We start from the raw sequence: 59,339 nt of genomic DNA, 5'->3' as shown, positions 1-59,339 counted from the left end.
ATTTTCCATATTTGAACTTCAAAAAAATATGCAATGAAATAAAATTATTGACAATAAAATACAATACAATATAACACACTATAAAACATTATCATACGAATACATAAAAAATAAAATATTTTACATATTTATTCCACCATCAAATTGATCATTATCTGAGAAATCAATCAGAAAATCTCCAGCATCAAAATGAGTTGAACCACTCAAAGGTTCACTGTGTTCAGTAAAGTTGGTCTCCTTTTCTTTCCCCTTTATTGATTCTTTATAAAGTTTACAAAGGTGCTCAGGGGCTCGACAAATACGGGACCAATGTCCTGGAGTACCACATCTGAAACAAGAACTTTCAAATCTTTTTGAGTGATTCTCATTAACACTCATATTCTCTTGATGCCTTTTCGGTGGGTGGTTTGGGACGTTCTTTTGAGATGAGTTATAGAAATAACTATCTCGATTATTTTCAAAACCACGGCCGCGTCCACGACCACGACCACTTCCACGTCCACGTCCACGTCCACGACCACGACCACGACCTCGATTTTGTCCTCGACCAAAATCTTGTCTGTAACTTTGATTTTGGTTTCCAGGTTTAAATTCATTTTTGCTTACAGCATTTACTTCTGGAAATGCTGTTGATCCAGTGGGTCGGGACTGATGATTTCTCATTAATAGCTCGTTGTTCTTTTCCGCCACAAGAAGACAGGCGATGAGTTCAGAATATCTCGCAAATCCACGCACTCTATATTGTTGCTGTAGTGTTATATTTGATGCGTGAAACGTGGAAAATGTTTTTTCAAGCATTTCCGATTCTGTAACCTCATGTCCACAAAATTTTAACTGCGAGATTATTCTATACATCGCTGAATTGTAATCACTGACTTTTTTAAAGTCTTGGAATCTTAACATATTCCATTCATCACGGGCGGTCGGAAGTATAACTTCCCTTATATGTTCAAATCTCTCTTTTAATCCTTTCCACAGAGCCATGGGATCTTTTTCGATGAGATATTCACATTTTAAACCTTCATCAAGGTGTCGTCGTAAAAATATTATAGCTTTTGCTTTTTCTTGTGATGAAGATATACCATTTTCTTTAATGGTCTCGCTTAGACCCAATGACTCAAGATGCATTTCTACATCAAGAGTCCATGGCATATAGTTTTTCCCAGTAATATCAAGAGCGATGAATTCGAGCTTTGCCAAGTTTGCCATGGTGGTACTAAAAATTACGATGCATTTTATTAGTTAATGAATATTGCAATACAAAGTAATGGATAAACAACAAGTACAAGTATTCGTAAAAATAAAGAAAACACACGAGGAGGATATTCTCCGATAAATACAAGACTGGTGAGTATGATAACCAAAATAATTAAAAATAACCTCGTGAAAGCCATCTTCTTTTTTTCTTCGAAAATTTGATGAAGAATAATTTTTAGAGAAGAAGAGAAAGTTGGAGTGATTGAATGTATTTGTGAGATTGTATTTATAGAGCAAAAACTAGCCGTTTTGTTACCGTTTATTACCGTTGGTGTATAAGAAAATAAATGTATGTATTTGTATAATTTTATGGTAATAATATGGTGTATATAATATTAGTCATATTTAAATAATTATGTATATCATATCACATTATTATAATTAGGTGTCATAAGTTATTTTGTTTAAAAAACCTTATAGGCTTTTATACTTGTCGTATCCCTTACCGGGAGTGTGGGATGTCGTCTTAACATCCTCCCAGGATTTATAACAAGTTTTTGAAAAAATTATTTTTATTATTTCTAACAATAACATTATATTATATATTACATATATAAACAATAAATAAATAACAGTAAAATAAATATTATTACTTTTGTTACCTTTTTCTTCTGTTCGGAGCTTGGAAAAATATGGAGGACTTTTAGAGCTTCGTGCTGATAACGTGTTGTGAAAAAGTAAAAATTTACGGTAAAAAAGTAAAAATCTCAAACTCTCAAAATTATCACACTACACACTTTATAATATTTTTCTCTCAACTCAATTGTGATTTTCTTCACAAATGAGAGATCTATTTATAGAAAATTTTTACAAATAATCCAAAAATAAAATACATCATTACCTACATCATCACACACTAATTTTCAATATTCAACACCTAATTTTACCTAATTTTCAACATTCAACATTCACATTTTCAACACAAATATTTAACACATTTTTTTAAATAATATTTCAACAAATTTATTATTTTTCTTTGTTTACTAATTTTAACTATACTTTTTATTTAACTCTTATTAAAAAAAAAGAAAAGTTGGTGAAAAATCTCCAATCAAAACATTTCTTTGGGTTCACTCTCTACCAACAAAATTGTGGTATTATGACATACAAATTGTGGTACACTTCATGTGAAAATATGATACTAAAAAAATATCTAAAGACTGAACATAAAAAAAAACGACGGCTAGAGATTGAAGACCACTTCTCGTTACCTTACCTATAAAAAATATATATATATAATAAAATCTTCCTTTCCCTGTCCTCACTATTACACTCGTCACTATCAAACGTCGTATCCGGGAGAAATAAGACACTCTGTACTGTTGAGGATAAGAATTAAATTTGGTAGTTGGATGACAACGGTGTCTCCATCAGCTTCTTTTTCTATTTTATTGCGTCGATATGCTTATAAGACAACAAAAATTATTGATTTTCTCAATTTTGATTAAGATATGCTAACAATAAAAAATTAGTATACTTTGGCCAAATTTGATACTTTAAATCAGTCTATACATAATTGAACAATTTTTTTTTATTTTTGAAAACATGTTCTTTGGACATCATGATTTAATGATTGATCTTTTAACTTCTGTACAGTCATCTAACCAAACAAATCGAATAATAGTGAAAAAAATTAAAATTCAGATTCGACACGAATTAAAAGTTAATACTCAACCGAATAATAGTAAAAAAAATTAAAACTCGATTCGGGACGAAATAAAAGTCATACTTAAAATGAAGTTTTAAGTTATACTCAACCGAATAATAATATTTTAAGTTACACTCAAAACCAAATAATAATAAAAAAAAATTAAAACTAAGTTATACTCAAAATGAAGTTTCAAGTTATACTCAACCGAATAATAATAAAAAATATTATAATAATATATTTTAAGTTACACTCAAACTGAATAATAATAAAAAAAAATTAAAACTAAGTTATGCTCATTGCTCAAAATGAAAACGAAGTTTCAAGTTATACTCAACCGAATAATAATAAAAAAATCAAAACTCGGATTCGACACGAATTAAAAGTTATACTCAAAATGAAGTTTTGAGTTCCGACATATTCACAAAANAATTATAACTACACAATAATTTTAACTCGAATTTTAAAAAAAAAATTAGTATATATACATGTTCGATTTAATGTAAAACAAAATAAATTATACTCAGAATTGGACTAAAAAAAATTCATATATTCAAGTTATATTTGAGATCGATAAATTTGAAAACGAATCAAATATTAACTCTAAAAATCACTTATACACACCGCAATATAAGATACTATATACATTGTCAACAAGAATTTTGATACACTTCGCATAACACACAAGCAGAAGATAATTTAAAATAAAAATAAAAATTTACAGAAACTTCCACAACTTGCACAAACCACTGATTCATAAACAAATTCAGGACATCACACAACAACAAAAGATGACACAATCGACACAAAATATACCGGACATCCATCATAATACATGTACACGATGCGAATTTAGACCCTCGTCCCCGTCACACCCGCACCTTTGGGCACCGGCTCCGCCCCCGCCCCGGTGCCGTAGTCGTTGTTTCGGTATCCGGGGCCGTATCGGCTGCTCACGAACCCGGCGTGCAGCAGCATCACGTACAATAATTGGGTGACTCCAAGAATTATAATGAAGGCCTCCAGCACTTTGAGCCTCCATCCCCTATATCCACCTATGTTTATCTCCTTGCAAGCCAATCTGTGAATAAATGTAATACTAATAATTCAATATCCATCGATGGTATACTGTACACCTAATTGGAAGAAATTTGTCATAAATTTTTCCGAGAAAAAAATTCCATGTACATGAAGAAAAAGTTCTATGCATAACAAAATAATAATTAATATTTTATGTCCAAATACTTGATTTTTATAGAAAGACAAGCTAAGAGTTCTTTAGATAATCGAATTTTAAAAAAATATTAATTAACGAAGTCACATATACACTTTATTAATAAAATAGAGTTCAGGAAATTTCAAATTAAGTGTATATTATGTATTATGTAAATATCCATGTCTTCTCCGTTTAATTTACCCGAAAGCCAAAGCGGTGACAGCCCAAGCGACAATGGCGGATGCACCGGCGCCGGCAAGACTATCACTCCTCCAAGCTCTTAGATGGCCGCCGCCGGCAACTTTGGAAACTATCCCCAGAACAGCAGCTAGTATAGAAAATGTCAAGAAGTATGGTGTCGCACCATTTCCTCCCATACCTAAAGTATATCAAATCAAATATTGTTCATATATTATATTCCACAAGAAGATATAAATATATACGTATAAATATATAAAGGAAGATAAAAATTTTGAAGTAAAAAAAGCCTAATAATTACTTGGATGGTTCGTGGTGCCATTGATATGCCTGTTGATGCACCAACTCGCAAAACCCAACACAATAAAATACATAATCAGGTTCAGAAACAGCAACGGAGCTGCCAAAGTCCTCGCAACTGCTCTCGCCATTTTTTTCTCTCTTATTTTTCCCTTCGAAATCTATTAAAGCAAACCCACCTCAGAACCGTTTATCTGTATTAAATTCTAGTGCCGATTAAAGAAACGACGATGTAGATAACACTCACACACTGAAGACAGATGTGCTTTGTGACTGCAGTACGATTGGGTGTGGAAATGCGTGAAATTATTATATAGAGGGTTAGTGGAAGTAAACGTGGCGTGCTTGTGGGCTGTGGTTCTAACATGTGGAGAGACACTTGTCGATGGAGTTAATTGTTTACTGGTTTTGCTTGCGTATCTGTCTTCTTTGGCTTTAATTAGGGTTCGTCACACATTCTTTAAATATTTTAAACTATATCTTATCGCTATCTTTTGCCTCTCTGGTGCCTTCTGGGGATGTACCTTTTTGGAGTCGAATGTGAGAATATGCCGTCTGTTTTGTAACCTTTATTTGCTGAAATGAAATTGCTTGATAATTAAATATTAGTAAATATGCGTGATGATATTCGGATGAATCAGATGTGAAATACGTGGACAATCCATCGGATAGTGATGATAGTTTTGGGTTAGGAAATTTGAACAAAAGAATGGCTTCAATTAGGGATATAAATGAACCAAACCGTTTGCGAGCTATTCGAAGCTCGGCTCGATAAAAAGCTCGTTTGAGTTTGTTTGTTAATCATATCAAACCAAGCCCAAGCTTGATTTTGAGCTCGAAAATTTAATCAAACCAAGCTCAAACCTAAGGATATTCGGCTCGTGAGCTCGCAAACATGTTCGATAATAGGCTCGTGAGCTCGAGCTCGAGCTCAGCTCGTAAGTCGTTTAGGTGGCTCATAAGCTTGAGCTTGGCTCATTTGTTGAGTTGACAAATAAAAATATTAGTACTAATGTCAATGGAAGGAATTGAATACAAGACATGTTTGAAAAAAATGATGAATTTACACCATTTAGTCACAATTACATTTTTAATTTTATTTGCATATCATTATACTAAATGTTATTTAAAATACAATAAATAAAATAAATTAACAGAAATACATCAACTTATTCTTTTTTCCTAAAAATTTACATAACCAAGTCATATACAAGTTGAGTAACTTTACTATTAGTATATGAAGGTTAATTAAAAATTTTACATGCTAAATTGATATGTCATTTGACATTAATCAATAATTTATGTTAATTATGTCGAATTCATTTCATAATGATGTGTTGTCTTCGATATACTATATTTAATGAATATTCTAGATGTATATAATGAATATTCTAGATGTATGATTTTGGTGATATCAGTATATAATAATAAATATTCTAGATGTATGATTTTAGAATGTTCAATAATATACTGATTTATGTTTTTTTAGTTCTTATTTGTGTCTTTTTGGTTATTTATGAATGAATTTACACTTTTATGTTTGATTTTAAATTAGTTTATAGATATATTTAATTTTTAACAAACTCGATTCAAACTCAGACTCGAGCTTAATTCTATGCTTATCGAGCTCGAAAACGAGATCAGCTCAAGCCAAGCTTGTTAAACATGCTAAACAAGCTATTAATGAATCAAGCTGGAGCCTGGCTTGATTAACATGCTAAACGAGCTTTTAACGAGCCGAGCTCGAGCTTTTCTCGAGCTCAGTAATTTCAGTACAAACCGAGCTCGAGTCTGATAATAGAAGCTCGAATCGAGCTCGAGCCTCAAACAATCTTAAACAAACCAAGCTCAAGTCTGATACTGTTTGGTTTGGTTTGGATAGTTTACATCCCTAGCCTCAATAGTGACCTACAAACAAGTAGAGGAACTCGTGAATGGGCGTCGGAGGGGTGTCCGGTGTGTCCACTCCGATGCTTAAGTCAGCAAGTTGAAGATGAAGAATACAAGCAATATATGTGAAAATATATGTGAGTGCTTGCAGATGCAAAAAATTCCAAGATCCGTAAAATGAGATGTATACCTGCTATTTATAAGAAGAAATCCCATGATTACCTTGTTTTCAGTGCTCACCTGCTAAGTATGGTAAGATGGCTGCTCATACCCTGCTTCTGACACGCCAACCCATGTGGTCCTAACAGTAATGATTGCCAAGCATAAGGTAGTCCATACTGATACACTCGAGTAACGTAAGCTTCTTGAGGTAGCCTGGATAGAAAATTCCCGAGAGCTTGCATGAGAGCCCGTAAGCTTCTGAGGAAATCATCCTGCATATTGACTCTGATTTGGGCTATCAATATAATATTCCAGGTCATCCATGACCCGAGCTTTTATGGGGTGTCAGTGAGTTTTTGGCATTAATGATGGCAATGAGATAGGGTATAATCGATATCCGACTCGATCTTTTACAGTCAAGTATGAGTGTGTTAAAACGATTTTGGATAAAATATATGTGAGTTGTATATATGGACTTGGACAATATTCTTCTCTTGAGCTAGCATTTGGGGTTGAGTTAAGTACAATTTCCAATATAACATGATATCAGAGCCATGTTCCACCGTTATGTGTTGGACCACCCGTTCTACCTATAGTTGGGTCATTTGTAAATTTCACGTTCCAGATGTTCATTCTTGGACGTGAGAGGGGTGTGTTAGTTGTCATACATCGGTTGGATAAAATAACTGAGAGTTGTATACATGGATTTGGACAATTATCCCATTTTAAGNTATTTGTGTAAGTTCTAAAAGGTCAAGTCTTGGGTCTTAGTAGATCTGTCTCCATACCCAGTCCATTATCATTTCTATTTGGTTTCCGTCATCAATGTATTTTTTTTAGAGTTAGTTTGTTTAACATAAAAGTACATAAAATATTTAAATTATGTGTGTACATAAAATATTTAAATTATGTGTATCAGATTTTAGGTATTGTGTGTAAGTGTTGTAATAGCTATCCACAACATGTAGCATAATAAATCTGTTAACCACACAAATAAAATTTTAAGATTAAAACAAAAGTGCACTGTTTGTATTGCTAAAAACTCGGAGCCACAAGTAACTCTTCGACCAACATTTTACACGAGTGTTTTTTTCGCATGTTTACAATACCTTACGGCAAAACAGTAAAAGAGCGTAAGTTAATCACGCAAAATCTTCACTTTTCAGTTTTTCAACACGACTCAACAATCAACAATGAAAGTTATGCATTCTTCTCTACCGAGCTGTTCTCTAATTTTCTCTTTTTTATTTTCTCATTTATCCCTAGATTTTATTCCTTGTATACCGTCCTACACACATAGAAAACGAGAAATTTATGCAGATGATACTCAACAATATCATATTTAAAAAACTAACCTTCACTTTTGAAATGTCCATTCTACCCTCATTTTAAATATTTTCAAATCTTTTTTTTCCTTTTAACCTTAAATTAACGTTTTCTTGCTTTGGGCTGCTCATCAAGGATGTGTGCTGGAATTATCTGTTCCCGATCTTTGGAGTAACTCGAAATTGGTGAACCTCGGTTGATTTTCTTCGAAGGCAGGCAAAATTTCGTGAATTTATTTATACTTCTACTAAGGGGGTGCATTTCAATGGCTAATTTTTAAGTTAAATTATGATCTACCTGTCACTGGGTTTGGAGAAAGAAATAATTTTTAGCTAAATTGCATGAATTAAAAGTAGAGGGATTTGTATTACTGGTATGGGGGATCAGGTGAAAGATTATATTCTTCAATTTGCACCCCTGCAAAGTGCTGTGGATGAGGGTTTTTGGCATAGATTATCGTCGCTGAAGCTCAACAAGCTTAGGATTGACGAGTCTCCCATTCCCATAACTGGTATGCTCTCTCTGAATTAACAGTAGTTCTTGTATTTTTTACGGTATCCTAAATAATATATGAGAGGTGGGCATCGAAATTTCATGAAATTCCTAGCTTATTGTTGATGTTAGTTTGTCTTGCAAATTGTTATAAGTTTCTTTCACAAAAATTGTGGTTCAACTTTGTCTTTGAGCTTGTTGTATTCTTTTGATTTCAGCTAAAATTGTGGTTCACCTTTGTCTTTGAGCTTGTTGTATTCTTTTGATTTTGAGCTGAAAAGTCAGATAAAGTAAATCCATAAGTTTGAAGAGAGCAGAAATTGGCATAACTGAAGTAGATAAAATGCTGAATATCTTTCCAGAACCGGATTTTTTTATTCATTTGGGGATTTTTTTTTGTTCATTTGGAAATCATTGTCATGGAAAGAAGCATCATTTATCCTTGTGCCTTACCATGTCCCTGTTAGAGTAGATGCACGTCGAGCCAAGTGTTGGTCGAGTGTTCACAATGAAACTCTATGTATAAAAAGTCTTTATTTTAATAATATTTGAAATTATTGTTTTGGCACTTCTTTATCTGTATACTCATGCATGTTGCATAGATAAAGTCCTTGAATATACAAATAGTAGAAAGAATATGAGATGCTCATATGATGAGTATCATGAAACTCATATTTGCAATACTGTATATTCTAAACAGTTCCTAGTCGATTTAGCCGCCGCTAAGAAGGATATAGGCCGCTCGAGTTCGAGACTAGTATCTGCGATGTGAGTACCATGATTCATTGGTATGTGACATTGTGATGTCCGAGCATGCAAATAGGTGCTCCTGGTAGAGTGCACTGAACAATCCTCCATAAAGGACTTTCCAAGTGGTTCTCACTTATCGAGTGGAAACGTCCTAGTTTATGGTTGTACACCATTAGTCCTTATGACCCGGTACAACATTGAGACTCTATGTGCTAGCATTACACTTTGAGTTGTTTACCGACTCATATGGGGTCATCAGGTGGCAATGTTGGGTGTTTTGTCGAAACATATATGAGTCGATGCATTGTAGTCGGAGATTCACCGCTTACCTTCGGGTATGGATGTCCTATGTGATCTCATGTGTATGTAGTTTGAAATCTATGATCAGAGTATCGTGGTAATTAAGAAAGTGGTTTCTTAGATTACACCATCGATGCAACTACGACATGACACATAGTATCGATTCATTAACAACTCTCGATATACCAATGGTTGTCGAATCGGTCGGGATATATGAGTTGAAGGGACCGTACTGTACGCTAACCATAATTGAATGGTTCTAACAGGCACTATCATTTGATACCTAGGGAATCATGTAAGCGATGCTGCTAGGCGTTTAACATGATTGGTTGGGTACTATCAGACTTGAGTTCTGACATTCTTGTTATCAAGGAGTTGATAAGTAAGAATGGAGCAGTTGGGGTATGCTCGTATAAGGACATGTTTGGTCCCGAATCACATGGAGATGTGAACCCACGGCTAGTTGTATCAATGAACCATTGATGGCCACACAAGTACTAGCTTTCTAGATCCCGTTGAGAGGTAAAATAGGTCAATGTGTTGAACGGCTTATAAAAGAGTTTATAAGCGTAAGGAAAAATAGAAGTAAGACTTCTATGAGGGGAATGTAACTTTTAATTTATGAATGTGTTCCTAAATTAAAAGTTGACCAAATAAATAATGTATTTGAAAATTATGATTTTCATAAAATTATAGACTAAATTAAATTAATACAAGTGTTGAATTAATTAAACACTAGCGGGCCTAGTGGAGTCCAAATAATTAAATTAGTTCAAGTGTTGAATTAATTAAATAACATTGGGTCCTGTAGAGCCCAATTGGAATAATTATTCAACTAGTGGGCTTGAGTACATTCAAGTAAGGTTTACTTGGGCTCAAATATGTTTGAGACATTTAAATTAAAGTCCATGGGCCTTCTAATTGTTACAAGCCCAAGCAAAAAGACATGCTAGGAAGGTGAAGGGTTGGAGGCACTTTTTCATTAAAAATTTGCATGGCATGCTCATGCATCTTTATCAGTTTTTCAAGAACCAAGAAAAAGCTTCTCCCTTCTCTCTTGAACCTCACTTGGACAAAACTTCACTCATTCATTCCCTTCAATTTTTGTTCTTCAATTGTTGAGGAAATACTCTCTTCTCAAAAGAAAAATCCTCTTATTTTTCTAGTGCAAAATAAGAGGAGTTCTAGCTTGCAAGTGGTGGGCCTAATTTTGAAGCAAGGAGAGCTTGAAGATTGTCTTTCCATTCAAGAGCTAAGGTGTTTACACTTTAGTTGGAGCCATCATCAATCTCAAGAGATTGATAGATAAAAATTCTAAACACCCTATGTATGACATGTTGATGTTTTCGTATTTGCTACACATCATAGATGAGGGTGCTCGATTTTTCTTGTAAGAAAAATATTTTGAAACTTCCGTTGTGCGTTTCGGGCACCTTAAACGACCCCTTTCAGTCCCCAACCATTGGGTTGCTGTAAAAATCAATATAAATGCCACATCTATCATAATTTATGATTGTTGAATCTGTTTAACCAAAGAGATTAACATGGAGTCGTATGTTCGTCCGCTTACAAGTTCTAATTCCTCGATTATTGAATATTGTGGGTATAGTAACAACCCATACATGGAAGATTACACGAACGCCGTCATTCCCTCAAAATATTGTTGGGTTTGTTTTACCAAATTCAATTTTATTTTATTTTACATTTATTTCATGATTAATTTTAATAATATTAATTTTGCAGAGGTGATTGTGGTGCATGAGTGATCAAGACCATCGAGGTAGAATTAGCTCGTCTCAATCCATATGAAATAAATGACAAGATAGTCGACTCATGTAGACCCTATTTAACAGCATGTACTTGGAATAAATATTGGATTTTGTAGCGATACCATGGTGGTTGTTGGGATGTTTTGTAGCTTTTTTGATCATGTACAACTGCAAACAAAAACTAATGATTTGTAGTGTTTCTACTAGATATTAAGCAATTGTGTNTTTTTTTTTTTTTTTTTTTTTTTTTTTTTTTTTTTTTTTTTGTTGGATTCCATGGTTTAGTTATTTGTTTTACACTTTTATAGTGAGTCTTTATGGCGAAATAAGCCAATGATGATTTAGGGCGACCGAATGGCGATTGAGAGCGACCGAATGATGATTGAGTGATATAGCAAAAACAAAGTGAGCAAAATCGTGTTTTATATCTTATTTACTATAATATGGTACATTTTCATGGATAAAAAATTACGAAATTAAACATAGTGTGAAATAAGGCAAAAATGACTGAGGGCGACCGAATGGCGACTGTGAGCGACCGAATGACGACTGAGTTATATAGTAAAAAATAGTGAGCAAGTTAATGTTTTTATATGCTACTTAATATATTATGATATATTTTTATGGATAAGAGATTATAAAATGAAAAATAGTGTGAAATAAGTTAAAAAAACGATTGACTGATATGGTGAAAACAAAGTGAATAAATTCGTGTTTTATATCCTATTTATTATATTATGGTACGTTTTCATGGATAAGAAATTACGAAATTAAACATAGTGTGAAACAAGGCAAAAATGACTGAGGGCGACCGAATGACGACTGGGTTATATAGTAAAAAATAGTGAGCAAGTTCATGTTTTATATGCTGCTTAATATATTATGATATATTTTTATGGATAAGATATTATAAAATGAAAAATAGTGTGAAATAAGCTAAAAAGCAATTGAGGGTGACCGAATGACGATTGAGTGATATGGTAAAAACAAAGTGAGCAAATTCGTGTTTTATATATTATTTACTATATTATGGTACGTTTTCATGAATAAGAAATTACGAAATTAAACATAGTGTGAAATAAGGCAAAAATGATTGAGGGCGACCGAATTGCTACTGGGGGCGACCGAATTGCTACTGGGAGCGACCGAATGGCGACTAAGTTATATAGTAAAAATTAGTGAGCAAGTTCATGTTTTATATGCTACTTAATATATTATGATATATTTTTATGGATAAGATATTATAAAAAGAAAAATAGTGTGAAATAAGCTAAAAACAATATTTTCTAGTACATCAAGGGGTTTTATTAGATCACTCATATATCACCCGGTCGCTATCAGTCGCTCTTTGTATTATGATATTATTTTTATATTTTATACTATCACTCCATTATACTATACTAAAATAGAGTAAATAAACCCAAAACGTGAAGTTGCTCGTATTTTCTATTATAAGAATCATATATCACTCAGTCGCTTTTTGAATTATTTTACGCCACTTTTATATTTTATACTCACACGATTATAATGTACTATAATATAGTAAATAGTCCACAAAATATTAATTTGACCACCTTTTATACATGTAATAGTACAAAATATCTTCGATTCATTCATACTAAATCATTAATGTTCAATAACATATTTTTATAAAAAAAAAACATCCAACCTTCTACTTCCAAAAAACAATATTTTCTAGTACATCAAGTGGTTCTATTAGATCACTCATTTATCACTCAGTCGCTCTCAGTCGCTCTTTGTATCATGACATTATTTTTATATTTTACACTATCAATGAAAATAGCTGTCCATTCTTTAGATTCAGATAACCATGTATAAGTTCTTTGTTCATCATTCTCCACTCTCCATTAGAATTAATCAAAATCTGGATGATCGTCATTCCTATACAAAATAAACAATAAAGATGTTATAAAAATTAAATGATTTAACATATAATCGGATGACATAACATATCAAAGTGGGCGACTAAAAACAGAATTAAGCAACTGAAAACAGAATTAGGCGACTGAACCCATAATGTTTGGGAGACCGAACAATTAAGAATGAAATATATGAAAAATTATATTTACAATATATACATTATAATAAAAACCAGTAAATCGATAAAAAAAATTGAGATGACATTAGAACTTACACTTGATTTAAAATATTTGACAATGTTTAGAAAAATTGAAATTTTTTTAGGAAACAAATGACTATAATATTCTCTTGCTTAATGTAGAGGAATAAAAAAAATTGAAAAGAAGACAAATGAGTGAAGGATGAAGAAAAGAAGAATCGTTGTGAGAAGGATGAGAAGAATGGAGGGAACAAGAACCCATTTCCTTTTCTTTCTCCCCTTTCTGTTTTGTACGCTTCTTTTGTTTTTTAATTAATTGATAATTTTTTTAAGTGGATGTTATTTATCAAATTTTGAATTCTAAAAGACAAATATTTAAAATTAAAATTTTTTTATGGTTAGATTTAAAAGTGCCCCATAGAAAACAAAGAATAGTAATAAAATAGCTCGAGAACTTATCACTAATATCAATAATATTATCACAATATTATCGAATAAAGAAAAAATTAATTAAGAAAAATCTAATTAGTTTAAAAAGACAAAACTCTATATTTATATATATCAATATTATTTAAGGAATATTTAAGAAAACAAATTCCTTTCACATTTAAAAAAACTATCCCTCAATTCAAAAAACTCACCCTATTTAAAAAGTAAAAATAAAAAAATTAAAATAAATAAGACTTTATTAAAATCAAAATATTAGAAAGACGAAAAAATCTTTGACATGGAAAAATCCGAAACTCGTCTTTCTTCTTATAAGCAGATAACAGGCATACCATGTACGCTTAAAATAGTAGTATTTTAAATATTTGACAAAATATTATGGAATCTGAAAAGTGAAAATATAAAGTATTGGTTAGATTTGGCTGAACTAAATTACAATTAATTTATCTCAAACAATTATGTGATTTTTAGAATTTATAAAAGCGTAGGCATCTTGTGAGACGATCTCACGAAACTTTATCTGTGAGACGGGCCAATCCTACCGATATTCACAATAAAAAGTAATACGCTTAGAATAAAAAGTAATATTTTTTCATGGATGACCCAAATAAGAGATCTGTCTCACAAAATACGACCCGTGAGACCGTATCACACAAGTTTTTGTCTTTATTAAAATATTTGTTAAAGTAATTTTTCTAAAAAAAAAAGTAATATCATACAAATTTATTTTATTGATATCACATAAATTTTGTACAAAATACTTTTAATTGATTTGGTTCTCTTCCATCTCCATTTATCTTTTCCTTTCTCTAAAGATCTTTCTAATTCAAATGTTATTTTTAAACAAAAAGTTTGACCAAGTTTTTAATTAAACTTAAGTATCACGTTTCGATTACTCTCTTAAAAAATCACAATTGCACCCGTAACAACTTATATATATATAAGAGAATAAAAATCATATGACGAACATTCAAATTCTTATGATAAAAAATAAATGGAGAAATAGAGTAAAACGACATCAATATTTTCAAATGAGAGGAGAAACATTTGTTTTTTTCTTTTATTTTTTGTTTATTATATTTTAATATATGTAATATAATTTTTATTCTTGGCACATGAGTCATATTAGAGAATATCAATATTAAACAAACAATATTCAATGAATTTAGTGGTTTCGGTCAAAAAAAGACCAAACAAAAAAAATCAAGTTAGTAGATGAAAACCAAATTTTGACAAATAACATGACTAAAACTCATAATATGTCAACTTACAAAGTTNTTATATATATATATATTAAATTTAAGTTTTAATTTATTTTAATTTTTTTTTTTTTCAAATTGTTGGTATGATATTGATTTGGTGTCGACGTGGTTACGAATAATAATTAAACTTATCAAAGAGTAAAGAGATGGAGAATAAAATTCCAAAGAATCCAACAAATAAAATAGTTTGGACGAAAAGTGTAAATAGGTGTAAACCCGACGCCCCTTTAGTCAGATTCTAATTCTATATTTCTCCGGCTTACCTTTGCGATCGATCAATGGCGAATGAAGATGGAGCCAAACCGCTGAAGAAAATGGCGGAAGCCTTCGAAGAGCTATCAAGTATTATAAATGCAGCCGACCCAGATGGAGAAGAAGCCCGAATTGAATTGGGGCCCTTTTCTCGAGCATGTTCTCTCGTTTCCCCTCTTTTCCGCTGCCTTGGCATTGCATTTAAGTTCGCCGAACTCGATTACGTAGCAAAGGTACAGTTTTTCCCGTGTTTGATTGATTGATTGATTGAAATCTTTTTAATGATTTTTAGGATCATTGTATTGTTTATGTGAAATTGTTGATTTGCTGATTGAAAGTTGTGGTGGTTCCGTGAAAGTTGAGAACTGGTGGTGGTGTGGTGGTGAAAATCATAGGACGTAATGGAAATTCATATTTATGTGTGTATATTTCAGGTGCATATGAAATTTAGACTAGTTTAAAGTACTTTTATTTCAACTCTTAAATTAATTTCTTTACTTCTCATGGGTACGTGGATTATTAGCAGAAGTATGGTTGATTTGCGGTGGGATTCGGCATCCACACTGCTAAGATACCGAGGCTACTTGTTTTGTTCATGTCGTTCCTGATTTTTATGTGTCAAGTATTTGTGAATTTGCTTGTTTTGCTTCAATATGTATGTGATTTTGTGTTCTTAATGCCAAGATTTTAGCTCATAATGTGGGATTTCTAAAAAATTTCATGGGAATAGATGTTGATAGTTGCTCAAAAAAAGAGTGGATGCTGCCACACAATTTTGTTTTTGTAGAATCATCAGTAATCCCGTAGCCATGTCATTATGATTCCTTACAAGTTACAATCATTTATCTTGTGTAGTGGGACTATGTATAGTCTGTGGTACCCTAAAACTCGAAAATTATGCTAAGAAACTCTTGAAAATTTTCAAGTGAATGGCTTCATTTTATAGACAAGAAGCAAGCCTTTCCTCCAATCCATGTTGGACATCTTCCGATCACGGGTTGGGCAAGAAAGGAGGTGGTGTGTTGGTTAAGCAAGCNTAATTATGGGGTATTATTATCTCCCCACCTTAAAGGAATCTGGTCTCCAGATTCGAATAGCTCTGGGTATTGTTGTCTAACATCCTCTTCTTTCTCCCAAGTGGCTTCCTCAATATTTTGGTTCCTCCAGAGTACTTTGACGAGTTGAACTTGTCTATTTCGAAGTTCTTTGATTCTCTGATCAAGTATCCGAACAGGTTGTTCTTCGTATCTCAAATCTCCTTCTAGGGTTACATGTGCAGGGTCTTTATGGGTGTTGAGTCAGCGAAGCATTTTCTTAATTGAGATACATGAAACACGTTATGTATTCCAGATAATGTCTTAGGTAGCTAGAGTTGGTAGGCTACAAGTTCTATTCTTTTCAGAATTTCAAAGGGACCTACAAATCGAGGTTGTAACTCTACCTTTTTCCCTGCCCTTCGGATTCATTTCCTGGGAGATATTTGAGGAATACTTGATCTCTTGCTGGAAATACTAAGTCTTTTCTTCTTTTGTCAGCATAGCTCTTTTGTCGACTTCGAGCTGATTGTATCCTTTGCTTGATGACTTGTACTTTATCAATTGCCTCTTGTATAATATTTGGCTTTATGGAACAAGTTTTCCTATCTTTGGTGCACCGCCATTCTTCAAGATCCCAGTTCAAAGGGGAACAAAATTTTCGTCCATATAAAGCTTCATAAGGAGCCATTTGAATTGTTGTTATACGCAAATTCTATAAGGGGTAGATGATTTCCCCAGTTGTCTCCGAAATCTAAAACACAGGTGCGGAGCATATCTTCCAAAGTCTGAATAGTTCTTTCAGATTGTCCGTCTATCTCAGGGTGAGATGTTGTGCTGAAATTCAACTTTGTCACAAGGCATTCCTGAAGCTTCTTCCACAATCTTCCTTCTTCAATGATACGAGTACACAAATCTGTTTACGATAGCAAAATATACCTTGAGGGTTGGTGGTGAAATCAGAATCTTGCCCTCCCTTGGTCTCTCTGAGCTTCATTACATCGATCTTGGTCTCTTTGAGCTTCATTACATCGGGATCAATGTCCTGATTTTGCTTGATCTTGGTGTTGAATTCTGGTTCAACTCTTAGTCCTGCTAGATGACCACGTAAAAATGTGTAACAAGTTTTTTGACTTGCCTTGCTCAGATCGGTTAGTTTCCCTTCCTCCAAGATGGGCTATACTGGCTCTACTCAAAGCATCTGCCACTACGTTGGTCTTCCCGGGATGGTATAGTGTAGAGCAACCATAATCTTCTGGGGATTCCATCCACCGACGTTGCCTCATATTTAACTAATTTTGAGTAAATAAGTACTTCAAACTCTTGTGGTCAGTATAATGTCAAAGATCTATGAAAGTAGCTGGCACATATGTCAATCTGAACGGCATCACTAGAAATTCATAGTGACCATACCGAGTGTTAAAAGCGGTCTTGGGTATGTCCTCTTCTCGGATCCGCAGCTGGTAGTATCGTTGCCTTAGGTCCAACTTCGAATAAACTTTGGATCCTTGAAGAGCATCGAACAGTTCGTCAATACCCAGCAGTGGATACTTGTTCTTTATAATGACATTATTTAGATCTCGATAGTCAATGCATAGTCTTAGTGTGCCATTTTTCTTTTTTACGAATAACACCGGGGCTCCTTAAGGTGATGAGCTAGGTTGTATGTATTTTCAGTCAATAAGCTCTGTAATTGGAATTTTAATTCGTATAATTCTGCAGGTGCCATTCGGTATGGGGTCTTGGACTTGGGCATTGCTCCGGGTGTGAGCTTGATAGAGAACTCAATCTCTCTTTGCGGAGGCAAGGAATTCATTTCTTCCAGAAAAACCTCGGGAAAGTTTTGAACAACAGAGATTTCAGATACCTTAAGTTGATCAGTGACTTATTGATCAGATAAGCTAGAAATCCATTCCCTCTTTTTTAATGATAGCCTGAGCTTTTTTGGCAACTATTGGTGTTACGGGGAAAGATTTCACCTTGTGGTTTCCAAATTTCGCGTCTCCCAAATTTGTGAGTTTTACTTTTTTGGAATAACAATCTAATTGCACTTGGTGTCTAAACAATCAGTCCATCCCTAATATGACATCCTAACCTTGTATAGGGAGCTCAATTAAATCAGCCATATATGTTTCCCCATCTTTCTAGAGGACAGTCTTTATAGAGAACTTCACTAAGTAACTTATTTCTCATTGGTGAACTAACTTCCAGGATATATAGTAGTTTTATATATGGTGTCTCTAGATGGTGAACAAAAGTGCTAGGAACAAGGAGTGTGTCGCTCCAGTGAGTGCAACAACTCTGGCTGGAATCTTCCGTTTTTGAGTAGTTGGAGCTGGTATATGCTGAGATTCTTGTGGACATTCTTGAATACGGTGTTGATCACTTCCACAAACCAAGCATTTCCCATTCTTTCTCCAGCATCTGTCTTCATTGTGATTAGCTAACCCACAGTATCCGTATCTTTTCTTGTTAGCTCCTTCTCGAAAATTTGTTTTGATGGACTTTCTTTCTTGCCATGCTGAATTTCGTTTCCATATCTTATATTCTTTTGGTTATTTTTGGGGAAATTGGGGTTACGGGATCTTTTTTCTGCTTCTTCTCTTTTAAGGAGTGTTTTGATTTCTGATACCACTCGTAGAGCCTGGTTGACTGCGATATTGTAATCGGTTACCAATGAGGATATCGTTGACCAGCAGATTTCTAGTTTTAACCCTTCTACGAACTTTCTTGTTTTCCTTGGTTCATCTTCCATAAATCGAGGGGCATAGTGGATGAAGCTGTAAAACTCAGCCTCGTACCGAGCTACTGTCATAGATCCTTGAACCAGATCCATAAACTCCCTTTCTCGAGTGTTTCGCACAACTTGGGTGATATATTTTCTTTCGAATTCTTTTGTGAAGTTCTCCCATGTCCTGGTGGTATTATTTCGGCTCCACTGATGATCTATGACTCTCCACCAGTTGTATGCAACATCCTCAAATTGGTAAGTAGATAGATTTATTTTATGTTTATCAAAGTAGTTATGAACTGAAAATATCTTCTTGATCTTCGTCAACCAAGACTCAGCTTGGGTTGCATCCAGGGTCCTATGGAACCTAGGAGGATTGAAATGTTAATACTATGATTTTCGGATATAATATGATACTTGTATGATCATCTGAATCTTTTTATACACGTTTCTAGTCTTCAATACTTTAAAAATATATCACTGGAAGTAACTATAAAGTTTTATAATTTCTGGACTTACAAGTTATTTATTATAATTTTACGAGTGATATATTCGTTATATATATAAATAAAATATAAAATACATAAATAAAAATTATTTTTATGATGTTAGTTTTGGAATAATATTTTTGTAAATTATTATGAATATATTTAAAGTACATACATTTACTAAGAAATAAGACGAGTCCAAAGATTTTATACATCTTACCATGGTATTTTTTGTCACCAAATAAAGTATAAGGTTATAGGCTAATACTCGTTATTTTGGTAATTTTAGGGATAGTCTATATTAAAATAAATTAGGAAATGCTATACTATACTGATGTTACTCACCTCGGTCAATAGGATTGGCTTGAACTTTGGATTCTCATACTCATCTATAGTAAGTCACTATGGTGAGTGATTTATTTTTACCATTCTTCCTATAATCTTGGCATTTGGCCTGGAAATTATGATATTATATTTTCTTAAATGATATTCGCCATGTTTTATGGATTTTTTGTGCATTTGCATAATTATTGTATCTCTTAATCTCGTTGATACATCACTTCGATGACCACTCCTTCTATCATAATAAATTCTCAATCATGCCGATATCCTTCTTACCGATCAAATCTATCATCTTGATCGCATCGTATTTCAAAAATTTATTCTACTTAATTTACTCAGTACTGTTATTACGTAATAATGGAATGCTTCAGTAAAAAGTTCTCATTGTAATATCATCACACTAAGTGTGATTCTTATCGAGCTTTCACCAAATAAGGTTTTGGTTAATCATCGAATGAATGAACGAATGATTGAATGTTAAAATGATTGATCAAGGCAGAGCCCTGGACAACAGACTTTGGTTTGGAAATTGAGTCCATGAACAATGCGACCTTGGTCCGGGTATATTAGTTCACTTAGCTCATTATTCTGTGCTAGCCATATATTTTCTTGCGCATTCATATAACCAGATGCTAACCATATTGTCTATTATATCATTCTGTTAAATATAACATCATATTTATGATTATTTAATTCTCGCTAAGTCCTTAAAGACTTAACCTCTCTATTTTCTTTATCTATTATAATTTCCAGAGGCAGGTATACAAGAATTGGATAAAGAAGGAAATGTCGGTGAATGATCTAGCAGTGGTTGTTTAAAACATTTATAATAAATCGTTGTTTTTTTTAATCTTATATTTTAGTTTGGTCTTGTAAAAACTCTATCATAATTTACTAGTACTTTGTTCGATTCGCTTCCGAAGTATAGAAGTTTTTTTTACTGCCTGCAGTACTTCAAAGGAGCATTTCCCCACGAGATGTTATTAGGTATGTTGGCATATCTCGAGGAGTAAGTCCTGAGATGGGTGCCACAGAGGTGATATCAGAGCCGACCTCTCCTAGTACGTTGTGGTTTGGGGACGAACTAAGTGGAAACTGGTGGGCATGTGAGGCCCGGGGCCGAAGAGGACAGGAGGTGATCGCCGGTGCCATGAGGTTATACGGAAAATGAGCGGCTTCTAGGCGAAGGGAACATGAATGAACCGATCTCATACCGTAATGAGAAGGATTCCAAACTGTTTAGGTATGAGACTGTGCAGTTGAAGAGGGCTTAAAAGATTTGATATGTACTATTCATATCAAGAAGGTGCTTCTTTTTTCGGGAGCTCATCACATTAGAACTCCAAAATTAAGTGTGCTTGACTTGGGATAATTCTGGGATGGGTGACCTCTTGGGAAGTTTCTTACGGTGCGTGTGAGTGAGGACATAAGCACGCTGGAAAGACTCGTCTTGGTACAGTGAGGACAGTCGTCGAATTTGGGGCGTTACATAGTCAATATTCTGAACGGCCACCCGACGCCTAGGCGGCGTGTAGACGGTTTTTTTATAGCCTATATCTCTAATTCTTCTTCTAATTCACTGTCATATTTCTCCAACACTTCATCTATATCGATTCAAATTTAAAATCTATGATATTAGTTTGAAGTACATATTATGGTACATGTCTTTTTAAAAAATATATATATTGACAAACATGATACTAATGCGTTTGAAATATTATGATAAAAAAATTATATTCGAGGTGATGGGATTTTAATTTCTATTTTTTCCCCCAGAGACGTCGCCTTTGTAAAAATTGAGGCGGTGAACGATCACCCAAGGCCTAGACGGCGTCTTTTAGGACAATGAGTACTAGACGGTCCTAGGCGACACCTTTAAGAACATTGTGTATGGTGCATTCACTTTTTTAATTTTCAAGAAAAGCCATGCTTGATAAGCACCTTTAAAATATACGTTTTACATTGTTATTTGTGTATTTGAGGCTCTCATAGTAACATGATATCAGGTGGAGGATCTTTCAGAGGCGTCAAAATCAATATCAACTTTACCGGTGATGATGGCTGGTGATATTGAAGCTAATTGTGTAAGGATAGCCGGGAGCCATACGAGGAATCTTCTAAGAGTGAAGCGTGGGATTGACATGGTCAAAGTTTTGTTCGAGCAGATTATTGTCACAGAGTACGTGCATTTCTAGACCCTTTCACCTTATAATTATAATTGCGTCATCATGATGCTCTTATTTGTCTCGCTCAGACTAGATAGCTTGTGCCTGTGCCTTAGGTGTCACAATGAATATGCTGGTGCTAAAAAAATTGGCTATTCAAAACTACCTAGTTTAGTGAAATGCTTGATTTCACCACTCGCGAACTTGTTATTTAAATCCTTTTTTTTCTTCTAATATTTGCTTCTATCTTATTGCCTTCCCCAAAGCCTGCATCAACTCAAGGTTAAGCCCTCTCCGATATTCAATATTCTTTTGTCTCACCACCATTAGCAATTCTCACTCCTTGCTTTTATCAAATGGGTGAAAATGCTGACTATTTAACATTATCTCAAAAAATGAATTTGCTCAATAGTTTTTAAGCTGAGTAATTGCCTTCACCATTTACAGTTCTAGAGTTATATAAAATTAGAAGAGCGAGAGCATAAAGGCATTATTACTGGTTATATAGAGTGAGGTTTGTATCAACTTGTAGGATTTTTAACCACTGAAAAGAAAATTGAAGAAATTTTTGTTGATGTACGACCTTTCCAAGATTCAACTTGATTGAGAAAAGTGTAATAAAATTAATGATTATTATAAAGAATTAGGATATGGTAATAAGCGGCACTGAAGCGGCACTAACTGTTGGCTTTAAATCCAAATTAGTGTAATTAAACTAATGGTTATTTTGCAAATTTTCATGATATGTTAACGACACAAACTGTTGACTTTATATCCAACTTAGGTTATCATAATAAGCGGTTGTATAAAGCATGGAAACTTGTTTTGTCAGGGGGAATTCCCTGAAGGATCCCGCCTCAAAGGCTTATGCACAAGTTTTTGCTCCATATCATGGATGGATGATCAGAAAAGCTGTAGCTGCGGGAATGTATGCGCTTCCCACAAAAGTTCAACTTTTGAAGAAGCTCAATGAAGATGGTAAGCCTCTCTCATGTTTGCTAAGTAACTCAATTACGAGCATAAGTTGGTTACTTGATAGTTGGTAGCTTGATATGGGCTCCCATTGCACTGCATAATACGACTAATGGTTATTTGACTTTCAAATTCAATACCATCTGCTAAATCAAAATTTTCAGTTTATTGCCATCTCTTAGTATGCAAATACACAAAAAAGCGATCCAACCCTTTGTACTCGTGATTCCTATAGTGGAAATCGGGATATTAACGAATTAAGTTGGCTGGTGAACGTTCTTAACTGACTCGAACAACATTGGATTCGTATGCAAAAGTATAAATTTTTGCTGAAATTGAAAACGTTTGAATTTTCTTTGAACCAGAGTCGAGAAACCAACCAAACTTGTAATCTTTGGATTTTCTTGGATGACTTTTTCTTCTTCTGCTTTGTGTACTCCTCTATATGTGTAACAGTAGCTGATTAATTTTAATGTAGTGATTAGATATATAGGGCTTACTGATGCTAAACAAAGTATTCCATTTATTTTTCATTAGTGATATTTTTTATAATTCAAGAATTATATTCTCTTATTCAGAAACATCTGCAAGTATTCAGATGCAGAGCTACGTTGCTTCAGTGGCGCCTGTTATATCGTACATCGATCAGCTCTTCATATCGAGAGAACTAGGCATCGACTGGTGAATGTCGCATCTATCTTCGTTGAACCATCGCGTCACGTATCATCCCATTATTCTCTGTTTTATTCGCTTGTATGTATTTTTACAGCTTGCACTTCTTTGTAACTGTATAGTAAGTTACCAGCATTTCTCAAGAAAAAATGTATTGATCTGTTAGTAACTTATTGCTTTAGTTCCAGAACTAAAATGAGTATTACCCATTTTTTTAATCGATTAATAGTATTTTCGCAGACACGTAGTGTATGGAAAATAATTGATATAATATAAATTTATATATATATTTTTATGATCTAGACCAAATTAGAAAAAAATATTACTAAAAAATATAAATTGGAAACAAAATAAAATAAAATTATAAATGATTATTTTGAATAATTTAAAATTAATTATTAATCTATACTCCTTTAAAATAGGATGAGACGTTTAAAATAAAAGTACTTCTATAATGAAAATACAAGTATTTTAGGTCAGGTAAATGGAAAAAACTTGTGTGAGACGGTCTCACGGGTCGTATTTTGTGAGACGGATCTCTTAATTGGGTCATCTATGAAAAAATATTACTTTTTATACTAAAAATATTACTTTTTATTGTGAATATCGGTATGGTTGATCTGTCTCAGAGATAAAGATTTATGAGACCGTCTCACAAGAGACCTACTCAAGGTAAATAGGCTTCACCTTTCATGCTAAATATTTTGACCCCTTTCATTTAATAGATATATTAGCGTTGCGTTAACATAATATTTATATATATAATATTTTTTATTATAATTTTTTAATCATATATTATATATATTTAATTTAATTTGAATGAAAGGAAAATAAAATTAGTATATAAAATATTTCTAAGTATTAAATAAATTGTGTTATTCGGTTGTTAAAAAAATTGGAGAGTGAGAAATGTTTATGGAGAGAACTCTCTCTAAAGAATATTCGTGGAATTTTTTTTTAAAAAAATTCATAAAGGGTTTAAATTTAATTATTACCATAGATTAGAGTTAAATATGTAAACTTACTTTGGTGTCACCAAGCCATATCAAATTCAATTGGTAAAGTGTCTCTAGTTGGTTGCGGCACACGTGATGCGTGTAGTCAATCTGCAGCAAAAAAAAAAAAAGTAGTATTTTTTTTAAATAAATAAAATTTATTGAGTTTTGAAATTGAAATGGATGGAAAGAATATTGAAAAAAGAAACATTGAAAATGATTAGGTGAATGATTAAATGAGAGTTTTAGAGTTATAAAAAAGATTCACCAACGTCTGAAAATTAGTTAGTCTATGACGTTTGGCTCATTTAATAATATAGATATAAATATAGATCCATAGATAAATAATATAATGCTAGTTTTGTGGTAGGTTATTTTCTCTCCCAGGTTTAATAAATGTAAAACATAAAAAGAGCTCGATGTGTATATAATTTTGACTTGAGTAAGATTAGGAATCCCAATGTGATGGGACGGGAGGATTTGCCATCCTCATCTTCGTCCAGCGACCCATGCGTGCTGACCCGTGGAGACCTGTCTTAAAATGATTTTGGATTTAGCAAAAAAAGTAATATTTCATTGGTGATCGAAATAAAATATATATCTCATAAAGTTGATCTGTGAGACCGTTTTACACGATTTTTTGTGTATAATATTTAGTATATGTGCAACATGTGTGTAGCCTAAACTAATACAAAATAAAATATTAATCAGTTATATTTTAGACCTACAATGTACTAATATAAAATAAAATATTAAATGATTAAATTTTTTTGGTGAAATTAATTACATTTTTAGATCTACCATATAATCTTTAATTCATGTGCGACTTACTTGCCATCAAAACTAATAAAAAATAAATTTTTATTTAATATATTTTGAGAAATTAATTATATTTCCAGACCTATCATATAATCTTTAATACACTTATAATATAAAATTAAAATATTAAATAATTACAATTTTGTTAGAAGTTAATTTCATTTAGACCAACCATATATCGTGCCTGCCACTGGAATTATTATAAAACAAAATATTAATTAAATAATTTTTTTGAGGAATTAATTATATAAAATAAATTATTAATTAACTATTGTTTAATTAAATTTTTACCATGTAATAATTGTCTGAATAATTAATCGCTGTGTTTTCTCTTACACATCCTCGGAAGCGTTTCAAATGTTTGCCTAAAACTTCCGCAGCCCAAAAACGCACTCTTCGCTACATACAACACACTATTTCACAATCTCTCAGGTCTTCATTCTTTGCTACTCTTGGGAGAAATTTGCACAAACCCTGAAGAAAATTTGAAATGGGTTCGAATTCTGTGGTTCAATTTCAAGATTTGAACCTCTGTCCAGATCCTCCAGCTGCTGAAATTGTGACCAAAATTGAACCAAAGCTTGAACCTGTGGATGAACCATTACCGCCAGCTCCTCCTCCTCCTCCTCCTCTTCCTCCTCCACCCCTTTCCACTCCACCTCCCCAGTCTCCTTCCGCCACCTCCGATGTGTTATCTGAATTTTCTCGCATTTCTGAGCTGTTCCGTTCTGCCTTCGCACAACGCCCAGGCGAAAACGGAGACGGTTCAATCCTACCCGAATCCGACCCAGATGCGCTGGCGTTGGTCCCAGTTTCCGAACCAGAACCCCACCTCTTGAACGATATGGTTCGTGCGACCCGTAAGAATGATCAGCGCTCTGCTGAACTCGTTCGAATCACTGATATGAAACCCGAAGATCAGCGGTACTATCGCAGCTTAATTCGAAAAACCCGGATGCTGTACGATTCGTTGCGGGTGTTTGCTGTGGTTGAAGATGAAAAGCATAAGAATGCTGATAATGGGCTCGTTCTGCATAGGCGGACGAGGGCGGACTTGAAAGCTGCGGCATTGATGCGAGAGCGAAGATTGTGGCTGAATCGCGATAAACGGATAGTGGGTGATATACCTGGAGTGATGATTGGGGATGTATTTTATTTTAGGATGGAATTGTGTGTTGTGGGATTGCACGGGAAGCCACAGGCTGGGATTGATTATGTGCCAGCTAGCTATTGCTCGAATGGGGAGCCTATTGCAACTAGTGTTGTTGTTTCGGGAGGTTACGAGGATGATGAAGATTCTGGGGATGTTGTAATATACACGGGCCATGGTGGACAGGACAAGAATGGGAAGCAGGTTATGCATCAAAAATTAGAATGTGGAAATTTAGCACTGGAGAGGAGCATGAACTATGGAATTGAGGTAAGGGTTATCCGCGGGTTGAAGTACGGGGGTGGTGTTAATGGTAAAGTTTATGTTTATGATGGTTTGTATAGAATTGTTGAGACTTGGTTCGAGGTGGGGAAGTCAGGGTTTGGTGTTTTTAAGTTCAAGCTAGTTAGGATTGAGAACCAGGTGGAAATGGGAAGTAATGTGATGAAGTTTGCATATAGTTTGAGGAATAAGCCATTGGATGTGCGGCCTAAGGGTTATTTGACACTGGATTTGTCGAAGAACAAGGAGAATTTTCCGGTGTTTTTCTTTAATGATATTGATGGGCACCGTGACCCTCTACATTTTGAATATATTACCACAACAATTTTCCCTTCATATGTATATAATTGTGGAAGTAAGACTGGATGTAAATGCGTTGGGGCATGTTTGAATGATTGCTTTTGTGCAATGAAAAATGGAGGCGAGTTTGCATATGATATGCATGGGGTTCTAGTGAGGGGAAAACCATTGATTTTTGAGTGTGGTCCAAATTGTGGCTGTCCCCCCAGTTGCCAGAATCGTGTGAGCCAGAAGGGTCTTAAGAATCGATTTGAAGTTTTTAGGTCGAGGGAGACTGGTTGGGCTGTTAGATCGTTGGACGTGATCCAAGCTGGCTCCTTTATTTGTGAGTATGCTGGAGTTGTTCTCACTCGTGAGCAAGTTCAGCTTTTCACTATGAACGGTGATAGCTTAATTCATCCGAGTCGCTATGCTGACAGATGGACTGAATGGGGTGATTTATCACAAGTATTTTCCGACTATGTTCGTCCAGAATATCCAACAGTTCCTCCTTTGGATTTTGCCATGGATGTATCAAGAATGAGGAACTTAGCATGCTATATGAGCCACAGTTCATGTCCGAATGTTATGGTGCAACTTGTGTTGTATGATCACAATAATGTGTCATTTCCTCACCTCATGCTGTTTGCTCTGGAAAATATCCCACCTATGAGAGAGCTTAGCCTTGATTATGGGGTTGCTGATGAATATATGGGGAAGCTTGCAATTTGTATCTAGTTATCTCTCTGAGCTGGTTCAATTTTGAAGATGACGGACGGCATTCAACACAATGTACTAAGGTAAACCTAATTTTTTTTTTTTTTTAATTTTTTTATAAGATTAGTCCGTATTACTTTTGACTCCAATGAGTTTAAATGTTTTGATTTCTTAGATCTATATATGACTTGTTGGCATTCACATGCTGACTATTAAGGTAACTAAGATTGGACTTCTATCTATTATTATTTTTCTAACTACTCTTGAGACATATTGGTGTTTTACTATGCAATTTGCCAAGGTGCAGATGGAAATGATTTAGCATAGTATTTTTTCCTTGAAGTAGAGCCATGTTTAGTTGAGACGGTTGGTTGGCCCCTCAACCTTTTATGAAATTCATTTTGTGGCTTAATTTTTGTAGATTTTTGTAGATTTTTTGGGATATACAGTACTAATAGACTTTGCTAATAGGTGAAAAGTTAAAAAACTTAATATAACATGGTTAAAAATTTGAAGAGATGACATTGAAACAGTTCTTAGATACTAAACTTTACTTGCAGTGAGTTTTCTTTATATTGTCAATTTGAAGGCTAGATAAAGGTTGGATTAGTAGCGATGAAGTTGGTCTATGTTTTGTATTGGCATAGTAAAATGAGGCAAGAATCCTGGCCTATACTCTGTTAGTATAAGGTGATGAGACTGCTTGAAATGCTGAAAATTTGGTTCTTTAATTGGAAAGTTGATGGAGCTCGCAAATGTTAGACCTAAATAAGAACTACTGTGGTATGTTTGCAAGAAGGAAAATGGAGTTGGTAGGAAGTGAGACAGGTTAGAAACCAGGGTACGAATTGTGCTACACAGTAATAGATGAGTGGTAGGTCAAGCTGCGTTCTTTTTTTTTGGAATGTAAGTTATCTACAGTGAACTTTATCACCTCACTTAAGTCTTAAGATAGTAGCCTCCGATATGAGTTCTATAGAGTTGGACAAGAGGAAGAGAGTGTAATCATAGGATGTGTGTAGATGTTGAAGATAATTCAATCTTTAGCAAGTTAAAGGGATAAAATGGCTTGGTCTACCAAGACAGGACTCTTGGAAGTGGAATAAAGATGTCCACAATGAAATGGTCATTAAGAGGAAAAGAGACCTATATTAATAGAGGGCTGCCTGTCAGAGCAGTGATGCAACAATTTCTGCATGAACTGATATTTTACGCATTAATTTTTGGTGACTTATGCATTATTTATATTTCTTGGTTTTTAGTGTTTTTTGATGGTCTGATGTTAACTATGAGGGTTTTATATGAACCCCGAATGCCTCCAAAATTGAATATATAGTTGTATGGTTCAGTTGTTTGATTTGCACTTCAATACGCCTGATTGATCTTTTCGGTTGGGAAACTAGCAAGTGCAATATGTCAAGTTAAAATGTGGTCGGATGTGTCCAAGTTGATCCCTCATACACTAATATTTAATTAACTAAATTTTAGTTACTTAATTTAAGATGAACTTAAAAATTAAGTGCGGGGAATAAAATATTAATCTAAATTAATTAACTAGGATAAATGCCAATTAAATCTAGCATTAATGAATGATTAAATAAGAATTAAGAATAACAACGGTATCGAACTCTACTAAGTCGGCACATGTTGAAATCCAAATAATTATCAACTTTTTGCACAATCACGGTGAAATCCTTAATTTATTTATTATCAATTTCTCGAGTTAGTAAACCAATTTAAATGTAACCGTCCAATTATTCCTAATTGAATTTTATTAGATTTAAATGCGTTAAATCTATTCTAGAAAATGCGTTAAATCTTTGTGAAATTTCAGTTTCACATAAAACAGCACATAGAATCGAATTGTATTCCTAGTCGATTTTATTATGTGTTGATTGACATCTTTATTGCTATATTTAATCATTCTTCTTCCGATTCATGATTAATCAATGAACAAGTAAATAGGTAATTAGGCTATTCATAATCAATATTAAACCCTCATTAATCAATAATTGAAAGCTAGAAAGAATAATATATTGAAAACTAACCAAATATAAAATGAATTATCTCAGTCATATCGTGATCTTTGTCTACAGAAATTCATTCAATAAAATCAAATTAAAGCATAAAACCAATGTTGGAATTCACAAAAATAAATTCTAGAAGGAATAAGAAAAAATATCAGCGTGATCAGTGCCATACCTAAGATTTTTAGGGCCCGAGTCAAACTTAAGTTGGGTCCCAACACAATAAAGTGTGTTCATGTTCTTTTTCTTTTGATTAAAGAGCTAGAGTTTTAAAAACACTGAACTTGTGACTTTTGTACTCAATTATAAAAACAAATAATGCTTTAGTTGCATAGTTTACCGAATATACCTAACAAATGTTAATGAAAATCAATGAATCATCGTAAAGGAATGAATTGTTTAAAATATACTTCAAATGATTTCTCATTCAATTCAAAAAGTATATGTACAAATATGACTAAAATCGCTACACTTGCAACAAACTTAAAAATAATATAAAACTAATTTCATTAATTATAAATTGTTATTGTTAGTATCATGTATTATGCGAAATGAAGTATTACAAAACTTAATTTAATCACACTCTACAAAATAGTTTTTGACAGTAGGCCGTAGGAAATATGCAAACACAATGCGTGCAAAATTGTTATTGTTAATCTCATGTATGCGTGTAACACAATGCGTGCAATACACCAACACAATGTGTAATGTCACTTATGAAAACCCAATGGAAGTAAAAATTTGTTATATTTGATTTATTTGTCGCAAATCAACCTACTTTCTTGAAATATATTGATATACATACGAATTATTTCTGAGTTTAAAAACATAATTTATCAAAAACTAATATGTCTTGACAAAAAGTTTAATCATTATTAGGAATTTTTTTTATTAAATAACAAATGTTTGTGTTTAAAGGAAGGATTTTCATTAAGCGTACCATATTTTTCTTTTCTTTCGATATCACGCTTGAATACTTTTTATTTCGTGAAAGAAGATAGACTCACTCGACACATATCAGGTACGGGTCTGAGCGTGATCATCGTGATTCCCTTTTTGAAATCGAGTTCTTCTTCTTTCAAACCCTGGCTATAAAAATCAATCATAAAAAATCCTCTTAAATATTTTCGAAGGCTTGTATTTAAAGAGTCCTAACTTTAAGATTTTGTCCAAAAATCTCCAAACTCTCGAGCCCATTAGAAAATTCCATTTCCTGATTTTATTCGATTTTCTAAGATTGTTCCATGTAAAGGACACAGCCCCGTGTCACGTGCTTGCTTACCTGCGTGTGTTGAATTTACACTAACATATCTCAAGATTACCAAAATGCGTTTTGAATCTCATTTATTTATGTTTCACCAATTAATACAAATTTAGAAAGGGGCCAGGTATTCTTGAAATTGTTTTATTAAACATAATCTATGCAAGTATTGTTTGAAGTCATCACTAAAAATATAATAATGCCATTACTATATTTTCAATGTAAAAAACATTTATTGGTAATTTTTTTTTCTTTGAAGCGAAGTAAATATAATTAATTATAATATCTCCATTATTAATTGAGTTTGTCTTTTGATTTGATATATAGTTTTAAAGGGAATCTAGAAAAGATAAATATTTGAATTCATGTAACTTTGTTTTGTTATAAATTAGGGTTGTCAATTGATGGCGTGGTGTCATAACTTTCAGGTAATAAGGTAGTTTTAGAAAGACGTCATTTTAGGAAATGAAAATTTATTTGCAGTCCATGAAGGAGAATGTAAGTTAAATGTTTGTGGAAAACAAAAAATACGGGATAAAAAATTATGACCGAAAAAGACACTAGATTTAAAAAAGGCTTGTCAATGTCTACATGCATAGATTTATTTCAGTATTCATTTAAGCAAGGTTCTAAAAAGTGCGAAGCTGACGAAGAGTCAAGGTCAAGTTTTAAGCTTTACAAGTTCAAACAAGTTTAATAAGAAATTAAGCGTAAAAAACTTTTTAATTTTTATTATAAATTTAATTATATGAAGTCAATTAATAGAATAAAGAACATATAAACATGTATAAATCTTAGAATACTTTTCACTATCAAGAGTAACAGTTAAAGGATATTTTGGTGCCTCTAGAGAGTTCTTGTTTAAAAATTTATATCATCAAATATTTAATATTTAAAATTTTAAAGTTAACTTTTATCGTAAAAATAACAATAGTTAACTTAAAATCTTTTTAAAAAATAAACTTAAAATTTTATATGAATAATGTGAGGTTGGATGCCTAATCCACATTTTGATCGAACCAAAGCTTTATCACGCTTTGTGCTTAAATTGTGCTTCTTCGCGCTTTTGAGAACACTTGTTTTAATTTCCTAGGCAAATATGCTAAATATCCTCCTTGTCATGAAGTAACTCTAGTAACTCCTGATTCACCTTTTGGAATATATTTTCCATAGGAGAAGAAAGTAGAGTATACTAACACACATGGTGGATAAGCGCATGGTTCAAGGTTATGTGCTTGGGTTCAAAGTGACCGATCTTTTCGATTGGGACTAGTAAGCGTACTAGGTCGAGTTATAACATAGTCGCATTTGAGTCTGAGTCGTTACCGCAGAAACCATTTTAATTACGGGATATAAATCTCTATACTTTAGCTTGAGGAAATTAATTAATTGTAACAGGTGAAATTAGTAACCCAAGTGAATTAAACTAAAGTAAGAAAATTGCCAACCAAATTCAGTTATCGTTAATTATTAAGTAAGAATTCAATTTCAAATAAAAAGACCGAGATTTCAAATAAGAAGATCAAGACACACAATGTTACAAGATTCCATTGTTGACCACATTATTATTCGGTTAATTATCAAGCCTTTGAGTACGTTGAAATTTATCTATTTCTAAAATCAACAAACCTATGTTTACTTGAATGTTTCTATACAAATTTAGTCAAATAAAAAACACATTTTTTTTTATGAATTATGGAATTTTAATTTTCATTCAAAAATGCATACTGAAAACGAAACTATTTCTAGTCAATTTAAATGTATGTTAATTGATGTATTTGAAGCTATATTTAACCAATCCCCTTTTGGTTTAACATTGATCAGTATATTCACAAACAATACTAAACAAGCAATTAAGAATTGAAATGATATAATGATAATTTATTAAAAAATAACCAAATATTAAAATCATAGTATTGTTGTGGCCAGTGTAATAGAAGCTATTTGAATAAGCAACAATAGTTGAAAAGAAATAATGATAATTTATTGAAAAGTAACCAAATATCAAAACATGATATTATCTTGATCCTATCATGACCTTAGTCTAATAGAAACTATTACATAAAAGCAAAATGAAGCATAAAATCAATGTTTGAATTCATGATGATAAATTGCAAAAAGTAGAAAAAGAAAATCACAGCAAGATGGCGTGATCCCCCCTTGAATTGTCGTCTATCAAATCCTAGCCGTAAAAAATAACTGAAAAAACTCCCCCAAAATTATTCGAACTCTTATTTATAATTTTTCCTTGAAATTTTGCAGTCAAGTGTTTTCCTTTCAGGATCCTCAAAATCAAGTCCAAGAGGGTAAAAACTCCTTTTCCCCACAATTTCCTTATTTTTTGTGATTGTGCAGGATTTAGCCTACACGGGGCTGTGTGGAGCTTCTTGCTTGATACACGGCTCGAATAGGGAGTTGCACACGACTCCCTGTCTGTTTCTTGGTTCTCCTCTTAAAATTTCACGTACAATACACGTCCTTGGCATGAGATATAACATGGGATCGTGCTTTCCCTTTTTCTTCATATTTTTGTTCTTTTATATATGGCGCTGCACGCTAGTCCTTTTTAGCTTCGTGCTTCAAACAAGACTTTGCCATGGTTACTATGACATTCACAGCTCCTCTACTTGGCCATGTTTCTTTCTAATTCCATCCATGGAACCATGTTTTATTTCTACTCATCCTTCACTTTTCTACCTCCGATTTTGTTGGTGTATTTTTTAGAACCAATTTATGCGACATCCTTTTGTTGACTATTCTTTGTTATTTAACAATGCAGCAGTGATAAAACGAAGTAAATAATCACAATAATCGGAAATGCTAAATGAGTAAGAATAACGACAAATCAATATTCAATGATCATACAATCCGTGCTTTTCAGCCTACTGTTCGTATAGGTGCACCTTAGCATTAGGGATTAGCTTTGCCGTGCCTAAACCTTATTGTCTTTATGGACGTTTATTAATATGGAGAAGTCCCAGGTCCATTACAGAAATAAAGTCACGAATTACACTAGGCCATAATGCAGAAGCATCACCTCTCTATCAAACATTTACCGGATGGTGAATGCACGGGGTTCCACATCCAACACCAATAAGGGATCGAAAGGATACAATATTTTCTAGTGATTAGTATGTCGGCCGCTTATTTGACAATAATCGCAAGTCACATCCAATTATTTATTTTTGTGGTGGTTTTACTTGAAACATGAGAATTCATCATAATTACAGGAAATTAGTTCAAGGGATTGTGCTAATCAATATTCCAAAAAAGGTTTGATTGAATTAAGTAGGTACTACTAGGATTTCATGCATGGTTAGTCATTTGAAATTTCTTGAGTTGAATTAATTTGATCTTGATGAATTAAGTAAAATGAGTTTCAAATTTTAATTAATTTTTTTTTTTATCAATGAATGCTATTTTGGAGAAGGAAAGAGAGGATTTTGCTTTCACATTTCTACTAGGAATGAAACAAAATATATACTAGGAATGAAACAAAATATATGGTAGATATTGAATATTGATTGAGATTATCAATACATGTCACGGACTCATGGGCATAGAAGCTGAGAAAAAATGCAGCAGAAGCTCAGGGACAGCAGCCCATTAACGAGGCCCAACGAGGGCATTGATTGGTGTATCATCTATTCACACATGGAAATTTAAGTCAAGAGATAGGAATGACTGCTAGTCTTAAAAATAGAGGATCCTAAGTTCTTAGTCCTATAAGTTAGGATATTTTGGGTTTTAGTCATATAACTTGTCAAAGTTTGATTTTCATCCAGTAACTTGAATCTTTTTTTGTTTGTTTTTTGTTTGCTCGAAACCACTAAATCCACCGGAATATTGTTTGTTTGACACTGATGGTCTCCTACATTGCTCATGTGACGGAAAAAAAACCAAGTGACGGTATGAAAACCAAATTTTGACAAGTTATATAACTGCCCAAAACATGCCTACTTATATGAATAAAATTACAATTTTCCCAAATAAAAATTTCATAATTGAATCTTCAAAGAAATCAGTCTTACGAGATCGCGATGTTTTTTCGAAACGAGCCCCACAAACTCGCACACCAAGATTGCCTATGAAGGAAATCAAATAAACAAAGAGACGCCCAAGAAATTGGCGATATTCCTCTTAATCACCTCATAACAAGATCCGTCACCAGGGGACATAACATTACATGTGTAATAATTTTGACAATTTTATTTTCACTTTATGTGAAAAGCTACGGCATGTATTATAGTTGTAAAAGGCCCCAAGCATGACCAGGCGACCCTGCTGCGTCTGGGTAAGCACCCAGGCTCAGATCCACTCACACTTAAGTGCACTTGAGGAAAGGAATTTTTTTTTTTAATTTCACAGAGAAGTTGCATTTTCAAAACGAGAAGAAAGTGAGACTTATTCTTCGAGGAAAAAATCGTCTACTTATGATCAAACAAAGCCCCAAAGGTCCAAGCCCTAAGAAACAAAGATTATATCAGAGGCCTAGCTATTATGAAAGAAGATATGATTTGGATGATTAAGGTTCTTTTATGGTGTTATTAATAAATTTTTGCTTTGCACAACATAAAATAGTATAGTAGATCAATGTATTTTTCTAAAAAATAAGTAGTGCGCCTTTTTTCGATAAGACACACGGTTCGCCTTACACCTTGTGCCTCAAGCTCCGGGACCCCTTTGCGCTTTGCACCCGTTACAGCTATGGTGTGTGAAAATGATGATCCTTGACTTCCTTTGATCAATATTATTTTCTTGCTTTAAACTATGATATTGTATTGTTTTTGGTTCTTTTAAAAAGAAGTTTAAAGTATCAATTATGCTAACTCATTCATGTATAACTAGACCATGAGTCAACAAGGAATTCTTCTCTCTTAAAAGTAGTTGTGTCCATAGTTAGTAAAAGCATGCGAACCCAGGCGCAACACTTGAAACAAGCGCGCTTAAAGCGTGCGCTTCTTCCTAGACGTTAGGCATCCGAGTGGCGCAGAAGCGTGCGTTTTAAAAAAGTGGATTGATATTTTAGAGGTAAATAAAAATTAACCCCAGCCCAACCATGTTTGAAGCCATGACTATTTAATGATTTAAAAACCGTATTGTTACTCATTTATGTGAGACTTTTTTATCAGAAAGTTCAAAAGTCCTATATGCAAACTTTTAATTTAATCTTTCCCCTATTATGACATAGTTGAGGAGAATGATGAAGAGGAATTTGACAATTTAGATGATACAGCAATATGCAAACTTTTACTCTAATTTTTTCTACATTCACGACTTACCATTGTTTTGGAAGATGATGATAATGGGGATGATGAAAACGTATTTGATGATCTAGATATTTGAAGTTTTTTTGCTTAATATATTATGAATTGATGACTTACTAATGAATTTTAGATTATTAAAGTTTTTTTTTTTCTGGTTATGATTTACACTACATTATCTATTAATGCTTTTTATTTATAATAGCATAAGTTAATATATATATATATATTAATTTTACAATTTATGCTGCTTTACTTCGATAAAACCTGCGTTTCGCTTTTTGCCTCAGGCTCTGGGTATCCTAGTGCTTTAGTGCACCTTGCGCCCTAAATAACTATGGTTGTCTCACATCTGTAATAGGTTAGTTGTAATATAAATGCTATATTAGAGATGTCATATAATGGAAAATGGCTATCCAATTGCTGCAGAAAAGCAGTGAAATAAAATATTACAGGATTTAACAAGGTTCTAAATGTGTCTACGTCCTTGGAGTTCTTAGCACGACTCCTGTTTGGAAACACAATTTAAGTGTGCGAGTACTGTATTAGATCATCAATTCTCAATGATTAGTATTTCTGGACGATTTATACTCTCATGTGGTCTGGGGATAAAGGATGGCGCCAGTTCAAATTTTTAAAATGAACATATCTGGTTTATAATTCTATTTTTTTATGATTTGAATATGTGTTGATTCTTAATTTAATTTCCTGGTACAGATGTAAAGTAGATAATCTTTGTGAAACTCCCATGTTTTGGGCTGTGTATTACACTTGCTTTTTGTGGATGGTGTTACCTTTTGCAGCGGCATTTCTTCTGGATGGAGTTCTTTTTCCGTATGACAGTAAGTAACCTCTGCGCCACTATAGCGACTAAAGATATATAGATTTTTGCTTAGATTTTCCACAACTGTGTGAACTCATGTACTATTAGCCAGTGTATGCTTATATGAGAATCCATGTTGCATGAAATTGTACAGAAATTATAAATGCTTTTGTCAACGGATGATTCTAACTTAAATGTTTTGAATTCGATAAGAATTAAAGGATAAAGAATCATGAAAAGAAAGACATTTATAAAAAACATAAAAAAAAATGAAAGAGAATATCAGTTAAATGAATGGGAAAACTTGAAATCTTGTATTCATATCCATCCTTCCTATATAATTTTAACTAGTGCGAAAGACCACAAAAAACGAAAAAAGTATGCACCAGTGTGAGTTGAAGTTGGGGACGCTGATTTTTTGCGACTGAAAACAATGGATTTTGGTTTGAGACAGAATAAGTGAAGGTCTTTTGGGGTCCTTCACTTATTCTTAGTTAACCTGAGGGTAACATTCAACCCTATGAAGTTCTGATCGACTTTGGATTCTGTTTGATTTTTTTTTTTTAAAAAGCTCGAAATTTCAAGAGTCTTGGATGTGGAATCTGTGCTAAATGCACACACTTTGTGTTGCATCGGAGACAATAAAACTTGTGATTCTGTATCAATGTTGTTCAATTACTATGTTTTTAACGAGTTCTATTACTGTAGGATGCCGCCAGTTGGTATTTGAAATTTACATGCCGATATTAGCGTATACATGTTTTTTTGAACATAGACATTACTGATACTAGAAGTTCGTTGCATCTAGATGCGCGAGTGGAATTGTCTGAGAAAGATTTGTTCATCTGCCACGAAAACGAATTGTATCGATTATAACTTTCAAGGGTTGAGAAAAATTGTTTGCTTTTCTCATTGTATTTGGATAGGAAAATCTATTGGAAAGATTTCGTTCATTCCATTGGTATGTTCCGAGGTCCTTGTAACTGTAGTTGTTTATTAGAGCTTTATAATTATTCAAACCAACGCTCGATTTTCAGTCAAGTTAATTTCTTATAGTTGTATTAATCATAAACTTGATAGACATGAAGCTCACAGGGGGTCCATATTTGCTATTAACAATAATATGTTGCCTTTTGTAGTTTTGCTTTCTTTGATTTTATTTTTTGCTTATATATAATTTGGTGTTGAAACTAACGGATTCAAGCCAAATATTAGTAAAAAATTATGGCTTGAATTCAGCTTGAATGAAGTATATTCGAGTTCGAGCAAGATTCCAAACTCGTACAAATTTAATTTTTTTGATTCGAGTGGTGGTCTATTCGTTAGCTATTCGAACTATTACTCGAACATTAAGGTGCGAGAATGAAAGTTCGAAATGTCCGAAAAGCTCGAAATATGAATATATTTAATATATAATTATATTAATAAAATATTAAGGCTCGCGAACCAGCAAAAAAAATAATTTTAACTCTGGTTCGATAATTTAGAATCGAACTAGCTTCAAAAGTTCGTGAACCGGTTCGATTCGTTTACAATTCTAACTAGTATATGCATTCAGTCATCTTGAAAATTCTGCCTTAGAAATTTTTTCCCCCCTTGAGTTGGGGAGGAGTGTTATAATTTGGTCTTGAAACGAAATTTCGTCCCAAATTTGGTACCTTAGGGGTGAGTGATAAGATAGGCAGTAGAAAATTTTTCGTCGTCACACGATGAATTTTTCGAGTCCGAGCTAATTACTGTGTTAATGAGTTTTGCATATACAAGGATTGATAATGGTTTTATATAATGTGTGCATATGTAAACAGTAATAATATATTATTATAATACAAGATATATTAAAAAGGTCACTATTAGTAAAGGTGTCAATTCGAGTGGGTTTGGTGGGTTGAGTCGAGTTGAGCAATAGTACTATTCTCGAAATTGAATCAATTCGATCAACCAGATATTGAATTTTTTTAAAATAAAATTCAAAAAATAATAATAATATTTTAATTTAAACACATAATAACAAAATCTCCCTCGTATATATGATTTAAATTTGAAATTCTAATTGTTGAAAAATAAAATATATTTAATAAATCAAACAAACAATTATTTTAAAAATAAAATTTTNATGTGTCATTTCCTCACCTCATGCTGTTTGCTCTGGAAAATATCCCACCTATGAGAGAGCTTAGCCTTGATTATGGGGTTGCTGATGAATATATGGGGAAGCTTGCAATTTGTATCTAGTTATCTCTCTGAGCTGGTTCAATTTTGAAGATGACGGACGGCATTCAACACAATGTACTAAGGTAAACCTAATTTTTTTTTTTTTTTAATTTTTTTATAAGATTAGTCCGTATTACTTTTGACTCCAATGAGTTTAAATGTTTTGATTTCTTAGATCTATATATGACTTGTTGGCATTCACATGCTGACTATTAAGGTAACTAAGATTGGACTTCTATCTATTATTATTTTTCTAACTACTCTTGAGACATATTGGTGTTTTACTATGCAATTTGCCAAGGTGCAGATGGAAATGATTTAGCATAGTATTTTTTCCTTGAAGTAGAGCCATGTTTAGTTGAGACGGTTGGTTGGCCCCTCAACCTTTTATGAAATTCATTTTGTGGCTTAATTTTTGTAGATTTTTGTAGATTTTTTGGGATATACAGTACTAATAGACTTTGCTAATAGGTGAAAAGTTAAAAAACTTAATATAACATGGTTAAAAATTTGAAGAGATGACATTGAAACAGTTCTTAGATACTAAACTTTACTTGCAGTGAGTTTTCTTTATATTGTCAATTTGAAGGCTAGATAAAGGTTGGATTAGTAGCGATGAAGTTGGTCTATGTTTTGTATTGGCATAGTAAAATGAGGCAAGAATCCTGGCCTATACTCTGTTAGTATAAGGTGATGAGACTGCTTGAAATGCTGAAAATTTGGTTCTTTAGTTGGAAAGTTGATGGAGCTCGCAAATGTTAGACCTAAATAAGAACTACTGTGGTATGTTTGCAAGAAGGAAAATGGAGTTGGTAGGAAGTGAGACAGGTTAGAAACCAGGGTACGAATTGTGCTACACAGTAATAGATGAGTGGTAGGTCAAGCTGCGTTCTTTTTTTTTGGAATGTAAGTTATCTACAGTGAACTTTATCACCTCACTTAAGTCTTAAGATAGTAGCCTCCGATATGAGTTCTATAGAGTTGGACAAGAGGAAGAGAGTGTAATCATAGGATGTGTGTAGATGTTGAAGATAATTCAATCTTTAGCAAGTTAAAGGGATAAAATGGCTTGGTCTACCAAGACAGGACTCTTGGAAGTGGAATAAAGATGTCCACAATGAAATGGTCATTAAGAGGAAAAGAGACCTATATTAATAGAGGGCTGCCTGTCAGAGCAGTGATGCAACAATTTCTGCATGAACTGATATTTTACGCATTAATTTTTGGTGACTTATGCATTATTTATATTTCTTGGTTTTTAGTGTTTTTTGATGGTCTGATGTTAACTATGAGGGTTTTATATGAACCCCGAATGCCTCCAAAATTGAATATATAGTTGTATGGTTCAGTTGTTTGATTTGCACTTCAATACGCCTGATTGATCTTTTCGGTTGGGAAACTAGCAAGTGCAATATGTCAAGTTAAAATGTGGTCGGATGTGTCCAAGTTGATCCCTCATACACTAATATTTAATTAACTAAATTTTAGTTACTTAATTTAAGATGAACTTAAAAATTAAGTGCGGGGAATAAAATATTAATCTAAATTAATTAACTAGGATAAATGCCAATTAAATCTAGCATTAATGAATGATTAAATAAGAATTAAGAATAACAACGGTATCGAACTCTACTAAGTCGGCACATGTTGAAATCCAAATAATTATCAACTTTTTGCACAATCACGGTGAAATCCTTAATTTATTTATTATCAATTTCTCGAGTTAGTAAACCAATTTAAATGTAACCGTCCAATTATTCCTAATTGAATTTTATTAGATTTAAATGCGTTAAATCTATTCTAGAAAATGCGTTAAATCTTTGTGAAATTTCAGTTTCACATAAAACAGCACATAGAATCGAATTGTATTCCTAGTCGATTTTATTATGTGTTGATTGACATCTTTATTGCTATATTTAATCATTCTTCTTCCGATTCATGATTAATCAATGAACAAGTAAATAGGTAATTAGGCTATTCATAATCAATATTAAACCCTCATTAATCAATAATTGAAAGCTAGAAAGAATAATATATTGAAAACTAACCAAATATAAAATGAATTATCTCAGTCATATCGTGATCTTTGTCTACAGAAATTCATTCAATAAAATCAAATTAAAGCATAAAACCAATGTTGGAATTCACAAAAATAAATTCTAGAAGGAATAAGAAAAAATATCAGCGTGATCAGTGCCATACCTAAGATTTTTAGGGCCCGAGTCAAACTTAAGTTGGGTCCCAACACAATAAAGTGTGTTCATGTTCTTTTTCTTTTGATTAAAGAGCTAGAGTTTTAAAAACACTGAACTTGTGACTTTTGTACTCAATTATAAAAACAAATAATGCTTTAGTTGCATAGTTTACCGAATATACCTAACAAATGTTAATGAAAATCAATGAATCATCGTAAAGGAATGAATTGTTTAAAATATACTTCAAATGATTTCTCATTCAATTCAAAAAGTATATGTACAAATATGACTAAAATCGCTACACTTGCAACAAACTTAAAAATAATATAAAACTAATTTCATTAATTATAAATTGTTATTGTTAGTATCATGTATTATGCGAAATGAAGTATTACAAAACTTAATTTAATCACACTCTACAAAATAGTTTTTGACAGTAGGCCGTAGGAAATATGCAAACACAATGCGTGCAAAATTGTTATTGTTAATCTCATGTATGCGTGTAACACAATGCGTGCAATACACCAACACAATGTGTAATGTCACTTATGAAAACCCAATGGAAGTAAAAATTTGTTATATTTGATTTATTTGTCGCAAATCAACCTACTTTCTTGAAATATATTGATATACATACGAATTATTTCTGAGTTTAAAAACATAATTTATCAAAAACTAATATGTCTTGACAAAAAGTTTAATCATTATTAGGAATTTTTTTTATTAAATAACAAATGTTTGTGTTTAAAGGAAGGATTTTCATTAAGCGTACCATATTTTTCTTTTCTTTCGATATCACGCTTGAATACTTTTTATTTCGTGAAAGAAGATAGACTCACTCGACACATATCAGGTACGGGTCTGAGCGTGATCATCGTGATTCCCTTTTTGAAATCGAGTTCTTCTTCTTTCAAACCCTGGCTATAAAAATCAATCATAAAAAATCCTCTTAAATATTTTCGAAGGCTTGTATTTAAAGAGTCCTAACTTTAAGATTTTGTCCAAAAATCTCCAAACTCTCGAGCCCATTAGAAAATTCCATTTCCTGATTTTATTCGATTTTCTAAGATTGTTCCATGTAAAGGACACAGCCCCGTGTCACGTGCTTGCTTACCTGCGTGTGTTGAATTTACACTAACATATCTCAAGATTACCAAAATGCGTTTTGAATCTCATTTATTTATGTTTCACCAATTAATACAAATTTAGAAAGGGGCCAGGTATTCTTGAAATTGTTTTATTAAACATAATCTATGCAAGTATTGTTTGAAGTCATCACTAAAAATATAATAATGCCATTACTATATTTTCAATGTAAAAAACATTTATTGGTAATTTTTTTTTCTTTGAAGCGAAGTAAATATAATTAATTATAATATCTCCATTATTAATTGAGTTTGTCTTTTGATTTGATATATAGTTTTAAAGGGAATCTAGAAAAGATAAATATTTGAATTCATGTAACTTTGTTTTGTTATAAATTAGGGTTGTCAATTGATGGCGTGGTGTCATAACTTTCAGGTAATAAGGTAGTTTTAGAAAGACGTCATTTTAGGAAATGAAAATTTATTTGCAGTCCATGAAGGAGAATGTAAGTTAAATGTTTGTGGAAAACAAAAAATACGGGATAAAAAATTATGACCGAAAAAGACACTAGATTTAAAAAAGGCTTGTCAATGTCTACATGCATAGATTTATTTCAGTATTCATTTAAGCAAGGTTCTAAAAAGTGCGAAGCTGACGAAGAGTCAAGGTCAAGTTTTAAGCTTTACAAGTTCAAACAAGTTTAATAAGAAATTAAGCGTAAAAAACTTTTTAATTTTTATTATAAATTTAATTATATGAAGTCAATTAATAGAATAAAGAACATATAAACATGTATAAATCTTAGAATACTTTTCACTATCAAGAGTAACAGTTAAAGGATATTTTGGTGCCTCTAGAGAGTTCTTGTTTAAAAATTTATATCATCAAATATTTAATATTTAAAATTTTAAAGTTAACTTTTATCGTAAAAATAACAATAGTTAACTTAAAATCTTTTTAAAAAATAAACTTAAAATTTTATATGAATAATGTGAGGTTGGATGCCTAATCCACATTTTGATCGAACCAAAGCTTTATCACGCTTTGTGCTTAAATTGTGCTTCTTCGCGCTTTTGAGAACACTTGTTTTAATTTCCTAGGCAAATATGCTAAATATCCTCCTTGTCATGAAGTAACTCTAGTAACTCCTGATTCACCTTTTGGAATATATTTTCCATAGGAGAAGAAAGTAGAGTATACTAACACACATGGTGGATAAGCGCATGGTTCAAGGTTATGTGCTTGGGTTCAAAGTGACCGATCTTTTCGATTGGGACTAGTAAGCGTACTAGGTCGAGTTATAACATAGTCGCATTTGAGTCTGAGTCGTTACCGCAGAAACCATTTTAATTACGGGATATAAATCTCTATACTTTAGCTTGAGGAAATTAATTAATTGTAACAGGTGAAATTAGTAACCCAAGTGAATTAAACTAAAGTAAGAAAATTGCCAACCAAATTCAGTTATCGTTAATTATTAAGTAAGAATTCAATTTCAAATAAAAAGACCGAGATTTCAAATAAGAAGATCAAGACACACAATGTTACAAGATTCCATTGTTGACCACATTATTATTCGGTTAATTATCAAGCCTTTGAGTACGTTGAAATTTATCTATTTCTAAAATCAACAAACCTATGTTTACTTGAATGTTTCTATACAAATTTAGTCAAATAAAAAACACATTTTTTTTTATGAATTATGGAATTTTAATTTTCATTCAAAAATGCATACTGAAAACGAAACTATTTCTAGTCAATTTAAATGTATGTTAATTGATGTATTTGAAGCTATATTTAACCAATCCCCTTTTGGTTTAACATTGATCAGTATATTCACAAACAATACTAAACAAGCAATTAAGAATTGAAATGATATAATGATAATTTATTAAAAAATAACCAAATATTAAAATCATAGTATTGTTGTGGCCAGTGTAATAGAAGCTATTTGAATAAGCAACAATAGTTGAAAAGAAATAATGATAATTTATTGAAAAGTAACCAAATATCAAAACATGATATTATCTTGATCCTATCATGACCTTAGTCTAATAGAAACTATTACATAAAAGCAAAATGAAGCATAAAATCAATGTTTGAATTCATGATGATAAATTGCAAAAAGTAGAAAAAGAAAATCACAGCAAGATGGCGTGATCCCCCCTTGAATTGTCGTCTATCAAATCCTAGCCGTAAAAAATAACTGAAAAAACTCCCCCAAAATTATTCGAACTCTTATTTATAATTTTTCCTTGAAATTTTGCAGTCAAGTGTTTTCCTTTCAGGATCCTCAAAATCAAGTCCAAGAGGGTAAAAACTCCTTTTCCCCACAATTTCCTTATTTTTTGTGATTGTGCAGGATTTAGCCTACACGGGGCTGTGTGGAGCTTCTTGCTTGATACACGGCTCGAATAGGGAGTTGCACACGACTCCCTGTCTGTTTCTTGGTTCTCCTCTTAAAATTTCACGTACAATACACGTCCTTGGCATGAGATATAACATGGGATCGTGCTTTCCCTTTTTCTTCATATTTTTGTTCTTTTATATATGGCGCTGCACGCTAGTCCTTTTTAGCTTCGTGCTTCAAACAAGACTTTGCCATGGTTACTATGACATTCACAGCTCCTCTACTTGGCCATGTTTCTTTCTAATTCCATCCATGGAACCATGTTTTATTTCTACTCATCCTTCACTTTTCTACCTCCGATTTTGTTGGTGTATTTTTTAGAACCAATTTATGCGACATCCTTTTGTTGACTATTCTTTGTTATTTAACAATGCAGCAGTGATAAAACGAAGTAAATAATCACAATAATCGGAAATGCTAAATGAGTAAGAATAACGACAAATCAATATTCAATGATCATACAATCCGTGCTTTTCAGCCTACTGTTCGTATAGGTGCACCTTAGCATTAGGGATTAGCTTTGCCGTGCCTAAACCTTATTGTCTTTATGGACGTTTATTAATATGGAGAAGTCCCAGGTCCATTACAGAAATAAAGTCACGAATTACACTAGGCCATAATGCAGAAGCATCACCTCTCTATCAAACATTTACCGGATGGTGAATGCACGGGGTTCCACATCCAACACCAATAAGGGATCGAAAGGATACAATATTTTCTAGTGATTAGTATGTCGGCCGCTTATTTGACAATAATCGCAAGTCACATCCAATTATTTATTTTTGTGGTGGTTTTACTTGAAACATGAGAATTCATCATAATTACAGGAAATTAGTTCAAGGGATTGTGCTAATCAATATTCCAAAAAAGGTTTGATTGAATTAAGTAGGTACTACTAGGATTTCATGCATGGTTAGTCATTTGAAATTTCTTGAGTTGAATTAATTTGATCTTGATGAATTAAGTAAAATGAGTTTCAAATTTTAATTAATTTTTTTTTTTATCAATGAATGCTATTTTGGAGAAGGAAAGAGAGGATTTTGCTTTCACATTTCTACTAGGAATGAAACAAAATATATACTAGGAATGAAACAAAATATATGGTAGATATTGAATATTGATTGAGATTATCAATACATGTCACGGACTCATGGGCATAGAAGCTGAGAAAAAATGCAGCAGAAGCTCAGGGACAGCAGCCCATTAACGAGGCCCAACGAGGGCATTGATTGGTGTATCATCTATTCACACATGGAAATTTAAGTCAAGAGATAGGAATGACTGCTAGTCTTAAAAATAGAGGATCCTAAGTTCTTAGTCCTATAAGTTAGGATATTTTGGGTTTTAGTCATATAACTTGTCAAAGTTTGATTTTCATCCAGTAACTTGAATCTTTTTTTGTTTGTTTTTTGTTTGCTCGAAACCACTAAATCCACCGGAATATTGTTTGTTTGACACTGATGGTCTCCTACATTGCTCATGTGACGGAAAAAAAACCAAGTGACGGTATGAAAACCAAATTTTGACAAGTTATATAACTGCCCAAAACATGCCTACTTATATGAATAAAATTACAATTTTCCCAAATAAAAATTTCATAATTGAATCTTCAAAGAAATCAGTCTTACGAGATCGCGATGTTTTTTCGAAACGAGCCCCACAAACTCGCACACCAAGATTGCCTATGAAGGAAATCAAATAAACAAAGAGACGCCCAAGAAATTGGCGATATTCCTCTTAATCACCTCATAACAAGATCCGTCACCAGGGGACATAACATTACATGTGTAATAATTTTGACAATTTTATTTTCACTTTATGTGAAAAGCTACGGCATGTATTATAGTTGTAAAAGGCCCCAAGCATGACCAGGCGACCCTGCTGCGTCTGGGTAAGCACCCAGGCTCAGATCCACTCACACTTAAGTGCACTTGAGGAAAGGAATTTTTTTTTTTAATTTCACAGAGAAGTTGCATTTTCAAAACGAGAAGAAAGTGAGACTTATTCTTCGAGGAAAAAATCGTCTACTTATGATCAAACAAAGCCCCAAAGGTCCAAGCCCTAAGAAACAAAGATTATATCAGAGGCCTAGCTATTATGAAAGAAGATATGATTTGGATGATTAAGGTTCTTTTATGGTGTTATTAATAAATTTTTGCTTTGCACAACATAAAATAGTATAGTAGATCAATGTATTTTTCTAAAAAATAAGTAGTGCGCCTTTTTTCGATAAGACACACGGTTCGCCTTACACCTTGTGCCTCAAGCTCCGGGACCCCTTTGCGCTTTGCACCCGTTACAGCTATGGTGTGTGAAAATGATGATCCTTGACTTCCTTTGATCAATATTATTTTCTTGCTTTAAACTATGATATTGTATTGTTTTTGGTTCTTTTAAAAAGAAGTTTAAAGTATCAATTATGCTAACTCATTCATGTATAACTAGACCATGAGTCAACAAGGAATTCTTCTCTCTTAAAAGTAGTTGTGTCCATAGTTAGTAAAAGCATGCGAACCCAGGCGCAACACTTGAAACAAGCGCGCTTAAAGCGTGCGCTTCTTCCTAGACGTTAGGCATCCGAGTGGCGCAGAAGCGTGCGTTTTAAAAAAGTGGATTGATATTTTAGAGGTAAATAAAAATTAACCCCAGCCCAACCATGTTTGAAGCCATGACTATTTAATGATTTAAAAACCGTATTGTTACTCATTTATGTGAGACTTTTTTATCAGAAAGTTCAAAAGTCCTATATGCAAACTTTTAATTTAATCTTTCCCCTATTATGACATAGTTGAGGAGAATGATGAAGAGGAATTTGACAATTTAGATGATACAGCAATATGCAAACTTTTACTCTAATTTTTTCTACATTCACGACTTACCATTGTTTTGGAAGATGATGATAATGGGGATGATGAAAACGTATTTGATGATCTAGATATTTGAAGTTTTTTTGCTTAATATATTATGAATTGATGACTTACTAATGAATTTTAGATTATTAAAGTTTTTTTTTTTCTGGTTATGATTTACACTACATTATCTATTAATGCTTTTTATTTATAATAGCATAAGTTAATATATATATATATATTAATTTTACAATTTATGCTGCTTTACTTCGATAAAACCTGCGTTTCGCTTTTTGCCTCAGGCTCTGGGTATCCTAGTGCTTTAGTGCACCTTGCGCCCTAAATAACTATGGTTGTCTCACATCTGTAATAGGTTAGTTGTAATATAAATGCTATATTAGAGATGTCATATAATGGAAAATGGCTATCCAATTGCTGCAGAAAAGCAGTGAAATAAAATATTACAGGATTTAACAAGGTTCTAAATGTGTCTACGTCCTTGGAGTTCTTAGCACGACTCCTGTTTGGAAACACAATTTAAGTGTGCGAGTACTGTATTAGATCATCAATTCTCAATGATTAGTATTTCTGGACGATTTATACTCTCATGTGGTCTGGGGATAAAGGATGGCGCCAGTTCAAATTTTTAAAATGAACATATCTGGTTTATAATTCTATTTTTTTATGATTTGAATATGTGTTGATTCTTAATTTAATTTCCTGGTACAGATGTAAAGTAGATAATCTTTGTGAAACTCCCATGTTTTGGGCTGTGTATTACACTTGCTTTTTGTGGATGGTGTTACCTTTTGCAGCGGCATTTCTTCTGGATGGAGTTCTTTTTCCGTATGACAGTAAGTAACCTCTGCGCCACTATAGCGACTAAAGATATATAGATTTTTGCTTAGATTTTCCACAACTGTGTGAACTCATGTACTATTAGCCAGTGTATGCTTATATGAGAATCCATGTTGCATGAAATTGTACAGAAATTATAAATGCTTTTGTCAACGGATGATTCTAACTTAAATGTTTTGAATTCGATAAGAATTAAAGGATAAAGAATCATGAAAAGAAAGACATTTATAAAAAACATAAAAAAAAATGAAAGAGAATATCAGTTAAATGAATGGGAAAACTTGAAATCTTGTATTCATATCCATCCTTCCTATATAATTTTAACTAGTGCGAAAGACCACAAAAAACGAAAAAAGTATGCACCAGTGTGAGTTGAAGTTGGGGACGCTGATTTTTTGCGACTGAAAACAATGGATTTTGGTTTGAGACAGAATAAGTGAAGGTCTTTTGGGGTCCTTCACTTATTCTTAGTTAACCTGAGGGTAACATTCAACCCTATGAAGTTCTGATCGACTTTGGATTCTGTTTGATTTTTTTTTTTTAAAAAGCTCGAAATTTCAAGAGTCTTGGATGTGGAATCTGTGCTAAATGCACACACTTTGTGTTGCATCGGAGACAATAAAACTTGTGATTCTGTATCAATGTTGTTCAATTACTATGTTTTTAACGAGTTCTATTACTGTAGGATGCCGCCAGTTGGTATTTGAAATTTACATGCCGATATTAGCGTATACATGTTTTTTTGAACATAGACATTACTGATACTAGAAGTTCGTTGCATCTAGATGCGCGAGTGGAATTGTCTGAGAAAGATTTGTTCATCTGCCACGAAAACGAATTGTATCGATTATAACTTTCAAGGGTTGAGAAAAATTGTTTGCTTTTCTCATTGTATTTGGATAGGAAAATCTATTGGAAAGATTTCGTTCATTCCATTGGTATGTTCCGAGGTCCTTGTAACTGTAGTTGTTTATTAGAGCTTTATAATTATTCAAACCAACGCTCGATTTTCAGTCAAGTTAATTTCTTATAGTTGTATTAATCATAAACTTGATAGACATGAAGCTCACAGGGGGTCCATATTTGCTATTAACAATAATATGTTGCCTTTTGTAGTTTTGCTTTCTTTGATTTTATTTTTTGCTTATATATAATTTGGTGTTGAAACTAACGGATTCAAGCCAAATATTAGTAAAAAATTATGGCTTGAATTCAGCTTGAATGAAGTATATTCGAGTTCGAGCAAGATTCCAAACTCGTACAAATTTAATTTTTTTGATTCGAGTGGTGGTCTATTCGTTAGCTATTCGAACTATTACTCGAACATTAAGGTGCGAGAATGAAAGTTCGAAATGTCCGAAAAGCTCGAAATATGAATATATTTAATATATAATTATATTAATAAAATATTAAGGCTCGCGAACCAGCAAAAAAAATAATTTTAACTCTGGTTCGATAATTTAGAATCGAACTAGCTTCAAAAGTTCGTGAACCGGTTCGATTCGTTTACAATTCTAACTAGTATATGCATTCAGTCATCTTGAAAATTCTGCCTTAGAAATTTTTTCCCCCCTTGAGTTGGGGAGGAGTGTTATAATTTGGTCTTGAAACGAAATTTCGTCCCAAATTTGGTACCTTAGGGGTGAGTGATAAGATAGGCAGTAGAAAATTTTTCGTCGTCACACGATGAATTTTTCGAGTCCGAGCTAATTACTGTGTTAATGAGTTTTGCATATACAAGGATTGATAATGGTTTTATATAATGTGTGCATATGTAAACAGTAATAATATATTATTATAATACAAGATATATTAAAAAGGTCACTATTAGTAAAGGTGTCAATTCGAGTGGGTTTGGTGGGTTGAGTCGAGTTGAGCAATAGTACTATTCTCGAAATTGAATCAATTCGATCAACCAGATATTGAATTTTTTTAAAATAAAATTCAAAAAATAATAATAATATTTTAATTTAAACACATAATAACAAAATCTCCCTCGTATATATGATTTAAATTTGAAATTCTAATTGTTGAAAAATAAAATATATTTAATAAATCAAACAAACAATTATTTTAAAAATAAAATTTTTTTAAAATAAATATTAAATTATGAAAATTTATGATATAAATATACAATAAATATTTTTTCAGACATACAATATATAAAAATGTAGGCAATATTTATAAATTATATTTTTTGAAAAAAAATTAAAATTTTCGAGTCAACTCAGGTCAACCCGAACCTAACCCAACCCAATCATTTTTTTCGGGTCAGCTATCGGGTCCAACCCGATCTGACCCGAACCTGAAAACCCCAAACCCAAACCTGATTTTTTTTCAGGTTGAACCGTGTCTGGTTGATGGGTCGTGTCTGATTTTGACATCCCTAACTATTAGCTTGTCGTGATGTTGTCACATTAATATTTCGATTGAAAAAGAATTAAAACTGCTGAAAAATTGAAAGGCGTATATGTGCACAACCCAATTTCGACAATATAAAGAGCAAAAATCGGAAAACTGACAAGCATAATTACATAATATCGCAAATCCTTGTATTATAAACACAATGTTTTTTTTCTTATATATATTATTAAGTTACAAAATTATTTTAAAATCAATTTTAAGTTCATATAATGGTGCCATGTTTCTTGGAAAGGTTATACAAGAATAGATGAGGATTTAGTCTGTCGAACAGGTGCAAGTTTTCGATTAACAGGATCCCTAGGGGGAACTGGTTTTCTTTGTGGTGTTTTTCGTGCCATCGATGGATCAAAATGATAATAACTGTGAAATGTAGGAGCAGAACGAAAGCCATATTGAAGTGGAAAAGAGAAGCTCGTTAAGCTTGGAAAAAGCTCCATTTTGATGCTGAACATACAATAATTGATCTGGGTTACAGGCAACATTATGAATCTTTTAAGCCTTTGTTTTGTGTTTTTTTTTCCTCCTTGGGGGTTCGACAACTCTGTTAAATAGGTGTGCATTCGACGACTAATTGATTACATTAAATATAGAGGTCCAAAATTAACTAGCTCGTCTATTTGATACTCATCGATAACATGAAAGGGATAATTGATAGATTTCAAAACTGATGCCGAAAATTCCATCCTACGTACCATTGGAATCGATGGTCCAGATTGAGCCAACCAGTCACCCCGGCTCAAGCAAACGTCTAGGCTATTCGGGAGCATGTGTCTGACTAAGGAATTAATGCTGACTTCTGATCGAGTTGCTCATTCTTTAGCTGTTTTTGTTTTATCATCTCATTTATCTTTTTGTTGGGTAAATGAGACTTTTTCTACTTGACTTGTGGATCCTATATTGATATATATTTCATATAAATGGATTTACAAGTTGCTTGTTAAAAAAAAAATCATTTAGTAAAATGGTTTCCTATAATTGGTGGGGACACCAGCAACCACTTTTCCGTTACTGGGCCTTGACTTATGGAAATTCGGTATTGGGTTCTCACGGGGATTAGTCCCTCAATCGGGTTTCAATGGGGCTTAGTCCCTCACGAATCTCCTTTTCCTTACCGTCACAATTAAGCATTCAAAACATTTGCAGCATTTCCATCACTTTATAAAAATACATGCATAGATATCATTTTCTTTTAAACCAAGCATGTAACACGTCTTTTAGCATTTCACTTTTCCCATCATAAAATTCCATATTCTTTCAAAATAAACATTTTAACATTCATTACAGCATTCAGGACACTGCCAGGATTCCTAACATTTTTCAGGTGTAAAATGACCGTTTGTCCCTGAAACCCTAACTTTCCCATTTTACCATTGGACATTAAAACTTCGACCCGAATCCATCCAAACTTACAATAACACCATAAAACACACTCATGATCATTTCTTAGACGTAAACTTAGGCCCTCGTCTAAATTCGTAATTCGTTTTACAACTTGAATCGAAGTTCTGGTTTTAACTTGAATCTTAACCAAACTTTACCAAACGTTCATCATAGCTTACTAATACCTAACCAACTGTTTTTCAACCCAATTCAAGCCACTTAGAACCCTCGGAAACGCCTAAAACACTACTGAATTTTTCTGCACACTTTGTCCAAACCCTAGCCCTAACCATCCTCGAGTTCCTTCGACCCTAGTCCTTAACCATCGTGACCAGCTCCTAACCAACCATCCTAGGACCTATACCGAACCCTTAGGAACCTGTTGTACCAGCCTTAGCGAGCCATGCACGTTCTCCAATCCTTGCGTGCTGCCACGGCTAGGAAGTGCCCTAGCCGTGCTCCTACCCGATCCAGCCTCTCCAACCATGCGTGGACCGCCATGGCTCGATGCTAGGACCTTCATGAGCCTAGGCCCTAGCCTGGAAAGCACCCCGCGCGGCCTCTCCCTTTATCCTCCCAAAACCTTGCCCTAGCTATTCATGATCCCAAATTTTCGTTCATCTTTTTCCCTTCATGTCCAGCCCTTGTACAGCCCCATCTAGGGCTCCTAAATCACCCCTAAATCAAGCCCGTATCAACCCTAACCTGACAGCCCCTTGTGCAACATCAATACAATGATTTCATATCAAAAGAATACAAGTTTTCCATGTATATTCCATAAAAACGAAAATAAAAGGAGGGACATCAGATTTTTGATGCAACAATTATATTCACACATAATATGGCATGAATGATGAGAAAAAAAAGAAAAAGATATGCCTTTGCGTGATTCACGCACGAAGATTCAATTCTAGACGCGAGGGACGTTGCTAGAGAGACGAGGAATCCTTGCTGCGTTTTTCCTTCAAAGTTGACGTGAATTGCTTCAAAAACGTGTGGTGTGTGTTCGTGTGGTTTAGAAACTCCATATAAATAATTGGGTAGGAAGCTAGGCTCAATAATCTTGGTATAATAGACCCATTAGGCCCATTATAATATAGGAAAAATATCTCGTTTAGAAAAGTTTTCGAAAATAATAACCGAGCCTCCAAAAAGTCCTTGTTTTCTTCAAAAATCGATTACCGGTTTAAAATACGACTCGGCATGTAAAAACATATCAAAAACAACATTTTCGAAAATTACATATTAAATATACCATATATTAAATAATTAAAAATAATCATTCTATAAAAATATTTTTTCTTTACAGTCTTTGGTCTCCGTTCCTCGGTTGCGTCTCGAATAACCCTTGAAAACACAGTTTTATATATTCTAATAGAAAATCATATTTTTAACATGTAAACATGCCTACCACATATAAAAAATTCAATTAAAATGATTTAATTAAGAATTTTTCATTTTCCTAGATTCGCATACAATTGGATTACGTCATCGCATTTTGGACCTTACAGATATGTCCATGATGCGGTGGGTTATAATAACTGTTTTTTGGCCTCGTCCCTTAGAAGAGTAACATGTAGGTGACTAATCAGTAAACCATGAAAAATGAGATGATTTACAATGTTATGTTTATTCATATTTGATTCGACATGCTTATTATTTAAATTATGATAATTTATTCTTATGTGAATCCTTGGTATTTGTTACGCACATCGGCCTCATTTACTGAGTATTTCTCCAAATACTCACCCTTATTTCCTCGTCCCATATAAGAACGAAAAACAAATTGAGGGAGAAGAACAAGAATATTTATGAGGATAGTGAAAATGTCACTTCATTCAAAACCAGTCCTGTTATTTTGTTTTTATTACTTTTTACGCTTCCACATTTCGTTCAAATTTTATAAAGACATTGATATGATTTATGAAATAGACTGCTTTGGATATTTGATTATTACGAGGCTTGTTGTTTACACATTGTGTGATTGTGAAACAACGTCGATGTCGACCAACCCCGATCTTGGGGCATGACATTTAAGTGGTATCAGAGCCTTGGCTTAGTACGATGTGGTTCGAGGACGGACAAAGCAGAAGCTAGTGGGCATGTGACGCTCGGAACACATTGCTATACTTCGAACATATAGGCCGAAGAGGTCAGTGGGTGATCGCTGATGCCATGAGGTTTCACGAACAATGAGAGGCTTCTAGCAGACTTCTAGGCAAAGGGAACATGAATGAATCGATCTCACGTCGGAATGAGAGTGATTCCAAAATTGTTTAGGTATGAGACTGTGTAGTTGAGGAACACTTAAAAGATTTGATATGTACCACTCATATCAAGAAGGTGCGTCTTCTTTTGTGGAGTTCATCATATAAAAACTCCAAAATTAAGTGTGCTTGACTTGAGGCGATTCTGGGATGGGTGATCCCTTGGGAATTTTCCTAGGAAGCGTGCTAGTGAGGACATAAGTACGTTGGAAAGACTCGTTTCGGTATAGTGGGGAAAGTCGTCGAATCTAGGGCGTTACAATTAGGCTTTCTACTAATTTAGTTAAATTTAGGGTTTTAGTCCATTAAGTTTTCAAATTTTGATTTTTGTATACTACGATTTATTTTTGACTATTTTGGTCCAATTGCTAACGTGATATCTGACAAGTCAACATTTTCCAATATTTCATCAGCAATTATACCAAAACGATCAAAAATTAAAAGTTAGCGTACAAAAAAAAATTGGAAACTTAGTAGACTAAAACAACTAAATTGAACAAGTTAGTAGACCAGAAAACTTTTTCTCAGTTATTATTTATAGTAAAACTTTATTTTATTAATTTTGAGAGGTATTAAATAATCTAAAATCATTAACTAATTATTTTAAATAATAATTTTTTGATTCAGAAATGTAAATTTAATTACGAAAAATTCTTTATATTTCACTAATGTGTGTATCAGCTTTCTTGAATTAACATAAAAAAAAAATCATTATACATACATTTATATACGTTATGTACATATATAAATAAGTAAATCATGATATTAATCGATTTTAATAATTAAAAAATATATTATTGTATTTCCGACTTAAAGAGTTCTAGTTTACTAAAAGCTAGAGCCGACTCTGACCTCCAACCAGAGGTTATTTTCTAATAAAATAATTCATTGTTTAACATGAGTAAAAATATATGTAGAACCAATTATGTGAAAGGCTAAAGAAATTCTTTAAAAATTTGTTATTGCAATTCGAGAATGCATTAATATCAGAGAGATCTTTTATCTGTAATGAGAAAATTTTGATATCATGAATGCAATTAGATTTAAATTTTAATGAAAAACAAATAATATTAGAATCATATTGCGACTCAATAATTTATGTGGTTACATAGAGCAATTCTTATAGATGGAAAATACATGAAAACAGTGACATATGATTTCTCCTTCAAAGGCAACTTACATATTCATTGCTTAATCCTTAAAAAAAACATAGTATTAATCATATGTAACTCTTGGCCATAAGGCAGAGAGGGTTTTTCTTATGCATCACCATTCCGGGTAATGCATCGGAGTCGACATCTTCTTTGGTCATTCCGTCTGGTAATTCCCAGTCGAATGCGAAAAGAAGATTAGCAAGTGCCAGTTCCACAGTTGCAATACCTAACAATATCCCAGGACAGGCTCTTCTGCCAGATCCAAATGGAATTAACCCGAAATCTTGCCCTTTATAGTCGATTTTGCTGTCTAAGAATCGATCAGGTGAGAATTCATTTGGGTTTTTCCAGTACTCGGGATCTCTACCAATAGACCAAAAGTTGAAATAAATCATTGTTTTAGGTTGGATTTCATAACCATCAATAAAACACCTTTGTGTTGTTTCTCTTGGGACAAGAAGTGGAACTGGTGGATAAAATCTCATAGCCTCCTTAATCACTGCTTTAAAATATGGTAGTTTTTGGATGTCATCTTCGTCCACGAAGGGTTTCTTTTCGACTATCCTTCTTATTTCTTGTTGAACTCTTCTCATCGCATCAGGCTTCTTCACGAGAGCCGTCATCGCCCAAGTTACCACGGACGAGCTTGTGTCTGTTCCGGCTATAAAGATGTTCTGCAGTGAAGATATTTTTGGCAAGATGAATCGATTAACAATATTCACATCAAGTAACATGTCATTTATCTTTAATTATATTAATAAATACATAAAATAACAGTAAACTTTTTTATTTTATTTTTAAAAATTATATAAAAAAATATTTTAAAATCAATTTTAAGTGATCCAGCTCACGAGTTTTTAGCAACTAAACTTGTCAGAACGCCGGAATTTGTGAGCTAGAGCTCGAATTGGATCTAGCACGATCGAATTTGTGTCGATTTGGCTTAATAAGCATGTGAGCCGATTCGACTTAATCCACATCCATAAGTGATCAAGCTGTAAACATAATGTTACCTCCCGGGAAAATGTTGCAACTATATATTTTAGGTAAATACTGTATTTTGCTAATATTTAACTGATACTTACCATGAGTATTGCCTTAACATGATCCCAGCTTATATCAACCGAACTTGCATTCCCTTCTTTCAACTTGATCAGTATATCAAGAATGTCACCTTCCATCGACTGTGGCCTATTCGAGCTAATGTGCTCGTCGATGAGTTCTTGGTAGAACGAGTCCAAATTCTCGAAACATTTCTCTAGTCGAGAAACCATCCCGGTAACTTTATCCATCCAACCTAACATAGGAAAGTAATCGGCCCAAAAGAAACCAGTGAGTATCGCCTGAACTTCGTGTACAATCACATCAAAGGTTCGTTTGACGGAGGAAGTCTCCCTATAAGATTTCCCAAAAGCAGTTCGACAGATAATGCTGCTCGACAAAGATATTAATGTTTCACTTAAGTCGATAGTCTCAAATTTATCTGCTCTCTTGGATACATCCTTGATCATGTGGAAAACCTCCTCCCTACGAATCGGGGCGAAAGAATTTACTCGCTTTAGACTAAAGAGATGTATAACCGAAATTTTTTCTCTTCTCTCTCCAGCAGTCGTTATAAGCCGAGAAGCCAATATCTTGGCCATTGTAGGATAGCTTCTGTTGGCCTGTTAGATATGGTCTATTCGAGATGACTATATCGTTGCTGGCGAATGCTTCTTTGGCTATTTTGGCCGATGAAATGATAATCAGTGGCACACTGCCAAGCTTCATGAACATAATGGGGCCATGTTTCTTGGAAAGGTTATACAAGAAAAGATGAGGATTTAGGCTGTCAAACTGGAGCAAGTTTCCAATTAACGGGAGCCCTCTAGGGCCTGGGGGGGAACTAGTTTTCTTCGCGGTGTTTTCGTGCCATCGATGGATGAAAATGATGATAACAGGGAAAAGTAAGAGTAGCAATAGGAGATCAAGAATGGAAGCCATTTTCCACTGCGAATGAGAACCAGAGATGTCAAGCGATGGGTGAGCTTTTTAAACAATAAAAGTTCGCTTATATAATATACTTATGGTTCTTGCATAATAATTGATCCGTATTTGAATTTTTCACGATGTTGGGAATTTAAGCTTCTTTTCCTTGTGCTTAGTTGAATAATAGCGATATTTGTTTTACTATAATTTTATTCCACAACAACCCGTATATTAAGTTGCAAAATTATTCCTGAAATAATGTAATAATTATTATATTTTAATATAATTTTAATAGAAAAAATATCAACAATTTAAAAGTTTTAAATTAATATCATTATTTAGGTATATTACGATATTTGCTTCTTCTTTTTTAAGAAAAATGAATTTTATTTGATTACGATATTTGCTTCTTTTTTTTTTTTTAATAGAAAAATGAAATTTATTTGCTGTGTGTGTGTGTGTGTATATATATATAAATGGATATTATGTATTCATTATATTTCAAAATCTTATATATTTATGTTTGATTTTTTTGTTTAAATATTCAAAATTAATTGTAATAAAAGCACTAAAAAATTAAATATAGGAAACGAAACAAATAATTTTCATACAGTTTTCATTTGCTTTAATTGAATTTTATTGTAATTTTATACAAAATTAGATTAATAAATTTTTTTATATAAATTTTTAAATCTATTTATCTTAATAATTAATTTAAAATAAATTTTAACCAATATAACATATTTTTAGTAAGAAACTGCATGTATTTTTTCAATCAAATATCAAAGATAATTTATAATGCGTTATTAGGGTTTGGCCTTGTGAGTTTTTTACATAAAATTTAGTGAAATGAACTTTTTAGATCATTTTTATTTTACGGTTTTTTTCTTCTCAAATATCAATGAGAAAACATCAATTTTGCTCAATCATTTATTCCAAACATATTTTCTTTCATTGTTATGTCTCATCTATATGAGAATAAATATATTTTGAATTTTTCCAGTTTGATATTTATAATTTGGTGACTTTTATTTGTGTTAAAAATTTATTATATATTTTTTATACGTTTCATGTATTAGTTATTTATACGGACATTATTAATCACATGATTTTAGTTAGTTAAATATGTTATTTATAAATTTAAAATTTATTAAATTATTTTCTACT

The 59,339-nt window shown here is 32.9% G+C and overlaps 3 protein-coding genes, 1 long non-coding RNA gene and 1 pseudogene across 8 annotated transcripts; 3 read left to right on the top strand and 2 right to left on the bottom strand.

Moving 5' to 3' along the window:
• Window positions 1-3,533: 3,533 nt before the first annotated feature.
• Window positions 3,534-4,911, bottom strand: LOC140963585 (membrane protein PM19L). The gene is made up of 3 exons (XM_073422969.1): window positions 4,621-4,911; window positions 4,323-4,500; window positions 3,534-3,986 (listed from the first exon to the last, which is right to left on the bottom strand). Exons 1-3 carry the CDS (start codon window positions 4,748-4,750, stop codon window positions 3,758-3,760), a joined length of 537 nt encoding a protein of 178 aa, XP_073279070.1. The 5' UTR covers window positions 4,751-4,911; the 3' UTR covers window positions 3,534-3,757.
• Window positions 4,912-15,238: 10,327 nt separating this feature from the next.
• LOC140963575 (accelerated cell death 11) lies at window positions 15,239-23,928 on the top strand. The gene is made up of 4 exons (XM_073422957.1): window positions 15,239-15,582; window positions 21,951-22,123; window positions 22,942-23,087; window positions 23,660-23,928. The coding sequence occupies exons 1-4, from the start codon at window positions 15,376-15,378 to the stop codon at window positions 23,764-23,766; spliced, it is 633 nt and encodes a 210-aa protein (XP_073279058.1). The 5' UTR covers window positions 15,239-15,375; the 3' UTR covers window positions 23,767-23,928.
• Window positions 23,929-25,900: 1,972 nt separating this feature from the next.
• On the top strand, window positions 25,901-38,457 carry LOC140963548 (histone-lysine N-methyltransferase family member SUVH9-like). 5 transcript variants are annotated; one of them, XM_073422948.1, is made up of 3 exons: window positions 25,901-28,078; window positions 37,351-37,389; window positions 38,079-38,457. In XM_073422948.1, the coding sequence occupies exon 1, from the start codon at window positions 26,058-26,060 to the stop codon at window positions 28,014-28,016; it is 1,959 nt and encodes a 652-aa protein (XP_073279049.1). In that variant the 5' UTR covers window positions 25,901-26,057; the 3' UTR covers window positions 28,017-28,078; window positions 37,351-37,389; window positions 38,079-38,457. The 5 variants fall into 5 exon arrangements, with proteins under 5 accessions (XP_073279049.1, XP_073279041.1, XP_073279032.1 ...); XM_073422940.1 differs by having other exon boundaries at window positions 37,265-37,389; XM_073422931.1 differs by lacking the exon at window positions 38,079-38,457 and having other exon boundaries at window positions 37,351-37,930.
• A 1,030-nt stretch (window positions 38,458-39,487) lies between these two features.
• On the top strand, window positions 39,488-49,516 carry LOC140963542 (uncharacterized). The gene is made up of 2 exons (XR_012172703.1): window positions 39,488-39,664; window positions 48,851-49,516. It is a non-coding gene; the product is annotated as an uncharacterized lncRNA (long non-coding RNA).
• Window positions 49,517-56,140: 6,624 nt separating this feature from the next.
• LOC140958883 (6,7,8-trihydroxycoumarin synthase-like) lies at window positions 56,141-58,217 on the bottom strand (annotated as a pseudogene).
• Between the last annotated feature and the right edge of the window lie 1,122 nt (window positions 58,218-59,339).

The sequence above is a fragment of the Primulina huaijiensis genome, chromosome 2 (genome assembly GCF_012295235.1).
Source record: "Primulina huaijiensis isolate GDHJ02 chromosome 2, ASM1229523v2, whole genome shotgun sequence".
Lineage (NCBI taxonomy): Eukaryota > Viridiplantae > Streptophyta > Magnoliopsida > Lamiales > Gesneriaceae > Primulina > Primulina huaijiensis.
This window is presented reverse-complemented; position numbering and strand designations above follow the sequence as displayed.

What these genes read in the sequence shown, in the direction of transcription:
- LOC140963585 (XM_073422969.1), bottom strand. Translation starts at nt 4,750, where the DNA reads ATGGCGAGAGCAGTTGCGAGGACTTTGGCAGCTCCGTTGCTGTTTCTG. An exon ending in TGGCACCACGAACCATCCAA is followed by an intron (nt 4,501 to 4,620) that starts GTAATTATTAGG and finishes GATATACTTTAG; the next exon opens with GTATGGGAGGAAATGGTGCG. An exon ending in GTCACCGCTTTGGCTTTCGG is followed by an intron (nt 3,987 to 4,322) that starts GTAAATTAAACG and finishes ATTTATTCACAG; the next exon opens with ATTGGCTTGCAAGGAGATAA.
- LOC140963575 (XM_073422957.1), top strand. Translation starts at nt 15,376, where the DNA reads ATGGCGAATGAAGATGGAGCCAAACCGCTGAAGAAAATGGCGGAAGCC. An exon ending in AACTCGATTACGTAGCAAAG is followed by an intron (nt 15,583 to 21,950) that starts GTACAGTTTTTC and finishes ACATGATATCAG; the next exon opens with GTGGAGGATCTTTCAGAGGC. An exon ending in GAGCAGATTATTGTCACAGA is followed by an intron (nt 22,124 to 22,941) that starts GTACGTGCATTT and finishes TTGTTTTGTCAG; the next exon opens with GGGGAATTCCCTGAAGGATC.
- LOC140963548 (XM_073422948.1), top strand. Translation starts at nt 26,058, where the DNA reads ATGGGTTCGAATTCTGTGGTTCAATTTCAAGATTTGAACCTCTGTCCA.